At 39.5% G+C, this 72,089-nt stretch overlaps 1 protein-coding gene, 1 long non-coding RNA gene and 1 pseudogene across 3 annotated transcripts; 1 reads left to right on the top strand and 2 right to left on the bottom strand.

The window, feature by feature from the left end:
• Positions 1 to 11,498: 11,498 nt before the first annotated feature.
• Positions 11,499 to 12,193, bottom strand: LOC143679224 (farnesyl pyrophosphate synthase pseudogene; annotated as a pseudogene).
• A 1,430-nt stretch (positions 12,194 to 13,623) lies between these two features.
• On the top strand, positions 13,624 to 28,058 carry LOC143681216 (uncharacterized). The gene is made up of 3 exons (XR_013174473.1): positions 13,624 to 13,808; positions 15,163 to 15,261; positions 25,959 to 28,058. It is a non-coding gene; the product is annotated as an uncharacterized LOC143681216 (long non-coding RNA).
• MRPS31 (mitochondrial ribosomal protein S31) lies at positions 23,126 to 66,343 on the bottom strand. Of its 2 annotated transcripts, XM_077158027.1 has the most exons (7): positions 66,024 to 66,343; positions 52,338 to 52,628; positions 43,871 to 44,029; positions 42,784 to 42,921; positions 40,095 to 40,168; positions 36,794 to 36,937; positions 23,126 to 24,481 (listed from the first exon to the last, which is right to left on the bottom strand). In XM_077158027.1, the coding sequence occupies exons 1-7, from the start codon at positions 66,326 to 66,328 to the stop codon at positions 24,252 to 24,254; spliced, it is 1,341 nt and encodes a 446-aa protein (XP_077014142.1). In that variant the 5' UTR covers positions 66,329 to 66,343; the 3' UTR covers positions 23,126 to 24,251. The 2 variants fall into 2 exon arrangements, with proteins under 2 accessions (XP_077014142.1, XP_077014143.1); XM_077158028.1 differs by lacking the exon at positions 43,871 to 44,029.
• Between the last annotated feature and the right edge of the window lie 5,746 nt (positions 66,344 to 72,089).

Raw genomic sequence — 72,089 nt, 5'->3', positions numbered from 1 at the left:
AATTCCCCCTCTTTTTAACCTTTTATTTTTCACATTCGAGTTCTTTTAAAACGTGTTAAGAGCTTTTCACCATAGGGATTTTCCTCATTTAGGAGATACAAATTGTTTTGCCTTAATTCAACAGGCATTTGCTTGGTTAGGGCAGACTCAATAAGTTTTTGAGTCAAGCCCCGGGCGCGTGGGATGATGCAACGCCCAATTGCTGTGAGTACACTGGCCATGATGATTAAGGAAGTTAACATGCTCAATGCATCCCTTTCCGTTTCCCAAACTATATTTCTAACAATCCTGGGGGCAGGGGCGATTATTAATGCCTGAATTTTTTGTCAACTCTTCAGACAAGGCCATTAAGCCTTGCAAAGCTTTGGTGATAGTTCCATTTTGGGCTATATATTGGGGATGAGTGTACAGCAGGTAAATGTCTCCCTTTTCAGCTCGCATCATATCTAGGGCTATCCTATTTTCCCATGTCATTTGACCAGTAGCATCTGTGCTGTGATGCCCTTAGTCAATGAATCTGTGTTGATTATAATGTATATCAATAATCCCATCCACATTTTAATTAATTGTGGCCCACAAAAATAGGGATGACTCAAATCCCACAGACATTTGAATTTTGGCCTTCAGCTCATCTGGGATTCCCTGCAGCACCCCTATACTGTCTAAACAAATTCAGTCATCAAAAGAGCAATGTGGCTCAGTCAGCTTCTTTTCTTTCTATTCCCCTGGATTTAATCTTCCCCCTTTTTCAAATGCAGCTTGAATGGGATGGCTAATTGAACCAGGGCTCAGATCCCTTTCTGCTTCTTAGGTAATATTTGTCGGAGAGTGCCCTTTCTACAAAAAACACCGAAGACCTGCTCGGCATGGTTAAACTGGAGAAATTGTCAGTACTGTCCTCAGTCACATCTCATGCTTGGGTGCATGAGGCCCCAGTCCCAGGGCCCTGGAGCCTCCCCCATCTGGAGAGACAGGTGGAGTGGTTTCCTGGACTGAGGTGGGGAGCCAGCATGGCCTTGGCTTTTCTGCTCCTGACTGGGGGAAAGAGGACAACACACTACAATTTTCATCAAGGGTAAAATATTCTGAAAAAGGAGTATCATGTATTGGAACTACTTTTCATGTTTCTCCACACCTGTTGGAAAGGGCGTGATAAAAGCAGTGGGTCGGCTTGTTGCGCAAGCACAACAGTTGCTTTTGTTTGGACTGTGGACTGTGCATTTGGCCCATTGTACCCAGGCATTCGTGTCACCATGCTGTGCCTCTATTTCTATGGCTTGTTTTAAATCTTCTGCCTTGACTGTCCTGACAACTTTGGGATCATTGAGAATTGGGGAATCGGCCTCCAGCTGGCTCTCCTTGGGCCCTATTGAAGGGCTGGCTGGAGAGGGCATTGTAGGTGTCAGGGAGAGGACGTGGATCCTGAGCTGTCCCACAGGATCTTTCCTGGTGGTGTCTGCCCCCATCCCAAATATCCTATTAACTACCTTGCTTCATACTTGTCTGCTTTTCTAATGGTTATTATCAACAGGTTATGTTGAAGATCCTTACAAGCTGGTGGGACGTTTCCTTTATAAAAGGGTATTTTATCCTTTAATAATTGCCATCTTGATCCTATATCTGCAGCCCATCCCCAATACTGGATAGCACATCCCACCTCCCACCAAGTGTTGCAAGGGAGGGATCAGTTGTAACCTCCCCCCAACTGTTTCTGGGCAAAGGTATTCATTTTCCCCACTCAATTACCATTGATTTGCTAAGTTTCCACAATTTTTTACTTGACAAGCGTCAAACTGTTCAGTTTGGGACTCTAAACCCTTGGCTACATTCATCACCAATTTGACAGGGATCACTGCATCCCAAATTTGGAACATCATAGCTAGTATAATTATTTTTATTTTCATTTTTAAATTGAGCTTCAAATCCCTTGTCTTTCTTCCTTGGGTAAGACTCTCTGGCCAGGGTCACTATTAATATGCTAGATTAAAATACAGAATCCAAACCTTGAATTCAGGACCCCCAGACCCCCATCGCCCTCCCATTTGTCTGTTTAAAGTAATCTTTAAAGGGCCCAAAGCTGGAGTTATTTCCTAGGAATCAGACTGTGTTGTTGGGTACTTATCATCGGGCTCGAGTACTGGTCCTTTCACTGGAGTTCAGTGAGTTTAGCCTTTTCCTGCTGTTTCAGTTGTCAACAGGACTTGATAAGGACCTCCCCAGGCTGATTGGAGTTTGGACTCTTTCCACGATTTCATGAGGACTCGAATGCCAGGCTGGTGTTGATGGACGGTTAGTTCAAAAGGCTGGGTTTGGGTCAATAATCCAGGGTACCTGAGGGATGAGAGAGTAGAAGACAAAGCCAATATACAGCTCTTAAGGAAATGCTCCTTTGAGTCTAAGGAAGGGGGCTCTCTAGTTTTCCCAGGAAAGGGCAAGCTAAAGAGCCTTTCTTAGGGGGATATCCCTAATTCTTTTCTAGGTGCAGTTCTAATTCTAAGAGCTATGGGTAGAACTTAGTCCAAGGTACCTTGGTTTCTAAGACCAGTTTATGTCTCTTTAAGGTTTGATTCATTCTTTCTACACTTACTGAAGACAGTGGATGCCAGGGTGTGTGGAAATCCCATGCAATACTTAAGTTTCACACACCCTGCAGCGCCTGGGAGGTAAAGTGGCTACCATTGTTGGAATTGATATTTTCTACCAACCCACAATGGGAAACAATTTGTTCAAGGATAATTTTGGAAGTTCCCAATGCTATAGCTGAGGCCAGGGGATATGCCCCCACCCGTCCTGCTAGGTGAGCTACAAGAACCAGAATATGTTTCAGTCGTCCTACTGGAGGCATCTCAGTGTATTCAACTTGAATGCTCTGAAACAGTCTGAGGCCTGGTTTCCTCCCCCCATGCACCTGTTTCCTTAGAACATTTTTAATGACCTTTTAGCAAATTATGCATTGTGCATATATTTGTTTAGCTATGGTGTAAAGGCCCATACATCCAAAATGTTTAAGAGCCAAATCACACATGGCCTGTACTTCCCAGTGACTTCCTTGATGTTAGACTGCTAATATATCCCTTATTATTTGCTTATTCAACATCGGCCTGCCATCTGGGAGAACCCATCTTCCCTATCTGACCTTGCTTCCAATTGTTTTAGCTCCTTTACTTCCTTCCCAGAGACTATGGGGACCTCAAATTCTCTGAAAATGGAGGTTATTAAGACCATTAACCTTGACAGGGGGCCAAGGGAAGCTTCACTAGCCTTTTCATCATCACCTGTTGCCCTTCCCTTCAAGAGTATGGCCTTCCTGGTGTCTGTTTGTATGCACCACTGATATCTCCTTTGGTTGGGGTAGATTAGTTAATACTTGTGTTATTAATTTCCCATGGACCAATTCCTTCCCCTTGCTATTAATTAATTCCAGTTCTTCCCTAATTTTTCCAAAGGTGTGGACCACCCCAAAGGTGTACTTAGAGTCAGTGTAAATTGTACCATCCTTTCTTTCTAATAATTTGAGAGCTTATGCATACAATTCACAAGTTTGAGCTAACCAATCACTGGGCAATTGACTAACTTCTCTTACTTCACAAGTCAGCCCATCCAAAATTGCACAACCATTGTGGCTCTTTCCCTCCAGGACCCTAGAGGGCCCATCTATGAACAATTTTTCCCTTGAATGTGAGGGGACATCCCCTAGGTTGGGTCAAACTTGGATTTGATACTCAATTAAGTCCAAACAGTCATGTTCAAGAGCTTCTGCTTGGTCAGCCCCTTTCCAAAGAAAAGAGGCTGGGTTTAAGCTATCGTCCATCATTAAGACCAAGTTGCCTATTAGGATTGCCTCATACTCCAGGATTTGGCAATCAGTTAGCCATCTCCCAGCCCTTTGGGATAAAATAATCCTAACTTGATGAGGGGTACTGACCACTAATGACCCTCCAAAGGTCAGCTTCCTACTTTCTTCTACTAGGAGAGCAGCTACAACAGCAGCCTGAATGCACCTAGGCCATCCTCTGGAGACAGGTCCAAATTTTTAGAAAGGAAGTCTCTGGATCTCCTTTGGCCTCCCCAGGTTTATTCAACTTGTTAGTACCCCTAATGATATTCCTTTATCCACTGTAATAAATACATGGAAATGCTTCTCGAAGGAGGGGAAGCCAGGACAGGAGCTTGTACCAGTGCCCATTTGAGCCTTTCTAAGGCTCCTACATCCCCCTGCCTTCATTCTAATTTGTCAGGCTCTTCCTCTAGCAGTTTTTGGTATAGCCCTTTAATTTGAGAGGCATAAGAATCTATCCACCACCTACAATACTCCACTAATCCTAAGAACTTCCTTAGTTCCCTCTTTATCTGGGGGAGAGGCAATCCAATTATGACCTGAATTCTTTCTGGATTTATTTTCCTTTTTCCTTCTCCTTCCTTCTCCACAAACTGTAGTCTGATTTTTGATATTCTTAGCCCTTGGTCTCCTAGGAAATTCAACAGGTCCTTTAGCCTGGGCAACTGCCTGTTTTTCTTTACCTGATATTAACAGATCATCTATACACTGTAAAAGGGTAATTTTAGGTGGGATCAAAAAATTTTCCAACCCTCTCTCAAGTTCCTTCACAAAGAGATTGGGGGATTCTGTGAAATTCTGGGGTACGACTGTCTGCCTATATTGCTATCTCCTTCAATGGGTAAAGGGATTTTCCCATTGAAAGGCAAACAAGTCTCCACTCTTTGGATGAAGAGGGCAGACCCAAAAGGCAATCTTCAGCTCTACTACACTGAATAATTTATGATGGTTAGGGATCCTACTAAGGGGAGTATAAGGGCTAGGGACCATGAGGTGTCCAACCTGAACAATTTGGTTGACTGCCCTCAGATCTTGTACCGCTCTCCAACTGCTGTCTGCCTTCTGGATGGATAGAATGAGAAGCCAATCCCCTTTGGAATGTGGTTTTTGGAAGATCAAGCTGCACTGGTGTCTACCAAAAATGTAATTCCTCCTGATATGGGCCACCTTCAGATTCACTAAAGGCTCCCGGTGGGCTCTTGAGACAAGGAGTCTTTGACACACACACCCCCCCCAATCTTCAAAATTCATCACAGGTATCACCTGATCTTTCTTTTTTTTTCTTTTTAACTTTTTTATTGTTTAGTATAACATATATACAAAGCAGAGCAAAAAAAAAAAGACATAGTTTTCAAAGCACTCTTCAACAAGTAGTTACAGGATAGATCTCAGAGTTTGTCATGGGCTACCAAATGATTACCTCAGATTTTTCATTGTAGCTGCTCCAGAATATAGGAGGTTAGAAGGCTTAAATATTTTCTTATCACCACAATTGACTTTCTTTCCTTTCTTTTTTGTGAATAATAAAAATATATACAAAAAAGCAATAAGTTTCAAAGCACAGCACCACAATTAGTTGTAGAGCATATTTCAGAGTTTCACATGGGTTACAATTCCACAGTTTTAGCTTTTTACTTCTAGCTGATCTAAGATACTGGAGACTAAAAGAGATATCAATTTAATGATTCAGAAATCATATTCATTTGTTAAATCCTATCTTCTCTGTATAACTCCATCACCTTTGATCTTTCCATCCCTCTCTTAAGGGGTGTTTGGGCTATGGCCATTCTGATTTTTTCATATTGGAAGGGTCTGTCACTAATATGGGGTAGGGATGTGGAACTATCTGATGTTCTGGAGAGGCTGGGCCCTCTAGGTTTCAGGACTTATCTGGTCCAAGGACCCATCTGGAGGTTGTAGGTTTCTGGAAAGTTACTCTAGTGCATGGAACCCTTGTGGAATGTTACATATTGCCCTAGGTGTTCTTTAGGATTGGCTGCAATGGTCCTGGTTGGGGTTTGGCAGGTTATGATAGGTAACAAGGTCTAACTGAAGCTTGCATAGGAGCAGCCTCCAGAGTAGCCTCTCAACTCTATTTCAACTCTTTCTGCCACTGATACTTTATTAATTACACTTCTTTCCCCCTTTTGGTCAAGATGGAATTGTTGATCTCACAGTGCCAGGGTTGGATTCATCCCTGGGAGTCATCTCCCAAGTCACCAGGGAGATTTTCACCCCTGGATGTCATGTCCCACATAGGAGGGAGGGCAATGATTTCACTTGCAGAGTTGGGCTTAGAGAGAGTGAGGCCACATCTGAGCTTTTTGTTGCTCCAGAACTAACTCTTAGACATGCTTAAAGGTAGGCTAAGCTTCTCTGCTACCTGCATAAGCTTCACAGGAGTAAGCCACAAGATCAAGGGTATGGCCTATTGATTTGGGTGTCTCTAAAGTTTGACACAGTTCCAGGGGATTTCCTGATGGTAAAGTTTAATAGTTCCATCTTTTTTCTCCCATCCCTCAAGGGACTTTGCCAATACTTTTTGATTATCTGATTAATATACTCTAGGATTTATCCAGGCATTACATTAAGCTATACAGGATTAAAGGACCTCTTATTCTGGACTCCCTGTGTTTCAGTTGTTCAAATAGGCTGTACAGATAGATTGAGTTATATTACGCACTAGAGAAAATTTTGGTTCCAGACCAAATAAGCCTTTCTTCTTTTGGTCTCAAAGATTATGTGTGGTTCTAGAATATAGACACTGTCTTCCTTACCCCTATGTTCTGAATTACTTTAGCCCCAACCTGATCAGCTTCATGCTTATTTCTAAGTATTAGGTTATATATATATATCATATATATATATGATAGCCTCTCAAAATCCAGAAATAATAATTACCACTCCAGACTAAATGTGTCTGCTATAAAAACTTACCATCTAGGCACCTGTTTCCTTGTAAGCATTTTCTAAAAGAGACCATACCATTGTTCTTTTGTTTCTGGCTTATTTTATCTCACCAAATGTCCCATACATTCATTCATATCATTGCATGCCTCACGACTTTGTTCCTTTTTGTTACAGCAAAACCTTACACCATCGTTCGCCAATCTACTTCTCCATCAGTGCATCCTTCAGCCACCTGCATTCATCAGGGATCATGTAGAAGGCCTAAAGTCCACAGCCCACCAACACTCTCAATTTTAGATAATTTCATTATTCCCAAGAGAAAGAAAACCAATAAACACACCCTTACCAGATAGGAAATCTAAACCTCCTCTTAACTCTTGTCCCTCCCCTCATTATTTACCTCTCTGCTGTTTTTGTGGTAGTGCTGATGGTTTCCTTTTTTGTTTGTTTGTTTTTTTTGTTTTTTAAATTTTTTTAAAGCATAACAATATACAAACACGAACATTCTTACCATATAATCATTCCATTCTTGATATATAATCAATAACTCACAATATCATTACATAGTTGTATATTCATAACCATGATAATTTCTCATAACATTTGCAACAATTCAGAAAAAGAAATAAGAAGAAAAAAGAAAAAAACTCATACATACCATACCCCTTACTCCTCCCTCTCATTGATTGCTAGTATTTCCATCTACCCAACATATTTAAGCCATTGTTTCCCCTATTTTTTTCTATACCCCTTATCACTCCTTCTCATTGATCACTAGTATTTCAATCTACTAAATTTATTTTAACATTTGTTCCCCCTATTATTTATTTATTTTTAATCCATATGTTTTACTCATCTGTCCATACCATAGATAAAAGGAGCATCAGACACAAGGTTTTCACAATCACACAGTCACATTGCGCAAACTATATCATTATACAATCATCTTCAAGAAACATGGCGACTGGAACACAGCTCTACATTTTCAGGCACTTCCCTCCAGCCTCTCCAATATCCTTAATTAAAAAGGTGACAGCCATATAATTCATAAGAATAATCTCCAGGATAACCTCTTTTTTTTTTAACGTTCATTTTCTAATGTTAATGGCTGTTTTTTTATTTTTTTCTACATGGGCAGGCACCGGGAATCGAACCCAGGTCTTCTGGCATGGCAGGCAAGCATTCTTGCCTGCTGAGCCTCCATGGCCCATCCCTCCAGGATAACCTCTTGACTGTGTTTGGAGTCTCTCAGCCATTGACACTTTATTTTGTCTCATTTCTCTCTTCCCCCTTTTGGTCTAGAAGTTTTTCTCATTTCCTTGATGCTGAGTCCCAGCTCATTCTAGGATTTCTTTCTCACATTGACAGGAAGGTTTACACCCCTGAGAGTCATGTCCCTTGTAGAGAGGGGGAGGGCAGTGAGTTTGCTTGTCTTGTTGGCTGAGAGAGTGAGGCCACATCTGAGCAACAAAGAAGGTTCTCTGGGGATGACTCTTGTAGGCTTAGCCTCGCTGATGGTTTCCTTTTAAACATAGCCCATGGCATGCAATAGCAATTTTCCCCTGTACCTTGGACTTAGACACTCTTTGTACATGAATAATACTTTTGAAGTAGTTCTTACAAGAACTAATTTATATTTCTAGTGTTAATCAGTGGGACATGTAGGTCTATACAACCCCTTTCAATATTGTTCATCTTCAATATGAATGTCTATATCACTTATAGACAGATCCACTAGAAAATCATGTTCACTCCTATCTATTCCATTACATTGGAGTGCAACCTCATTAGCTAACTGTTCACCCATCTCTAGCTTCTATGTATCTCTAAGTCCCATATATTTTGCATTATAAGCCTCTGATTTTACCTTTTCCATGGTCATACAAGTGGAATCATACAGTATCTATCCTTTTGTGTCTGGCTTATTTCACTCAGCATTATGTCCTCAAGGCTCATCCACCTTGTCATGTGCTTCAGGATGTCATTTCATCTTATTGCTGCTTAATATTCCGTCATATGTATATAACACATTTTGTTAATCCACTCATCTGTTGATGGGCATTTGGTTTGTTTCCATCTTTTGGCAATTGTGAATAATGCTGCTATGAACATAGGTGTGCAAAAGTCTGTTTGTGTCATTGCTTTCAGCTTCTCTGGGTATATACCAAGTAATGCTAGGTCATAGGGCAACTCGATATCTATTTTCCCAAGGAATATAGTCTTCCATAGTGGCTGCACCATTATCATTTCCCACCAGCAGTGCATAAGTGTCCCAATTTCTCCACATCCTCTCCAACATTTATAGTTTCCTATAAATATTTCATAGCAGCCTATATTTCATATAAAAATTTCCTATAAATATTTCATATTTCATGCTATGAAATATTTGTTCCCAAAATATATGGGACTTCTTATAGGTGTAAGGTAGTATCTCATTGTAGTCTTGATCTGCATTTCCCTTATAACTAATGAAAATGAACATTTCTTCATCTGCTTTTGAGCCATCTATATTTGCTTTTAAGAAAAATGCCTAGTCATATCTGTAGCCCATTGTATAACTGGGTGGTTTGTTCTCTTGTTGTTGAGTTGTGTGATTTATTTGTGTATACAGGATATCAAGCCTTTGTCCAATATGTGACCTCCAAATAATTTCCAAATATTGCCTCTTCACCTTTTAGACAAAGTCTTTTGAGGTGCAGAAGCGTTTGAATTTGAGGAGTTCCCATTTATCTATTTTTTCCTTTGTTGCTTGTACTTTGGGTGTAAAGTTTAGGAAGCTACCTCCTACTACCAGGTTTTGAAGATGTTTCCCTACATTTTCTTTTAGAAGCTTTATGGTTGGCTGGGAGCTTTTTTATTGTTCCCATGGAGATGTGGCCCACCCAATTGTGGATGGTAACTTTTGATTAGATGGGTTACATGAAGTTGTGACTCCACCCATTCCAGTGAGTCTTGATTAGTTTACTGGAATCCTTTAAAAGAGGAAATACTTTGCAGAGAGCATTCAGAGCCACAAGAACCGCAGAGCCCATGCAGCCTGAGACCTTTGGAGATGAAGCAGGAATGCTTCATGAAAGAAGCCTGGAGAGAAAGCTAGCAGATGTCGCCATGTTTCCCACGTGCCTTTCCACTTGAGAGAGAAATTCTGAATATCATTGGTCTTTCTTGAGTGAAGAAATTCTTCTTGGTGCTTTAATTTGGACATTTTTATAGACTTGCTTTAATTGGGACATACTCATGGCCTTAGGACTATAAACTTGCAATTTAATAAATTCCCCCTTTTTAAAAGCTGTTCCATTTCTGGTATATCGCATCCTGGCAGCTTGCAAACTAGAACATACCCATATAGGGATCTGGTGCCAATTGTAGGCTTATGTCAGAGGCCCTCTCCTTCCCCTGTCTGTGAGACCAGTCTGAGCTGGGTTTGCAGACTTTTGTTTAGTAAGTTTCATTCCTCCCATTTTACACCATTTTGTGTGAAAGTTAAACTTAATTCTATACTTACAGCAAGAGGTGACAGGAGAAAGCAGGGTGGGGTGGCAGGGGTCCGTAGTCACTGGGACTCTTCCTGCATTTACCTTCTTTTTCACTGGAAGCAAGTTACAGTTTGAATGGAAAGTCTGGCTTCTCCAGCTTCAGCCCGTGCCCCCCTCAGTCTTAAATGGAACATGCTTACCTGTACTCAATGGAAGGATCACACACTGCGGGTCCACCAGCATCCTTGCTCACGGGGAAGGCTGCACACGAGCAAATGAGCAGCAAGGTACAGCAGCTGTGCATGCCCCTTGCCCTTCAGACTGTGCTTACAATGCACATATTCAAAGATAAAAGTATTAAGAATTCCAAGATGGTGACAGCAGAGCACTGAGCTAAGCACAGGGCCTTCTGTGCGAGGACTTAATGCCTGCACAGGCTGCACACCTGTGAAGCCGGTCCTCATGACAGGTTTATTTTTCTTACACAAATAAGACATATATATTATAGAAAATGAAGACCTGCAGAGAAGCAAAAACTGAAAATGACAACTACTGCTGTAAAAAAAAATCATGCAATTTAGGATCTCCCAGCTTTATTGAGAGATTCATGAATCGGGCACAGTCCCATTAGGAAAGTAGAGGGTAGGGTGGAAAGGGAGTGCTTATATATTCTTTATATATGAGGAAATGGTCAATCGGCTGAACTTATGCTTCCAATTTAGATGGGGGCAGGTCTTATAAAGTGGTGAACAGATAACACTGGTTGGTGTAGCATACTTGGCCACACAACTGCAACTTTCTTAGAAAGTCCCATCCTTGGTCACTTTTTATCTTCAGAAAAGACCCTGCTATGTTAGCTTGAAGACTGATTTCAATATGTAAAGTATGCAGGAAGTGTTTCTATTAAGGAAAGAGAGTACTTTTCCCCCTAAAGTAAAATAACTGATTGTTGCAGAATGAGAAACACAAACGTGTAGGACAAAATGGATGGATATAGAAAGTTGTAGAAGTCTTGTTGGGAGTGAGTTTTATTGGTTGTGGTTAAGGTTGGCTACAAGGCTAAGATTTTATAATTTTATATGATTTTTAATAGTTATCTTATTAGATGTGTCTTCACGCAAAACAAGAATTTGGGTTTCATGCTGTTAAAATGACAATGTTTTCTGGGATTATTTGTTTGCTCTTAGTGAGAAACTATAAAAGTTTTGTGTTTTTTTTTTTATGGTTAGACTAATTTATTAAGCGCCTCCCTCCCCGCCTTCACAGTCTCTGGGTCACTTTTTTCACTTGTAGATCTTGTGTGCCAGCTCCAAGAAGATGGCTGGGGACAGGGACTCAGAGCGCTACTCAGTGAAACCCAGAAGGCAACTGTGACTGTCTTCCTCATACTTCACGAACACAGTCCGCAGCTCCAGCACCCCGGACAGCACGTTCACCCAGGCCACCTTCCCAGCCACCTTGTGCTCATAATTCTGCAGGAGCGTGCACACCCGTGGCAGACACTGAACCACCATCCAGCTGTCTTGGATGTCAATGTCAACCTTGCCAGACCAAAAAGGTCAAGGTAATCATTTCAAATCTCAAAGAACTCTCCCATTTCCAGAAGGATCTTCTTGACATTGGCATGTTGCTTCTCCCCATCAGTGCCCACCTTATACATGGCAGCAGCTACACGAAGGCAGAAGGAGTAGAAAGTTGACAATGGATCTGCACCTCTGTTCAGTGAATCTGCCAAGACCCATGCTGCCCTGAGGGGCTGTGATGAGGTCCGGAGTCTGCCTGATCTCAGTCTAATAAGAAACCTGCAGGAGCAGCTCAGTCAGGTTCAGACACCAGGGCTGCTCCCAGCAGCAGAGCTTCAGCAGACGGTAGATGCATGCTTCCAGCACCATGGCGTCATTAATGGCATCCATGTGCGTGGCTTCTAATACCAGCAGGGCTGTCCCCGTCAGGTGAGGGATGAATCCATGATGCTGGCTGACACCAGGAAAAACGCCTGGAGCAGTTCCACACACCAGCCCACAGTCAGGGCCCGCAGGAAACCATCAGCATCCTGCTTCTTCGGTTCCTCCTGGAAAGCTGCCAGCACTGTCAAACTCCGATTGTACTTGCCTCCAATGGCATTGTACCCCAGGATCTCCTCGGGCCAGGCAACAGCATCTCCTGTCTCTGGGTGCCCCATCTCATCCTCGGTTAGCACCTCGAAAATCTGGGAGAAGTCCTGGATGAAATTCTGCTTTTCTTGGGCATAAACATCGGATTATTTGTCTCCATTTATTCTGAAGGAGGAGAAAAGTGCTCTGTTCCTGGGTGCTGGTTCTTGCTTGGTGTATAAAAGGTTTTTAACCATTTGAAAAAAAAAAAATGCTATTTTCCCAGTGAGGTTAGTTGTGCAGAAAGGTATTTTTTAAAAATCAGACTTAGAAAAAGAAAAGACAAGACCCTGTCTGCCTGGGGAAGGGGGCTACTCCCAGCAACGCCCAATATGGGTGCCATTTTACTTTTAGTGTCCCCTCCCGGCCCGGCCTCTGCCTGGCCACTTGGGCCTCCTTTGTATTCCCGGAACAAAGCGGCCTGTGCACTCACTCTTCCCGCTGATCCCCGCATCTTGGTCAGCTCTCAGGAGGTGTGATCGGCTAAGGGCTGGTCCCCGAACCCACCTCTGAAGGGAGTAGATTCTCACGACTGGCTCAGAACTTGGGTTGACCAGCCAGTATCCTTGGGCCAAACCCAGCTCACTGCCTGGCTTTAATGGAAAAAGTCCATGAGCAGTCATCCACGACCTGACTTCGGCAGCTTTCCTGCTACAACAACAGGACGGATTAGTTGTGCAGACCCTGCGGCGCACAGAGCCCAAGACGTCCCGTCCAGAGAAGCAGCTTGCTGCCGCTGGTCAGCGCGGCTGGAGCCCGGCCGGGGCCTGGCGGCGGCACCGGCTCAGAGCCTCACGGGCCGGGTGGGGAAGGGGCCGCCCTAGAATCAAACCCACGAGGGCGGGGAGGCCTGCAAAGGCGGGGTCGGCGGCTACGGCGCTCCGACCCCTGCGCGCTGCCCTGGGGCGCTGCGGCGAGCTGCAGCCGGGACCCGCGCGAAGTCCGGCCTCGGCCCCAAGGCGAGCGAGAGGCGGCTGCCCGGCCGCGGGGGCCGCGGGGAGCAGGAGGCCTGGCGCTGCGGGGTGCCGGTGGCGTGCGCACCCCGCCCTGGGCCCGGAAGGCCGGCCCCTGCTGCCCCGGGCAAGGGGGCTGCGACCCAGCCGCACGGCCCGGCGGCGCCTACGGCCCCTCAAGTCCCTCCCTGAACTGATCCTGAGCCGCCCTCCCTGGCCTCCACCGCAGTCCTGGGCCTTTACCCGAGTTTCTGCCCCGCCCCCCAGCCACGCTGTGCTTTTCGGAACAGCGTTCGGCTTTAAGCTCTGAAGACGTGCGACCGCGCCCCTTTCCCACCCAGGGACGCGCTGGGGCCGGGCGTTCCTCCGAGGCCTCGGGAGTGAAGCTGCGTCAGTTCAGGACAGTCTCCAGAGTGGGCGGACTAGAGGACTTCTTCCTGGCTTGTTCTAACGTCTCGTGGTCAGAAAGAGATGCACGGTAACCTCAACCCTAACCCTAACCCTAACCCTGTTCCTTTACCTTGCCCCCACCCGCCTTCCTCTTGCTCGCCACCTGCTGGTTGAAATCGGGAAGTGCAAGCAGGTTGCAACTGTTGGGGGGGGAAGCCCAACGTGAGGGGCCTCAGGGTCGCCACCTGCTGGGAAGATGTTGGTAAGTGCAGGCTGTCCTAACTCCCTATCTGCATGTTATTTTATTTTCCTGTATTTCAATTTTCCCTTTTTGAAATATATTTTTCTATATATTTTTATTCATAGTATAATTATTTTTTCATTCTTTTATGTTTTTTATTTTTATAGAAATGTTATGTTTTTATATTTTTATTGAGTATTTTTTGTTTCTTAATTTGCTATTGACTATTTAAACTTCAAACCCAAACCTGAATTTTGAACCCGGAAACTGAACCCGAGCCCAGGACACTGGGTGGGACTTTGATGGACCTTCTGTTTATTGGCTCTTGACATTCGCCTCCGGCGACAATGGATTCCTTCCCTGAGCCTCCACGGTGTGTTTGTATATGCCTAACAGCTTTTGGGTTCTTGAATTTTTTTTTATGATGTTCCCATAACTGCTGAGAAAATCTTGGGGCCTCCCAGTTGGACTTCAGCAGTTCTCATTGGTACTGCACAAAAGGCAATGTGATATATATGGCCACTGAATTTATAGGCTTGGATTCAGGGACAACAGAGACTTCAGTGATATAAAAACAGACTTTATTAGGAAAGCAATTAAAAGATTATTAAAGGATTGTTGGAAATGAGACATAGTTACATCACCAGATGGGACAGCACCAACACCCAAAGAAGGGTGCTGGGGAGTCTTGGACACAGCATTTTCAGGGTCCGACTGGACAAGTACCAATCATAGCATCTTCCTCTGGATAAGATTCTCTTTCTTTCTGATGAGGCTCTCTTTCTCATGAGATTCTCTTCCTTCTTCTAAGTTTAACTGCTTCTTATATGCCGTTAATATAGTATTTTCACACAATAGTGGCTGGTTTCCAATTAGCTTACGTGACCCGGCCCAGGTGGTCCTCTAGGAAGTGACGAGGAACTGAGAAGAGCTTCCTGGGACCTAGATAACTTTATCAAAGTACGTCTCCTTCTGGGAGGATGGCGGTCCCTCCCAGCTAAGGTGCACGTTTCAATAATTTATTACCAAGGTCACACAGTGGCAACATCAGTGAAACAGAACAGACTCTACAAATTTAGTTTTCCCCTTCAGTCGGTCCTTAGAGCCTGATCCGTTCATGGTGTAGGCCATGATCATTTTGGGGATAAATTTAATAATAAAGGGCAAGGCATTATATACTTTTTCTTTTTTACATGGGCAGGCACGGCACCAGGAATCGAACCTGGGTCTCCGGCACAGCAGGCGGGAACTCTGCTACTGAGCCACTGTGGCCCACCCTGCATTATATACTTCTGAGCAGGTACAGATTTAAAAAAGGAAATCATAATAGATAAAAACAAAGAAATTCAGTATAAAGATGTGTCATTCACATGGTTTGGGCATCATGTAACTGGCACAGCAAGAGTATTTATTAAGAACAGGCTCACCTACAGCAATAGTATATATTAATAAGTTCATCTGATCTGGAGCAAGAAAAGAAATATCACCCAGCCAGTATAACATTCGCATAGTCTGGGGCAAAAAGACAAGATTTCCCAGAACATATGTTAGGAGGCCAAACGAACACATTACCCAAAAACATTACCCAGCCAGTAAAGTATTTCACTTTTACCCTGGCTTGGAGCCGAAACACAAAAAGAAAAAGCAGTGTTCAATTAGTAGTATGAGATTGATAGATGAAGCAGAGTATGCAGAACTCCAGGCTGTGGCTCGCACTTTGTAGAGTTTCCTGTTAAATGTTTGCCAAAGAGTATAATGGGAGGAGAACAAGCAACAGCGTACAATTAAAGATGCTATTATAGCGGCTCAACACCACACGCCAGGTACCAATGAGCGCGGTCCACCACGACTGCAAAGGGTGTTGGGAAAGGGTGGTATGACTTTCACGTCCTCATCTATTTCTTGAAAAGCATTTTTAACAGAATCTTGACTATCAGGGATATATACACAACATTCTACATGTATAACAGCACAAGTGCCTTTTTGAGCAGTTGTTAGATTTCGCCAAGTCCACTTCTGTACAGTGGCTGGTGCTGTTTGCCTCGGGGGCTCCTCAGCGGCACCAGTCGGGGGTCTGGCACAGATCTGGCTGGGAGAGTCGCCATGCCCTCGGGCTAGTGTGACTGTCAGTCATTCCTCCGGCAGTCCAGCTGAAGATGACAAGCACTGTGACATACTTATTTACAAAGAAACAGTTGATGAGTGGGCAATGTTTCTACATTGTCTCTTTTTAACATAGGTTACTAACACAGTATTATTATTTTTCTTTGCTGTTATTTCAACTGCCCCTGGCCTGAATTGACTGTTTCTTTTTTCAGACCTTAGAGCTAGTTTTGATATCATTGGAGCCAAATTCTCTTACATGAGTTATTACATTAGGAGCATGATTTAGCTTTTCTCAGTTTCCTTTTTATAAGGAATAATTATTAACTGCCCTTAAAATGGGAACTGTTGTCATTTTGGATTTGTAAAAGGAATCCATAATATAGTGTGATAATATCTAAGGTTTTACAGGTATTTCCTTGGAGGGCACGTTGGTGTGCACAGGGAACAAGTGCTCCAGAGTAGGTGTGTACACAGGTGCATAGGTATTGACACCCTCGACTACTAGGCAATGGTCCATTAATTTGAAAGCATCTTTTTTACAAATTTCACACTGATTTTTAATCTGATTTAAAACAGAAAAAAGGTAAATCAATCTCTCTGGCTTGTGCGCCTAAATGTCCAGATTGACAATGCACTCGTTGAGTGACAGTGGAGTCTTCTTTGGTAATGATACCCACAGCAATTTTTGCCAAGGCGTCTGCTGTAGCATTATACTCACATTTGGGTGAATTTAGGGTCGAGTGGGCATCTATATGAAAAACAGATACATTAGTACATTGAACAATTTACCATATTTATTTTTTAAATAATATTTTCCCATAATTTCTGTCCAGATATTTCCCAACTATTCTATTTGCAGATAGGCATCCAAGTAGTTAATCCATGACCACTGCCCATAAATAGTAAATAAATGACATTCACTTCCTTTTTCTTATATTAAGGCTTGATGCACTGCTTTTAGTTCTGCCAATTGATTATTACCTTTTTGTCCTGTTATTTCATTTCTGTAATCAGAACTGAGAAGGTCTGGTTAAACAAATTATTATTCTGTTGTTTAATATTATGTAGATCAGTTATTGACAGGAGACTAGAAATGTCTTAATTTCTATAACATTTTCTAAATATTTTTATGCGACCTAAAACATATCAAATGAATTTTATTTTTAGCACTTCATTTTTACAAAGTTAAAGAACATTTTTTTTGCAACTGTTTAGAATAAAATTATATATTTTTAGGGTTTGACTTTGAGAGAGCAAAATGTTGAAAGTTGTCAGGTGTGAAACAACATTTGGTTCCTTACATAACTAAAGCTGAGGGAAAGAAAAACTTAGCCTTTTCAAACAGTGAAATGATTCATTTTTCTTCACAGCCAAAGACATGATAACGTTAACATAAGGTACAAGAAATTATTTTGATAAAACACAGACTCTCTGCTTTTTACACTGATTACTTTAAAAAGACATAACTTTACATTAAAATAGACTAACAGTCCTAGAAAACTTTGTCACTTTAACAGAGAGAAAACTAAATTTCAGTTTTGCATCAGTATATTATTTGATACTAAGGCTTTTAAAAATTTTAGACAGACCCATCAAATTTTTTCCCAACCTTGACCATAATTTCCTTTTCTACAAACCTTCAGCAACTTATTATATTTATTTAGGCTTTGTCTTACATTTTCTTCATTCTGTGAAAATTATTTATTTTATCTTAGGACAAAATTACTCTCTTTTTCCTTTTTAAAAAATACGTCCTTTATATCCTTCATACTTCGGTCATTAAAATGATTTTGGAAACTGTCTTCAAGCAAACATTTCACCACATACAATTACGATCAAAATCAAATTTGTCAGAATAATGTCAAATACTTAAAATGCTTTAGTCAATGCATATTTGAAACTTTAATACATGATTTTTATTAAGAATTAATGGCACATATAGATATTATATTTGTTTTCTAAAAATTATGCTTTTTCAAAGTTTCATGATCACTATATAATTTTTTAAAAGCTTGAATATAAGGCGCCTCATCTCATTTGTGGTTTCTCTTACAAAATGAATCTAATGATAAAATGCTATTGAAGTTTAAAGTTTTATTCTTAGGCTCCTTCTCACTGATGTCCAATTTATACAATGATCAGGCAGCATTATAACAAAAAATAATTTTCCTTTTTTTTGTTGTTTTCTTAGGCTACTTCTCACTGATGTCCAATTTATACAATGGTCAGGCAGCATTATAACAAAAAATAATTTTCCTTTTTTTTTTGTTTTAAGGGGGGGTGGACCCCTCCAAATTTAGACTAATTATTCAAAACATAACTTAGAGGAGACATAGCTGGCACATCCTGAGAGTCTCCCATGGCAAGGCAACACTAACAAAAGTCACGAAGACAAAACATCAAGATAGAAGTTTTTCGAAGTAAACAGATTTTTCAACTTAAAAGTAAAGAAATCTGTGAAGACAAAACATGCAAACAAGGAGTTTCTCAATATTAAATGGTTTCCCCAATTCAAAAATATAAAATACAAAACCAAAGGGGAAAACAAACAAACAAAAAAAACCAAAGGGGAGCCACAAATCTCGAGTCACAGACAGTGGGTCTCAAAGCCCACCAAGTTCATATTAATGAGCCAATTAAATAGTCTCTGCTGTACGAGCAGACTGTCAAAGTGAAAGTAAATACAGCCTGAGTGGACTGACAAAGTGAAAACAAATATAGATCAGAAGAGACAATAGCATACCCTTACCTAGCCCAGGGAAAGTCTGAACTTTAAAATCTGCGTGAAGGTGATTTACTGCAAGTGCACTTTACAGCGAACTGGAGAAATCGTTCCCAAAACCAGTTCAATGTGGGGATGTAACAATGTCAAGTAAATACTGAAAAGGGGTTATCGAATCACAAATTTCCAAATGTCTTATAGCATTAGAAAGTACAAACCAGGGAGATAAAATGTTCAAATCCAAAACAGGATTCGGCATACAAAAAAGACATGAAACCTGAAACTTTAAATCTATCAAGAATGACTCTAACAAAGTATTACAAATATTTAGAAGAGAAATGAGGCATAGTTACATCACCAGATGGGATAGCACCAACGCCCAAAGAGGCACTGGGGAGTCTTGGACACAGCATTTTCAGGGTCCGCCTGGACACGTCCTGAACAAAGCATTGTCCTCTGGATAAGATTCTCTCATTCTTTTTGATGAGGTTCTCTCTCTCCTAAGATTCTCTTCCAAGTTTAACTGCTTGCATGCCATTTATGTGGTGTTTTTACATAATAGTGGCTGAATTCCAATTAGCTTACATGACTGGGGCCAGGTGGTCCTCTGAGAACCGGCTAGAGACCAAGAGGAGTTTTTTGGGACCTTGATAACTTTAGCAAAGAGAGTCTTCTGGGAGGATAGCCAGTCCTCCCAGCTAGAGTGCACATTTCAGTAATTTATTACAAAGGTCACGCAAAGGCAACATTGGTTGAACAGAACCCACTGTGCAAATGCAGTTTCCCTTTCAGTCAGCCAATGTGAAAATTAGGAAGTTCTGTTGTGCATCGCATGTCCTCAGGGCTGCACGGGGCCTGGGACATGTCCCCTGAGGAAACACCGGCATGGCAGCAGTGGCCGTGGACGTGTGACTGAAAATTGCTGGAGGAGTACGTGTTGATGCCCAGGTGAAGCGATTTAAGTCAGAGACGGGATCCCATCTCCACGGCCAATTGGGTCGCTGCATCTGGTGTCACAGGAACAATGTAGCATCTTAGTGTGTTTGAAGGAAATTCCAGCTGTCACCCTATTCTTAACCCTATCCTGTATTCTCTAACTATAAACTTAAACCTGATCTTCTCTCATTCTACCTCTCACCCTGAATCGACAGGCATGCACTGGATTCTGGCCATTTGATCCATGCACTTCATCCTAAAATAGGGCAATCCTGTGTCTGGACATCTATTTAGAGTGTCCTGTTGGATTTGAAGATATACAGCGCATCCTCCAGGCAAGCCCGAGAGCAGGCACATGCCACAGGAAGGCACCTGTGCGGTGGATCACTTTCCCCACCTGGGGCCCAAGGGTGGGTGAGAACGGCTGTGCTGACCCCAGGGCGTCCTCCCAGAGTGTGCTCCCACGGTGTCCTGGCCTGAGGGCTCAGCTGGGCCACACTCCAGCAGCCCAATGGTGCCCAGGACCACCGTGTACCATGGGGACAACCACCCATCAGGGCAAAGATGCCCCAGGGGAGCTCCTGGACAGCATGACCTGGTTCTGGCCCTGGGGCAGGACTTGGAGTCCCTCCCAGAGGTTTAGACAAGCTGGGAGCTAGGGGCTGCCTCGGGGGCCTCCAGGCACAAGGGGTCTGGGCACTAAAGGGCACTGGGGATACTTGGAAAATCCTGAAAAATATACAACAAAGCTACTTGACCTAATAAACAATTTCAGCAAATGGGGAATTCAAGATTAATGTACAAAGATCAGTAATGTTTGTATAAGCAAATAATGAGACAAGGAAAAAATTCCATTCAAACACCTTTCTGGGGCCACCCCGACACTCCTGACCTCCAGACACAGTCTAAGCATCTTGGGGGTGGGACACTGACCACCAGCACCGGATGTGACTGAGGCCCCTCTGGGCCATTCAGGCCACCTGAGTCCAACTTATGGTCTCCCTCACAGTAGCTTTAGCTGTCGCCCTGTCTTCCCTTGAAAAAGAACACTCCACCTCTTCCTCACCCTTGCCCTAACTGCACATGTGGACTCCTGTCCAACATGTGGGAGGGTCAAACCATAGGACATCAGTGCCTGTGGGCCTCCCGTGGGTCTGACTGGCCCTTTAGGTCACTCTACCAGGAAGCCACAAGGTGGCCAGAGCACAGGCCCTGCCCTGGGGCAAACACAGCTGCCCTCGGGCCCCAGCTGGGTTAGTGATCCACAGCTCAGGTGGCACAGGACACAGTGCATGGTATGGGGACGTGGGTTGCAGGGTCATGAGGTGTGGTAGGTGGCACAGGGCACAGTGGGGTGCAGGGTGGAAAGGATGGGTGGGGTATGGGGCAGGCACAGGGAAGGAGGCAGCTGATATCCCAAGCTAGTTGCTGCAGCCAAGCCCACTCACCCCGTTCTCTGCATTCCAATTCCTTAGTTTATTAAGGACCTCCCTATAGAGTGTAGAAGACCCTCTCAGATCACTCGCACCCTTGGTCATTTTTCTTTCACTTCTCTAGTGAGATAGAGGAGGGGTGAACTCAGCCTATTCTACTCCACCATCTTCCCATAAGTCCTCAGAAGGATTTGATTTTGAGTTCCCATTTGTCTATTTTTTCTTTCGTTGCTTGTGCTTTGGGTACAATAACATTTAGGAAGCTGCCTCCATTATTAGGTCTTGAAGATATTTCTCTATATATTCTCCTAGGAGTTTTATGGAATTGGCTCTTATATTTAGGTCTTTGATCCATTTTGAATTAATTTTTGTATACGGTGTAAGGTAAGGGTCCTCTTTCATTCTTTTAGCTGTTGATATCCATTTGTTGAAAAGACTATTCTGTCCCAGTTCAGCAGGTGGGGGATCTCGTTGAAGATCAGTTGACCATAGATTTGGTGGTCTGTCTCTGCATCCTTGATTCAATTCCATTGGTCAGTTGTTCTTTGTGCCTGTACCATGCTGTTTTGACCACTGTGGCTTTATAATAAGCTTTAAAGTCAGAAAATGTTAGTCCTCCCACTTTGCTCTTCTTTTTTTAGGCTATCTTTAGCTAGTCAAGTTCTCTTTCCCTTCCATTTGATCACTAGCTTTTCCAAGTCTTCAAAATAGGTTGCTGGGATCTTGATTGCTATTGCATTGTATCCATAAATCAATGAGTAGAACTGACATGTTAACAGCATTTAGTCTTCCTATCCATGAGCATGGATATGTCTTTCCACCTATTTAGATCTTCTTTGATTTCTTTTAGCAGTGTTCTGCAGTTTTCTATATACAGGTCCTTTATATCCCTGGTCAAGCTTATTCCTAGATACTTCATTGTTTTAGTTGCTATTTTGAATGGAATTTTTTCCGTGTCTCCTCAGACAGGTCATTATTTGCTTATACAAACATTACTGATCTTTGAACATTAATCTTGAATTCCCCATTTGCTGAAATTGTTTATTAGGTCAAGTAGCTTTGTTGTATATTTCTCAGGATTTTCCAAGTATCTGCAAATAATGAACATTTTATTTCTTCCTTTCCTATTTGGATGCCTTTTATTCCTTTCTTCAGCCTGAATGTTCTAGCTAGAATATCTAGTACAATGTTGCCCTCTTCTTTTGAAAGGTAATTTGTATTGTATTCCCCCTCCAATTAGTATGGAATGAGGTAATGAAAAAGAAAGCAAGAAAAGAAAGGGTATACACATAAAAAAGCATTAGCTATGAATCCAGATATATAACTGTAAATACAAGTTACTAACCATATTTAAAATAAAAAATTTTAAGTTCTGTATGTACTTGAAAATATTATATTCTGTTGGAGTTTTTACATATGATCAAGAGATAATCATTGATCTGTAAGTTGATATGCTTTATAAGTAGTAAAAACCTTTTACCATTAACTACCCAAAGATAGCCATGACCCATTTTTTCCCTTTTCACCTTCTAGAAATGATTGCCTATGTTACTTTCTAAACCTTATCTCTCACATTTCTTTTCTTTGCTACTCTCTACCGCATCGAGTTTTTGATCTATCTTCTAGTGTCAAGTCTGCCAATAAATTCCTTCATTTTTATTTTTTTCAAATCCCCTTCTCAAGTTCCCTGCTGTATATTTTAGTCTACTTTGTACATATTTTATATTCCAAATCTGAAAAGCCAAAGGTTTAATGGCTTTATGAACCTGAATCTATTGTCTGTTGTTTATGCTGGTGAACACGCATGATGATTTGTCTCCTGTTGTTTTGTAACCTGAAGCCTGGGTTTTGAAGAAATTATTTTGAATTATTCTTTTAGGATCCTCTCATATGGATTTGTGTCACACTGCCCAGGAACATAATAGAAAATCAAAGTTCTGCCTCTCAAATGAAGACAACTACCAGAAGGGATTAGCAAAAGCTCTTTATTTTTATGAGGTTACATGTCTACAGTGACTTAGTATACTAGTCAGGGTTCTCCAGAGAAACAGAACTGATAGGAGATACCTGTAAGTATGAAATTTATAAAGGTGTCTCATGCAATTGTGGGAATGGAAGAGTCCAAAATGTATAGGGCAAGCTGTGAAACTGGCTGATCCAATGAAGAGTCTTGAACAATTCCACAGGAGAGACTCTCTGGCTGAACATACAGTGAAAAAGTCTCTCTTCTCAGGTGGTGCAGTGGTGGCTCAGTGGCAGAATTCTCACCTGCCATGCTGGAGACCCAGGTTCGATTCCTGGTGCCTGCCCGAGCAAAAAAAAAAAAAAAAAAATCTCTCCTCCCCCGTAAGAGTCTTCAACTGATTGGATTATCTCATTGTGGGCACATGCCCACAGTTGATTGCAGATGTAATCAGCCACATCTGCAGTCAACTGACTTATGATTTAATACAGCAGCCTTCCAGGTTTATACCAGCCATGAAATGTCCTCACAGCAACAGCCAAGCCAGTGCTTGCCTGACCACACAGCTGAGCATCACCATCTGGCCAAGCTGACACCAGAAGCTAACCTTCACACCCAACCTAGGCAAGACTAGTTAATTTAGTGTGAAATAGAAAATGTAAATATATGTATTTTCAGGTAGAAACAGGTATGCACGTATAAATGAATATATTTTTCTATGCCTATAAATCATCTTAAATGTTATAATAAGATAGCACTCTAATATCACTTCATTATCAGGTAATAATTGTACTCCAAAGAAATACGATCAATGAATGAAAAGTTATAAATGCCTTTCCTCCATGCATGAGAATATATTTCAGTTGCCATCATATATTTTTAAAAATTTGAATGATTATACTGTTCAAATTGGATGCAATCATTATTATGAACACAGCAAAAACTCTACTAAAATTATTTTATTTAGCAATAGTACCATATCCAATAGCTTGAAATAAAAATTTATATGGGGTGAGCCATGGTGGCTCAGCAGGCAGAGTTCTCACCCTGCCATGCCAGAGAACTGGCTTCAATTCCTGGTGCCTGCCTGTGCAAAAAAAAAAAAAAAAAAAAAAAAAATTATATGGCCTTCAATTGAACCGTATGTCATTTTCTTTTAGAATGTCCCTCTTTTCATTGAAATAATTTCTAAACCACTCTATGTGCTCCACCTTCTGTTTAACACTCAGGTATGGGTTTTTTGAAAGGCCACACGTCACCAGCTCCATGAAATGGCGAATTGGTCCTTGTTTTGGAAAATCCTCCAGGTATTTATCCAGAAATATGTGTTCGTGAAATTCTGAACCATCATCATCAAAACCTAGGAAATGAGAAAAAATATATTACATTATCATCTTGAATATAAAACTTACATCATAAAATTCAGCATTAATGAGGTAGTACAGTATTATGATTAAAGGTGTGAACCTTAGAGGGAAACCTCAGTTTGCCTCCCAATTTAACAACTATGTGACTTTGGGCAAATAAATGGACTCTGAGAATTAACTTTCTCCAGTATCAAAATAAGGATCAAACGGTACCTTCTTCATGGAGTTTTTCTAAAGACTGAATAGATATAATGCCTATAAATGTTCTTTTACACTGCCTGGTATAGTATTGTTAAAAGTGTAGCTGCAATTATTGCTGATTTTTTTTTTCAAAGCACAGAGTAAGATTATTGAACTAAAGCAGTATACATACAAAGCAGTGCCAAAGGGTATTTCTGTGGAAAAGGGATGGACTCAGGGAAGAAGCTAATATGGCTGTTTGGGACAAAGGGAGGTTGTAGGGGGATGTTAAAGGTGAGGATATGTGAGTCATGAGGGACTCATATGAGCTGTGACGGGGATGTGACTTGTCTGGAGCAGGGTGTCTTTGGGCCATAGACTATTAATCAATAACTCTTACAAAGGGGACATTTGTGTAAGGCTGTGGCTGTTTGGTAAAGTTTAACAGACTTGCTGGAATCAGTTTAACTTTATATTAGTTTTTCTTTCCCATCAAGCTGAAGTCTCTGTCAGCACTGCTAGGGACCTTTGGCATGTCAGTTCACCTCAGTTGCCCTCTGTTCCTTCTTTGTAGTTTCCAAGGTAAAATGGGAGTTCAAGCAGATACAGATGGCTAGTAAACCTATTTGCCATTCCAATTTCACCAACAGATCTGGGACTGATAGTCACTCAAGTTGTTAACTTTACCAAAGGTTTTTATTTCTTCATGTTGCTTTGAACCACTGTCAAGCGTCCTTTCCTTCGTCTGAAGAACACCTATCAGCACTGCCTGGAGGGCAGGTATACTGCAATGAACTCCTTCAGCTTTTGCTTTTGTGTGCCTTAAACTCTCCCTCAATTCTGAAAGAAAATCTCACCAGTTATAAAATCTCTATCTTCTTTAACAGCATGTAAGTTTTTAAACCCACTGTCTTTTTTGCCTTTCTGGTTTCTGATGAGAAATCTGCACTCAATATAATTGAGCTTCCTTGTAAATATCTTATTCCTTTTCTTCAGCAGCTTTCAGAACACTTTCCTTGTCCTTTGGATTCAATAGTTTCATGAATACATGATGGGGTGTACGTTTTTCTTCATGGTGAAACTGTTTTTCTCTGGGTTCTTGGGTGTGCATATTCATGTATTTTGCAAAGTTGGCAAGTTTTCTGTCATTTCTGTGAATATTCTTTCTGCCACTTTCTTCTCCTTTTGCCTCCTTTAAAGCACATATTAGTACACTTTGATGATGTCTCAGCATTTTCTCAGTCTATTTTCAATTTCATGATTCTTTTTATTCCTACTTGTCATGGTCAGGTTCATCTGTCAACTTGGCCAAGTGGTGGTACCTGTTTGTCTGGTTGGGCGAGTGCTGGCCTGTCTGTTGCAATGAGGACGTTTCACAGAATTAAATCATCATCACATCGGCTGCATCCACAGCTGATTCCATTTGTAATCAGCCAAGGGGAGTGTCTTCCGCAATAATGAGTGATGCTCAATCTAATCACTGGAAGCCTTTTAAGGAGGATTCAGAAGAGACAGGCTCTCTTCCTGCTTCGGCTGGTGAGCCTCTCCTGTGCAGTTTGTCCAGGCCCTCCATCGGAACCGCCAGCTTCACAGCTTGCCCTGCGGATTTTGGACTCTGCGTTCCCATGGCTACATGAGTGACTTTTATAAATTTTATATTTGCGAGTGTTTCCTGTTGATTCTGTTTCTCTAGAGAACCCTAATACACTACTCCTCAGCTTGACTCATTTTAATTGCCTTCTCTTCATGTTCACTGATTCTTTTTTATTCCTGCCAGCTCTATCTAATATTGAAACCCTCTTGGGGATTCTAATTTCAGTTACTGTGGTCTTCAACTCTAGTAGTCATGTTTGGTCCCTTTTAAAAATTTCTATTTCTTTATTAAGGTTATTAAATTGTTCACACATTCTTTTCCAAGTATATTTTAGTTATGCTCTGTATTTTCCTTTAAATTCTTGAGCATTTAAAATTTTTTTTTAAGTGTTTGGTATGTCCACATTCTGTTCCTCTTAATTGGCATTTTCTGAAACTTTATCCTTTTCCTTGGGATGAACCATCATTTCCTGTTTTATTTTTAATCTTGTAATCATTTTAACATACTGTATATTCTAGTATTAAAAATGTTACCTCTGGGATTTATTCCCCGAGATTCCTGCTTCTTGATTTTTGTAGCTAGCTGGTGATATGACACACATTTTCTTGAGTGTCAGTCCTTATTCCAGAAAGGTCTGCTCAAGGGAAATGAAAGTACAAGGTCCTCCTTGCCTGGGTTTTGTTGTCCTGGGCTTGTGCTTGCTATTTGCTCTGGAGTTCACCTTGTTTACAGGAGCTTGAATGCTCTTCAAGTATACAGACCTTCCACATCTCCAGGTTAGTTAAAGCAGATAAGCCTATGTTCCACGCTGCTTTCCTCTAGTGTTTCTCTCAAGCTGCTTTCACCTAGGGGGAAAATACGGGGAGGGTACATGCTAGAAAGGAGTTACCCAAGTCAGTCTTTCCCAGCTGAAAAAAGACTCAGTACCCATGAAGAAAGACGTCATTCCTCAGCTCATCCACATCTCACCAAACCAGATGAGTAATAAACCAAAATAGGAAAATCATTTATCAAAAGCAGAAACAATTTTTTCAGGGAGAAAGGATTTCTTGGGTTTTCCTCTAAATACACTGCATTCTTTAACTGCATTGAACTAAAGGACAATTAAAAGGTTACTGATGACATCAGCACTAGTAAACTGAATGGATGAATGTCATAAAAGCCACTCTATGGGAGTGATATCATCCACATGGTGACCTAAGACAGAAACTGGAAACCTCACTCAGAGAGTCAACAAAAATAAGAGGACAATTCTCACTTTTTCAGAATCTGAGGAAGGGACAGACTGGATAAGGATTCCGCCAGAGTTCCAAAGCACTGCCTCCCCTCCCTGCTCCCCGCAGGCTGTCGCCAGCGCACAAAAGCCTGACGAATGCTTTAAAAGACTAGAAGGAAATACATTGAGATGTAAAGAAAGTTTTTATGGTATAGTCAGGTTATAGATTATTGTTTTTTTCCTGAAGTTTCTAAATTTTCTATAATGAGCATGTCTATTCTAAAATATGCATTGGTCTTCTTGAAAGAAATAAAATAGCATACGCTCAGAGAATTTCAAGTACTATATTTCATACAATGTATAAAATATCAATTGTAAGGCTCTCCATTACTCACATTCTATGAAGAAAGGAAAAAAAACACGTACCAATTAAACCATCTAAATGCTTTTTAGTTGATCTTCTGGTTCTCCTTCCCACCTTCCCTACAACTCTAAATACAACTAAACACTCTAGAAATAATTCAACAGAAAATCATAAAGGGACTCTGAAAAGTGGAATGAGAAAGATGGGCTAGTTAGGAAACACACACTTAAAAGAATGATATCACGATGAGTTCCCTAGCTTTAACTTTTATCTACCACAGCAGCAGAACTGGGATCGGGGAGAGGCCTACAAGAAACTGCCAGGTGTAGACCAAAAAAAGAAAGCAAGAGTCTGATTTCTTTGGTCAAGGAACTGGGAAAGGAAAAGAAGAGTCTGATCTCTTTGGCCAAGGAAAGCCCAGCAGGACCTTTGTGGACAGATCCACGCCAGTGCAGTGGAGGCCTGACCTGTCCGTGACTAAGCCCTACCCCACACTGCCTCACCTGCTGATGGCAGGCAATGCCTGAGAAGGCCAACCTACCTCCCCACTCAATCCCTAACAGGGCAGATCCACTCTGCCTGCGTTCAAATCACCACCGTGAGAGGCCAGTCCACCCTAACCCACTGAAAGTCCTGGAACCATCTGCTCACAGTAAAGACCTCTGTGGAGCTCAGGAGGGTCCACCAGAATCTTTGTTAACTCTAAATGTGGCAACTGTCTGCTAAAAGAGAACATTTAAACAGAATCTACAGTTGCCTAACATAACTTTAATAACCACCTTTTATGTCCAAATTATAGTTTGCCAAATAATAGAATGTTAGGCTGTAAAAAGGCAAGTAAATAAAAAAGGTATATAGAGTAGAAAGGAAGAAATAAAACTCTCTCCTAATTTGTAGATCACATGATTTTAAAACGAATCATTAATATAATAAGGGTTATAAGATACAAGATCCAAATGTAAAAATAAATTGCATGTTTATATACTAACAATGAATATGAAGAAGTCAAAATTAAAGCAATACCATTTATAATCACTCCAAAGGAAACAGAGTGCTTAGTGTGATGGTTAGGTCAACTTGGCTAGGGAATGGTGCCCAGTTGTCTGCTCAAGCAAGCATTAGCCTGTAAACTGCTAGGACATTTCATGGACTTAAATCATCAGGAAGTTGATTGTATTTATGGCTGGTTATATCTACAATCAACTAAGGAGCGAGCCTTCAGCAATTATAGTCATTTAATCCAATCAGTTGGAGGCTTTAAGAGAAGTGATGATTTTGGCAGTCAAAAGAGAGAACCTTCATCTCTACTTCAGCTGGCTAGTTTCTCCTGGGGAATTCAGTGCACACATTTATCAGAGTTGCCAGCTTGCAACTCAGAGTTGCCTGCCCTACAGAATTTAGACTTGTGTATCCCCACAGTTGTGTTCAGACACTTTTATAAAATCTCGTAATACTTATGGATATCTCCTATTGGCTCTGTTTCCCTACAGAATCCTAACTAATACAGGAATAAATACATATAGGATTGGAATGTTAAAAATTGGAAAAAGCTTGATTTTTTCTTTTAGTATCCTCAAGAAACTACCATCTCTGGGTGTTTCACACCACGAAGTTAGTTGCCTAAGTTGGCCAAATGGCTTCCTAAGTGACACTTCTGTGTTCACTTCAATAGCATTCAACAGAGGTTTTCAAGGGGCAGAATAACCAGTATTAGCCTGTCTCGGAGAAATAAAACTTTAAAGACCCACCTAGTAAAAGATACCAATTCTCCTCAAAAATTGATCTCTGGGTTTAATGTAATTCCTATCAAAATCCAAGCAAAGTTTTCAGTATACACAGGCAAGGTTATTTTAAAATTTATATGGGAACATACAAGCTGTAGAATAAACAATACTGAAAAAGAATAAAGTGGGAGGAATAACTCTCCCCAATATTAAAGCTGGTACTGGCAAAGGGACACAGATCAATGTAACGGAATAATGAACCCAGGAATTCGTCACAAAATGCCCAATTGATTCTTCACGAAGGTGAATAGATATAAATGAAGGCTATTCATTAGTGGGTCTGTAAGTAATATTACCATATTGAAGGTGAACATGATTGAAACGGGTTGCTGATTAATATTACAAATATAAATAAGTTCTTGCAAGAACTACTTCAAAGGCATGAATCTTGTACAAGCAGTGTGTAATTTCAGGGTATAAGGGGAAAGCTGCTATTGTATGCTATGGGCTATCATCAACAGTATCACAGCAATACCAGGGGTAAATAATGGGGGAGAATAAGAGTTAAGGGGACGTTTGGGTCTTCTGCTTGGTAAGGGTATGTTTAGTGTGTTTATCAGTCATTTTTCTCTTGGGAATAAAGAAAATGTCTAAAATCAAAAGTGCTGATAGATTGTTGCCATTAGACATTATACATGATGCCCAATGGATGGAGGTTGCTGAAGGTACACTGACTGAGAAGTAGAACGGCAAATGATGTTTTATACATATGACTGAATACTGTGTTGCTATAAAAAGGAACAAGGTTGTGAGGTATGCAATGCTGTGAATGAATCTGTGGGATATTTGGTGAGGCAAAATAAGTCAGAAACAAAAGAGCAATGTATAGTCTCATTTAGAAAACACTCGTAAGATAATTGGAGTCTAGATTGTAAGCTCTTAGAGCAGTCATACTTAGTCCAGAGTAGTAAAGGCTATTTCTGCATTTTGAGAGGCTGTGCCATATATGTATAACCTGGTATTTACAGATAAGAATGAAGTTGATCAGGTCAGGATTAAGGTAATTCAGAAAACAGGGGTAAGGAAGACACTGTCTGTCTTCACTTACTCTATGAGACCAAAGGAAGAAAGGTTTATTTTGTCCAGAATTTACATTTTCTGTAGCACCTAATCTAACTCAACCTGTCTGGACAGATCATTTAAATAGCCCAAAAGCATGGGGCCCAGAATAAGAATGATGGCCTTTAATCTGTGTATAGCTTAATATAATGCCCAGAGTATATTAGACAGATAATCAAAATGTATTGGCATAATCCCTTGAAGGATGGGAGAATAAATATGAAACTATTAAACTTTACCACCAGGGAAACCCCTGATTTTATGATAAACCTTAGGGACACCCAAATCAAAAGGCCAAGCTCTTGATCTTGAGGCTTGTTCTTATGAGGCTTATTTATATAGTGGAGAAGCTAAGCCCACCTATAGTTATGCCTAAGAATTTACTCCAAAGGCCCTCATTTGTTTCTCAGATGTGGCCTCTCTAAGCCCAACTCTGCAAGTGAAATCAATGCCCTTCCCCCTACGTGGGACATGACATCCAGGTGAAAGTTTCCTGGGTGGCATGGGATATAACTCCCAGGGATGAGCCTGGCCCTGGCTCTGTGGGATCAACAATGCCATCCTAAACTAAAAGGGGGGAAAGAAGTGTAGCAAATAAGGCATCAGTGGCTGAGAGAGTTCAAGTAGAGTTGGGAAGCTACTCTGGAGGTTACTCTTAAACGCAAGCTTCACTTAGACATTGCTACCTATCACAGTTTGCCAAACCCCAACCAAAACCATTCTTGCCAAACCTGAAGAACACCTAGGGCATTATATAAGATTCTACAAAGGTTCCACGCCTTAGGATTACCTTTCAGAAACCTACAATCTCCAGATGAGTCCCTAGACCTGATAAGTCCTGAAATGCACAGGGGCCAGCCTCTCTAGAACATCAACTAGTTCTATACCCTTATACCATATTATCGATAGCCGTTCCCAACATGAAAAAGTTAGAATGGCCATAGACCAAATACCCCTAAAGAGTGGGAGAAAGATCAAAGGCGATAGTGGGGTTATACAGAGAAGGTAGGTTTTAACAAATGACTATAATTGCTGAATCATTATATTGATATTTCCTTTAGTTTTTCAGTTTCTTGGAGCAGCTAGTAGTAAACCCCTAAAATTGTGGAATTGTAACCCATGTCAAACTCTGAAATCTGTTCTACAATGAACTGCTACTGTGTTCTTTGAAATTTATTGCTTGTTTGTATATGTTATTTTTCACAAAAAAGAAAAAAAATTGATTGTGATGATAAATGCACAGAGTTAAATGCACAGCTATATGATGATACTGTGATCCATTGTATACTTTGGATAATTACATGGTATGTGAATATATAACATATATCAACAAAATTGCATTAAAATTTTTTAAAAAATGCTAAAGGATAAAATGGTTGGAATACTGCCTATATAGTAATAACACTGAATGTTAATGGATTAAACTCCCTAATCAGATTGGCAGAATGGATAACAAAAAATATGATGCATCTATATGCTATTTTATAAGAGACTCATATAGACTCAGATACAAATAGGGTGAAAGTGAAAGACTAGTAAAAGATATTCCACATGAGCAGTGATAAAGAAAATGAGCTGGAATAGCTACACTAATATCAGACACAATAGCCTCTAAATGCAAAAAATGTTATGAGGTTAAAAAGGACATCGTACATTAATAAAAGGGCAATCTACCAAGAAATACAATAAATATAACCATGGTGCTCCAAACTACATGAAGCAAACACCGGCAAAACTGACACAGAAGGTGTCTCTACAACAATAGTTGCAGACTTGAATACACCACTCTTATGAACAAAACATTTAGATAGAAGATTAGTAAAGAAACAGAAACTTGAGTAATATGACAAATGAATTAGACCCAACGGGCATATATAGATCATTGTGTCCTACAACAGCAGGATATACATACTTCTTAAGTGCTCATGGATCATTCTCCCGGGTAAACCACATATTGGGTCACAGATCAGGTTTCAATAAATTTGAAAAGACTGAAATTATACAACCTGATTAAAAAAATGGGTAAAAGACATGAATAGACATTTTTTCCAATGAGGAAATGTGAACAGCTAAAAAGCACAGGAAATGATTCTCATCCTCACTAGGTATTAGGGAAATGGAAATCAAAACTACAATGAGATCTTTTCACACCTATAAGAATGGCCACTATTAAACAAACAGAAAACTACACGTGTTGGAGAGGATGTGAAGAAATAGGAACATCACTCATTATTTGTAGGAATGTAAAACGGTACAGTGTCTGTGGAAGCCTTAGGAAGTTAAATATAAAACTGCCATATTATCTGTCAATCCTGCTATTAGGTATACACCCAGAAGATCCTAAAGCAGCAATGTTAGGAACTGACATTTGCACACTTATGTTCACAGCAGCATTATTCACAAATGCCAGAAGATGGAAGCAACCCAACCGTCCATCAACTGACGAATGGATAAACAAAATGTGGTATATACAGACAACGGATTATTCAGCTGTAAAAAGGAATGAAGTCCTGAGGCATGCAACAACATGGATGAATCTGGAGGACATTACATTGAGGGAAGTAAGTCAGACACAAAAGGAAAGATATAATCTCAATAACATGAACTAAATATAATGAGCAAACTTCATGGTGTTAATATCTAGAATATAGGTTACCAGAAGACAGAATGAAGACAGAGAATGAGGAACTGATGCTCAATCTGGGCAGAAATTTTTTAAAGGTGCTTGTAAATGGTATGTGGAAATGGACAGAAGTGATAGCAGAATATAACTGTATGTGCAAATACAATGTTGAATCATGGGTGTGACAGTGGCTGAAAGGGGACATTTAGGGTTGTGTATGTTTCTGGAAGGAAAGTTAAAGGATGAAACAAGGGACTGCATAACACAGCGAACCCTGTTGTGGATGATGTTGCTAATAGTACAAATACAAGAATGTTTTTTCCATGAATTAGAACAAATATATGTCACAACTAGCTGTTGGTAATAGGATGGTATATAGGAAAAAATGTACCTAATGCAAACTATGGACTATAGTTAATAGTAATATCTTAAAGTTCTTCCATCAGCTGTACAATGGTACCACACCAAAGCTAAGTGTCATTAATAGGGGAGTATAAGGGACATGGGGTTTTCTTTTGGAGCTACGAAAATGTTCTAAAATTGATTGTGTAATGTAAGCACAGTTCTGTGATTATACTGAAACTAAAAGCCACTGATTGTACACTTTCAATGAACTGTATAATATGTGAATGAAACTTTAAAAACAAACTGGAAACCCAGATGTCCTACAATAGGGGAATGATTAAACTGTGGCAACTCATACCATGGAATATAACTCAGCAATAAAAAGAAACAAACTATTGTTGCATGAAACAACCAGAGTAAATCTCCAGAGAATTAATTATGCTGAGTGAAAACGTCAATCCCTAAAGGTTACATACGGTATAATTCCATTTGTGCGCATTCTTGAAATGGACTAGTGGCTACTAGGGCTCAGGAACTGGAGAGGGGAGGAAATGGCTATCAAGAGGCCAACACATGTGGCCCTTGAAATGACGGATCTGTCCCAAGGCCACCTACCCGGCTGTGATATTGTACAAGGCTATACAGAGTGTCACCACTGGGGAGACTGGGTGAAGGGCATAAGAGATTGTGATTATTTCCTACAACTGTATGTGACTCCAAAAAGATCTCAAAATAAAAGGTTAAAAAATGTCTTATCACTTTGAATTACTTAATCCTTTCTGAAAATGACCACGTGAGAGGTCATCACAGAACATCCCCCAACTAACCTGCCAGCAAAACCAAAAAGAAAACCCACAAACTCAGAAACAGTTACAACAGAGTTGTTTTACAAACCACTGTTTTGGGGTGGCTTGTTACACAGCAAAAACTAAATGACACAATTGGTTAAGGCATTTTTAAGACTTCTTCACATTCAGAATCCAATTCTTTCCAATTAGCTTTTCAACTCAGAATTGTCAGTGGCCCAGCTTTTCACACACAATGCCATTAAGAACCCTAGTAATGCAGCATTCTTAAAAGTGCCCCATTATGGCCTTTAGGATTCTTTTCTGAGCCTCTGATGACCATTGTGCAAGTATGAATCCATGAAACCTGAATAATTGTGTGCAACACAGCTACTTAGAGATTTGGAATTCAAACTGTTACATCAAATTTCTACCCATCTGAATCACTGCACTTTAGAAGAAACTAAAAAAAAAAAGAAATGTAAGTATCACAGGAAAATAATCTAATTAACACCCCCAGAGAGATGATATTCACAAAAATCATTAAAAAAAAGAAAAAGAACAACAACAACAAAAGGGTTCAGAAATTAAAGATATGGGAGCAGAAATAAAAACCCAGGAGAAAGTTTGTAAAGTAAGGTTAAGGAATACTCCCAAAATACAGAACAATAAAAAAGACAAAAGACTTTCCACGTTTTGCGGTCATAGGGTTTCTCTCCCGTATGTATTCTGTCATGTCGTCTGAGTGTACAACAATCAATGAAGGCTTTCTCACTTGTGTGACAGTCACAGGGTTTCTCTCCAGTGTGGTTTCTCTCACGTCATCTAAGATTATGACACTGACTAAAGGCTTTTTCACATATAGGATATTTACAGGGTTTCGCATCAGTGTGTTCTCTCATGTCTAAAACAAGAACCAATTGAAGGTTTTCCCACATAGACGACATTCAGGTTATTTCACTCCAGTGTGAGTTCTCATGTTTTCCCAAGGAAGAACAATCATCGAAGGCTTTTCCACATGTACAGTATTTATAGGGTCTCTCTCCAGTGTGTGTCATCTCACACCTCCTAACACCCTGATATTGACGGAAGGCTTTCCCATACTGCTGACACACACCCAGTGTGAGTTCTCATGCTGTGGACAATGTGAATGAATACTGAGTGAAGGCCTTCCCACAATGACGACATTCATAAGGTTTTTCTTGAGTGTGAGTTCTCTCATGTCAACGAAGGGCAACATAAAAGGCATTCAAAGAGCCGGTAACAAAGGCCTTAGCACTTCGATGGCATTTATGTGATTTATTTCTAGCATGAATCTGCTTATGCTGATTAAAAGATGACCGGTCACTGAGGACTCTTCAAATTGATTTGCTTAAATATGGTTTCTCTCTCATAGGATTTAATGCATGTTGAGTCACTGTAGATATGACTGTGGAATCTTCATCCAATCATTACACTGAAAGGAATTCTTCTGAGTGTGAGATATCTGCTCAACTCTGGTTTTGGAGAAATTCCATTTCCTCTTTCCACACTGTCTCTTCTTGTACCAACTGGGAAAACACATCTGATTTCCAGATCAGACACCCCACTGAGACCAGGTGACTGATATTTTTCAGCATCACTTCTTTGAACAGCTTTCTCTGGGATGTGTATAGCAATGCCCACTCTTTCTGGGTGAAGTTTATAGCTACACCTTTGAAGGTCATTAATTCCCATGGTTGCATGGTCAATAGCTCAGTCGACAACTGTCTTCCTTTGGATTTTCACTCACAACCATACAAGCAGTAGGTGAGCAAAGCTTGGTTCAAGAAGGCCATTGATGTTCAGGGTTTTTCTCTCAACTGGAAAGGCACAAGGTGATGTCAGCTAGCTTTCTCTCCAGGTTTCTCCAACAGCTTCCCAGGGACATTTTATTTCTTCATCTCCAATGGTCTCTGGCTGTGTGGACTCTAAAAACTAAGCTTCCATTTCATTCAAGTGCCTGGTCTTCCAGGATCTATGAGAGCTATGCCCACTGTCACTACCTTGTGTCCATCTCAGCCACCGTGAGAGCTCAAAGCTGCTGCTCATTTGCCATCCCAAGCAATCCGGGGGCTAGCCTAAGCTTGGTTCTCAACACTTTTATATCATAAGATTCATGATGCATTTTTTTCTGTATAATTATATTTCTTCATTTTCCTTACCAGACATCTAGAAGTTAATAAAATTCCAACATTCTTTTCTAAAACAGTCAGGTTTCTTTTAGGACACCATATTTACACAACTTTTTGAAATTCATGTAAATATTTAGACTTTAAAACTGAGTAACTATCAGAAGTAACATCAATTAATTTTACAAAGTCTCTTAAGACCTACCTGCCTCATTGTTAATTGGGAACTCCCACAGTTTCCCCTCTTTTGTCCACTGGATCATCTCTTCAAAACCATTCTGAAAGGGCTGTTGATTTACTGTGGCTAACTGCTTCGCAAATTCCACATCCCAAAGTGAAGGTGATGTCGCTATATAATAAAACACTTCAAGTAAATACAAGTCAACATAAATATATTTCTTTCTAAAAATGTGACAATCAAATCTGAATTGATATTATATTTTCAGACCTTGACACTCATAATTAAACAGTATCTCAATAATGAAAGATCACTCACTAAGGAATAAAATCACAACAAGTGACCTATGGAGCATACTGCAACAATAACTGCCAAGTTTTATCACAATGACAGGTAGTCAGTTCCTGAAATCCCACTGCCCCTTCCACTGGAAAGGAAAAGAGAAATTTGTATTTTGTTTAAGGATGTTTTTAAGAACACGGATAATTTTTATATAACATGATTTTCATCTTTAAACTTCAGCCTGCTTACCTTTACCTTTAGAGTCTGTGAAGAACAGTACTAGTGTACCAACTATCATTAAAGACCAAAGAAGTCAACAAAATTACTGAAACAATAATAATGACAATGTTACTAATGGATATTGCATGCCAATCCATCTTATCCTCACATCCCCCTCTATGAGCTTATTACCACCGTGGTATTAAGCTCCCATCCCTCACTTGCCTTTGAAATTTAAGATGTATGGCGAAGAAGCATCTGAGGGAGACATTCAGGTCTTTTGACTGTGGTGAGTTTCATGGGTACACACATTTTCAAAACTCATCAAATTGTATACTTCAAATGTGTGAAGCTTGTTGTACATAAATTATAGTTTAGTAAAGTTATAAAAAAAAAACTAAATGAGTCACATCAATAACTATTTCTTAGCCATTCTTTTTCCCTAAAATTTTACTTTTTTCCCAAACCTTTGTGATCTATTATTTTTTCTGTGTAATAATGCTTTTTAAATAAACTAGGATCATAGTTTGCTGACCTCCCTTTTCACTTGATAATGGCTACCTTCATGCCCCATTACCTAAACGTATTGTAGTCAGTGAATACCTACTGCTGGACATTCTGATCATTTACAGTTTTCTCTATTAAATGCTGTACATCCATATAGTTACACTTCTGTGCATACTGATGATTATTTCTTCAGAATAAATTCTTAGGAATGAAATTTCTGCGCCAAAGTATAGGTCACATGATTTAATCTTTCACCTCTTCACCTACCTTTGCCAAGCCCCTAAAATGTCCCAACCAATAGCTCATTTCTTCTTCTACTTATGTAAACCTTATTTCACCTGCTTTGCTTTCTGTTTCTATGAGCCTTTTATGTGCATGAACATGCCAGACCACACCCTGATTTGTGGATATTAATAATGTTGACCTAGAATATTTGAAACCAAGGGAAGACCACAGCAGTTAGGTTTAATAACCCACATTTACAGAGTCATCACAACAGTAAGATAACAATGTATTCAAACAGTGTGCACTGGCCAACCTATAGCTCCCCAGTAATAGTGGTGGTATACTTGTTAATAGCTGCACTACTTACTGAATACCTACTATCTTCCAAGTACTGCTCCTGAAACACTTTTCTTAGATTAGCTCATTCTAATCCTTGAGATGTTACAGACCCATTGATAGATGGGAAAAGGGAGGCTCAGAGAAGTTAGTGGAGTAGAATCTTATTTAGAATCCAGATCATTCAACCAAATCTCTATCCATTAATTCACGCTTAATTAAGCTCTCAACTCTAGATTACTCCAGGACAACCAGAAGGGACTACCTATATCTTTTGTTATACTAAGGGCTCTGTGGGGAGTGAGATATGGGAATCACGAGGCAGAAGGATACATTCATTTCATCAGTCGATAAATAATTAATGAATGCCAACTATATGTCAGACATTGTTTTAGGTGCTGGGGAAACACCCATGGACAATTACTAGATTTAAGTTTCCAGTGTTCTATCCTTGTATTTAACTGGGAACAAAAGACCTTCTTTAGACTCATACATGTAGAGCTTGTTAAACAGTATCTCCATTAGAGTAAATTATTGTATAAATTTGAACATTTTCATTATTAGTATATAACCATCTCATAGTCTTTTATAAAATATATACAATTTCAGTGTTTCCTTGCCAGCTAACTTCTCTTTTAGGAATAAAATTTCAGATTAAAGAAAGTAAGCTGGCAGCTTCAAGAATCCAAGTACCTCCCGGCTGTTCATCAGGCTGACAACAGCAGCTGCTCTGACAACTAGTTCCCTTTTGGATGCAAGCTTAACAGACACCACTTCAACAGAGGAAAAAGGTAGTCCATTCTCCCTGATTGAGTTTTATGTTTTCTTTCATTGTACCAAACAGAATGCACTTGTTACAATAAAAAAGTGGGGTTATTTTCTCAGCTTCACCTTCAGTTCAAATGAACAAATATCTATTGAAGGAACTCCTTTTCTCAATGGATATATATCTTAAGGCTCAATTTGATGAAAAAACAGGCTTAAGACTGAAGATTATGAATTCTTACTATGTGTAAATCACTTGGCTAAGTACTATAAGGTATACAAACATGAATGAGCCTAACCCCTAATATCAAGGAGTTTATAAAATAGTGGAAAAATCAGATATTTATATGTGTAACTGATAAAAACATTAAATGAGCAACTTGAGGCTGACCTAAGAATCTACCAAGGTCCAAAAAAGCTAATTTACAACCTTTAGGAACAGAAGTCACTTGTAAGCTGCAGACTATTTATATTGAGAGTTTATTTATCAGTAAACCAAATTTAATGTCAAATAAGAAGCGTTCCTATTTCTCTTCCAATTAGCCTTAAAACTACAAATTTGAAAGATTTGACTTCCTACCCAAACACACCACTCTTAAGTATATTCCCAGAATGCTTTTCTTGCCATCTCCTGAACAACTACTACATTACTTTGAGCGAGTTATTTCTATAAATGTTATCTTCTCTTACTGATAGGGAGCTGCCTATTGGCAGGAATCGCAACTTACTTATTTTTGTATAAGGGTGCAGGGGGGGCAGTTGAACATGGTGATGTTCTAACCCCAAATCTGTAACTATCTATGGCTCTGGCTTCATGTGGCTAGTAGTACATAACTTTCACTGTCTCACAGGATGCAGTATTTGTAGGGGAAACCTGACGAAGACTAGAGAGAGTCACTAAAACACTCAACTGTCATGCCATCAAAACATAATGACGTCTTTAAAAGATGGAATGTTTCTCCGCCAGAAAAATATTACTCTTTTCTTAACAAACCTGTTTCAGGCGCCTCTTCAGCAACTGCCTTAATATCAAAAATATCAAGTCTCTTCCCCTTAAATATAGTTTTCCTAAAGGTAAAAAAGAAAAAAACAAATATTTTAATGAATATTTTTATATACTATCAACTAAAAACTGATGAGGAAAACATTTTACATGAAATATTCAGTGAAGAAATTAAAAATAACTCCACTGAATCACAGCAAATATTATAACTAATTTGCCACGTCTTTAAGACTGACAACTATAAATAGGAAATATGCAGTTGAATGTTTGCTTCATAATACAACAAACCAGTTAAAGTAATTTAATTTCTTCAATATCTAATTGAAAAGATTAGCTTAATTTGCCACAATTTTTATTTGCTCCATTTCAAATTAAGGTTTCATAGAACATAATGTTGTGGAAAGCCATTAAAATATTATAAATTAGACGTTATCAAAGCCAACATTTGTCTTAGTTTCAGTGCAGAAAACACTACAATATTTAATTACAAATTATAAGATTGCACATGTAAATCAAAACATTCTAATTTATAAACCAATCATTCTGCAATTAAAAAACAATTATTACTTTTATTAAAATTTTTTTAAAATTAACTATTGAAATTAATGTCAGAGTTCATAGGTAGTTTTACCTTGTTTATTAAATCAACTACTTAATGCATCAGTCCATACTCATATGATTAAATTTACTGGCAGATTAAAAATCAGTTTATAAACTGGATGGTTAGTTTAAAAAACAATTCTGAATTATTTTCTGGACCAAATTACTTTTTCTACTACATGAAATTAAATGAAGATATGTAAATACCATATTAAAATTAGATTAAATGACCTCAAACCATATAAACTTTCCTCTTATAGGACTTCATGTCTTTGTAAAGAAAGGTATTTATGCTCCAGGACTAATTGACCATCCTACATTCTTCTCCCTACTCAGCAGTCCCCCAACTGAGGGTCAGATCCGCAGGATGATGGATTAAAGTACCTCAATGTCAAGAGGAAATGACTCACAGGATTAGCTGCGCTGTAGAATACGGGATTGTACTGAAGAGGAAAGGAAGGTAACTAACATTTTCTGAGCACCTGCTACCTATTAGGGAGTTCACATGTTTATGTTCTACTACTTAAGAAAATCACTTAAGGTTTCGCTATCAGTATTTTACAGATGGGCAAAGAGAGACTGGCAGAGGCTGTGAACCAGCCAGTGGCAGTGCCTGGGCTGAGCCAGGCCAGTGACTCCCAAGGCAGCGGTCCATCTCTCACATCCTCAGTCTCAATGGAAGGAATCAGTTCAGGATGTATTTCTGGCTACAGATCCTGTGTTGGGCTGTTTCAGCCAACCACCCTGTATATAATTCCTGCCCAAGACTGAGCAGGGGTGAATAACTTGATATTTCAACATCACTTAGGCAGCTTTTTAACACAGTCATTGTATTCATGAAACCCCTTTCCTATGATTTTTAGTTTATCACTTGCTGCTTTCTTATGTTTAAAAGCAGCTAATATCATTAAAAACCAAACTACCATTCTGATGTAGTGTGTGGGCACATTTCAAAAAAAACTGACTCAGTTGAATATTTTTGAAGAATAGTATACAGAATTCCAACCATAAATTCTGCGTTATTCAATAATCTGTCTTAATAATAATCACTTTAAATTAGTAATGTTCCAAAATCATCTTAACCTCATGAACTTCCTATCTTAACTGTTGACCATCTTTTCCAGTCTTCCTGTAAGAATCAGTAATTTAACACCAGAAGGGGCAGAATTAAGTTCCTGGGGTTAAACTTAAATTCAAGGTAATATACAAAGCATTGAAAATACTGCAATTGTAAGTTCTAAATATGATCATGGAGATGAATACACAACTATGTGATGATACTGTGAGCCACTGATTGTACACTATATATGGACTGTGTGTGTGAAGATTTGTCAATAAAAACACTGGAAAAAAAAAAAAAGAAAGAAAGATAGAAAAGAAAATACTGCAATTGTGAGCATATCCTGCTATTATAAAAATGTTAGTCCTCACCAGACCATATCAAATAAATGGTTTCCCCTTCCAAATGATCACTTCCTGGGCTTAAAGGAGAGAGTGAACAAAAACTTTACTTAAATACAGAACAACTTCCTGTTATTCAAATAACTATGTACACATAGCTTATTATCTATAGGAACAATAAATTACCAAATTCAAATTCCACAAATAATCTACCACTTTAAGATATTATATATTTTTATCCCTCCCTTTTTTCATGTTATTTATTTCTTCAAGGTATGAAGAAAGATGACCATATATAGAAATAGAATGAGAATATGAATATATATTGCTAGGCACTTATATTCAGAATGAAAAATAATGCCTCACGTACAAAACATTCATTGGTCAAAATTCAGTCATCTCAGCTTATTCTAAATCAGGAAACCCTTATTCAATGTGATTGGATGTGAAGCAGAGCCCACTTAGATTTATGAAATAGAAAAATGAAGAACTGCTAAACTCTGAACATTTTCCCTCCTTAGGAAATGATATATGTAGAGTAAAAAACAAATAACAAAAGCATCCATCCTGCTCAGATACTTATCAGCAATAAATATTGTCAAGCAATAAAGCAAATCTACAGTTAATGTAAAAACAAACCAAGCAAACAAAATCAAAACAGATTGCAGAGCCTGAGTACCTTTTTCTAAAATCAGCGGTCCTTTTGACAACAAAATTTTCTGGTCCTTCATCAAATTGAATATGATGCTCTGGTCTTGTACTAAGTCTAGCTGTAGTCGATCTGGCAACTTTCATATCTGATATTATGTTACTGAAACTGAAATAATTAAAAGGTCAAGTGTATTACAAATTTCAGTCATAGAATGGTAATAAACTTTCTTAAACAGGCAATTCATATCATTTAAATCTTATTTCACTTTTATTCACTAATACAGCATAAAAAAGTTAGGTTAAAAGTCAAAATGAAAAACATAAACTGTTAAGATTTATGTTCACTTCTTGTTTTTAAAGATGTTCTTCTGAAGTCTCTATTTAAAACATAAATTAAAAGTGTTACTTATGAAAAATCATCAAACATCCAGAGGGTGAAAGAGAAGTACACCCAATACCTGTACCCCATCACCTAGATTCAGTGCTGTTCAAGTTCAGTCATATTTAGTTGTGGCCCTTTATCTGTTCAAATGCGATAAAATGGGTCATTTGACTGACCATCCAGATATCTGGATTTTTCTCTTAATTTCTTTAGATAAATATGGGTACATCTTAACTGAAACTACTGATTGAGATTACTCACTAAAGCCAAGTAGCATCACGACTTACTACGTTTCAGTAGTGAGCAGTATAATGTGGTATAAAGGACTGAGATGAAGAGGCTGAGTGGAAAGATATTGACTCACAGAGAAGAACAAAGAGAAAAGAGAAAGTGACAGGCCCGAATACAATAAATTATTTAACCGAAAAAATTTGATCTTCAGAGAAATCATCTTACGCTGTTATTTAGTTAGATATATTAACATTAATGAATTTATCTCTTTTTTTCAGAGACAAGAAACTATATAACTTCCTATAAGAAAAGTTTAGCCACCACTTTTAAAAACTACAATCTTAAGAGTTTTTTAAATAAAAAATAAAATTGCTAAAATGCCATTTCTAAGAGGCATTTTATATACAAATGTATGAATTAAATGTGTATTGCTCACCAACCACACGAAAATGGTCTATTCTGAAACCTAAGCTTCACTGGGAGAACTACTTAATCGACTAACCTAACTTTCTGTCTTTCTCCATCTTTCTGTGCCCTCGATTCTTCCTCGTGCTGCCGTAGCTGCCTGAGCAGCTCTGACTTGGTTGTCTGCTTGTCAAAAGGGAGAGACTCTGCAACAGCAGATGCAGCTGCCACTAGCTCAGGATTCAGAGACTCATTTCTGAAAAGAAAATGAAAAACAAGTAAGAAAGGAAGAAGGAGCATCACTTATCACTCCATTAGTTTAGGGAGAAGTAAAATGATTTTAGGGAGCACAATTTTTGTTGTTCACAGAAGCATCACTTCAATCAATTTTTGACAAAAGCAAAAATTCTCAAATATTAGGTATTAATTTTACATCAACTTTGAAATGGTAAAGGTTAAAGTTAATGGGTACTTGCTGAAGCACAATACTAACTCAAAACAGCAGGCTTTAGCTTCAAAAATTCTCAATTCATGAAATATTTAATGAGATCCCTTTTTATTTGAAAGACAATATATATTACAAGCAAATATAAAAATGGCCAACACCTGTTCACAGCAGCCTTATTCTAAGAGTCAAAAGCTGGAAACAATACAGATGTCTGAGAAGATGGTAAACAAATTATGACGTAGTCGTATAAGGGGATACTACTTCCATCACGCCAACGACTTGAAAGAATCTTAGAAATTAGACTGAAAGAAGCTGCACACCAAAAAGCATGTACAGAATGTATTTATCTCATGTTCTGGAACTGGCAAAATGAATCAGTCATTTAAAAAATGGCAACTGTGGTTGATTCTGGACAGAGGCTACTTGACTAATAGATGAAAGTGGGAGTGCTTTCATGTTTGTGAATGTGGGGATCATATGGTTAGGGTTTAAGAGCTAAGATCTGTACATTTCAATGATGTATATTTCATCCATAGCGAAAAATAACCTAAACCACCATCATAAAGTGGGAGATGAGGAGTGGGTGGAGGGACCAATGATATAAGAAGGGCAAAATGCTGATAACCGTTGAGGCTCAGTGCCTCAACAGGTACGATATTCACTGCACTATTTTGTTTATGTTTTAAATTTGCCATAATAAAAAGCTAAAAAATGGCTACTCCTAAGTAAAGTAGGCTAACAGAAAAATATGCCAGACATAAAAAGAAAATTATTATTCAGATTTCTTAATTCATTGAGATTGGCTATTTCAATGAGTTGGGAACCAAACTAAAGTTTTACTACATCTGGCTTTCTATGATCTGTTATTTAATATGCAAATTAAAGTTTCAAAATTCCTGAAGTTGCTGGATAAAGATTTTAAGTACTTTAAGACATGGGAGATTTAAAATCGGATAGGAATAGAAGAAAAGCAGGAGAATAAAATGGGGAAATATAAGAATTAGTTTAATTAGTGCTACTTGCAAAACTGTTACCTGTGGCTAAGGCTTAACCTTATCCTCAGATCACTGTATTTCTTTCATAAACCAGTTGCAAACTTTTTTTTTAACTATTAAGATATGTATTTAATCAGGGTACGTAAAGAACATGGGTGAGTATTCATTCTCTAGAATCAGCCATTTTATATCAATGATTTCCTTTATAGTCATAGTCTCTGACTTCATCGCTTGAAACGTATAATTAATAAAAATAGTGGGAAAGCCATTGGCCAGTCAGTGAAATAAGATAGTTTTAACATTTAGGGATTTTTCTACATTGTGTATATGTTTCTGTACTTAATTACTTACTTACTCACTTAATTTAATTTATTTGGTGCACAGTCTGGGAATCGAACCTGGGTCTCCTACATGGAAGGCGAGCATTCTACCACTGTCTACATAGGTTTTAATAAGGGATGAAAGTTTGCTAAATTATCCTTTAAAAATTTATTCTACCCTATATTCACAGACTATAAGCATACTTTGCTTTACTGCACTTCACCAATACTGTGATTTTCACAAATTTAAAGTTTGTGGCAACACTGTGTCATGTTGAGCAAGTCTATTTGCAGTTTTTCCAACAGCACATGCTTGCTTCATGTCTCTACGTCACATTTTGGTAATTCTCGTAATATTTCAAACTTTTTCATTATTATTATATCTGTTACTGTGATCTGCAATTTATGATCTTTGAAGTTACCATTATAATTGTATAATTGTTTCAGGCTACCCCAAATCATGCACATGTAAGACAGAAGTCCTAACTGAAACATGCTGTGTATGTTCTGACCAGCAATTCCCCCTTCTCTCTCCCTCTCTCTAGGCTTCCCTATTTCCTGAAACAGAACAATATTGAAAATGTCTCTAAGAGTTCAAGTGAAAGGAAGAGTCACGTCTCTCACTTTAAATCAAAAGCTAGACCTGTTGTACAAAATAGTCAGCCAAATTGTAAAAGCAAAGGAAAAGTTCTTAAGGGAAATTAAAAGTGCTACTCCACTGAACACATGAATGATAAGTAAAACAGCCTTATTATGGATATGGAGAAAGCTTTAGTGGTCTGAATAGAAAATCAAACAAGCCACAACATTCCCTTAAGCCAAAGCGTAATCCAGAGCAAGACCCTCTTTAATCGTAGGAAGGCTGAGAGAGGTGAGGAAGCTGCAGAAGAAAAGTTTGAAAATAGAAGTTGGAGTTCATGAGGCTTAAGGAAAGAAGTCTTCTCCATAACATAAAATGTAAGATGAAGCAGTAAGTGCTATTATAGAAGCTGCAGCAAGCTGTGAAGAAGATCTAGCTAAAATAACTGATGAAGATGGCTACACTAAACAACAGATTTTCAGTGTAGATGAAACAGCCTCATATGCAAAGAAGATGCTATTTAGGACTTTCATAGCTAGAGGAGAAGCGAATACCTGGCTTCAAAGTTTCACAGCACGGGGTGACTCTTCTGCTAGGGGCTAATGCAGCTGGTGACTTTAAGTTGAAGCCAATGCTCATTTACCATTCCAAAAATCCTAGGGACCTTAAGAATTATGCTATATGATCCTGAAACCCTGTTGCGCAGTATATACCTGGAGAAACTGAGTGTGGGAACATGAATGGACATTTGCACAACTACTGTCTCTGGTGGCAGTGTTCTTGACTGACAATATAAAAATTCGTGAACTAAAGTTCGGGATATCAAAACTAAAGTATGTGACATCAGATTGGGGCATACTGTAGAGTCCCAGATTGTAAGCTCTTACAGCAGTCACATATATTCAGGAGGTGTAACTGTTAATTCTAAATTCTCAGATACTGAGCTGTTTGTATATAACAAGGTTGTTCCCAGAAACTTCGGGTATTTATGTGACACCTGAGACTCAGAATTAGAGCTATGAAGTTATGAAAGTCAGCAGTACCCATACAGGAACTGTTTAAAAAGTTGAAAAAGTAACCAGACATCAAGTAGAAATATGAATGAAGCTGATCTGGACAGGACTAAGGTATATCAGAAGACTGAGTAAAGTATGATATCATCCACATTTTAAAACTTCAACTTCTGCTTGAGACTAAAGGGAGAGATGTTTATTTGGCACAAAATTTATATTTTGGGTAGTGCATTTCCTAATTTAACTTGTATGGTCAGTTTAATTGGACACCATAAGACATGGACTCTTGAATAGGGCATGAGATTATGTTGGTCTGTCTAGGTTATGTGATGCCCCAATAAATCTCAGAGTGATCTGGACAGTGAATAAAGAAGTATTTGCAACATCCCCTTGCTATATCCCACCAAGAGGAGGCATTTATTTCCCCTCCCCCTTGAAACTGGGGGAACTTTTGTGAGTACCTCAGCAAACAGAGCAAGGTAGAAGCAATGCTACATGACCTGTAAAGTTAGGTCTGATAACATGACTCAGAGTTTGCATGGATCACTCTTACGACACGTGTCCATGAAATCAACTGCCATGCTGTGAAGCCCAGGCCACATGGAGAGGCCATGCGTAGGTGTTCTGGCCAAGAGCCCAAACCGAAGTCTCAGCCAACAGTCTGTATCAACCCCTGGAAATGTAAGTCAGCTTTCAGATGATCCTGCACTCACTCAGGCTGAGTGGGGCAGGTGATAAGCCAGCCCCACAGCATCGGGCCCCAAGAACAGATAAATTCTGTCATTGTTTTAAGCCACTGAACTTGGGTTGGTTTGTTACACAACACATAACTGAAACAGATTTTGGTAGCTGGACTTGGAGTGCTGCTATGACAAAAAAACTAAACATGTGGGAAAGGCTTTGGGATTAGGCAGCGAGTGAAAGTTGAAAAGATGTTGAGTCAAGTGTTAATGAAAGCTTAAAGGGCTCAAAGAGTCTGATGGCCCTAGAAAAAGCTGTCCAATAAGGGCTTTAAGGAAAGTAAATGTTACTGAGAACAGAGGAATGGGATCTTTTGTTTAACAACACTGTTGCTTGTGGTAATGTGGAAAGTAGGAAATATACTCAATGAATTGGATGATCTAGCTAAGGAGATTTCCAGATAGTGTTGAATCCTCCTTGGTTGTCTGTGGAAAATGTGAAAGGGGAGAAATAGGCCAAGAAATAATTCTTCCATTTAATAAAGTAGTCAGGACTTGCTGGGATCAAAAATAAACTGTTTCCTTATTCTCAGCTCTTTCACAGATGATGCTAAAACTCAAAATGGCTGCTGGACAGAGATCAAATCCAGGGTTCTACCAGGAAGACATGATTCTAAAAGACCATGTTGTTAAGATATTTGTTAAGATCTTACAAAGACTTAAAACGGTGCCTCATAGAGCCTTTCAAATACACATCAGGATTCTAAAAATACTCTCACAGGGAGCCCAATGTAGAGAAGGGCTCATCCAAAGACCGTGGTTCCCAGTGTCCAAAGAAATGCCAGCGCACTACATTGAATATGAGGGCTTTCCAGGGAACAACCAGGTGGGTTCGCAAGGCAGTTCACAGTTTTAACATTACATTGCTACATCTAATCATAGATAATTATCTGATAATTATATCATCTTGTAATGATAATTATCTCCTTGAAGGTGGGATTTCAGTATCAACCTTTGGACAAATGAGTGAGCACACCTTCCAGCGCCAACACTTCCAAGTCTGCCAAAGGGGGTCCCAGATGTCAGAGAGCAGAGACTAGCCTTCCCTCCTGTGCTCTGTCCAAACTGCTAACCATGGAGTCCATGAGCAGAATAAATGGTTGTTTTATATCACTAAATTTTGAAGTAATTTGTTATGTAGCCATGGTAACTATATCAATAAGGATTCCATATTGTGATGGGCAGGTTCATGTGTCAACTTGGCCAGGTGACAGTTCCCAGTTGTCTACTCTGGCAGGCGCTGGCCTATCTGTTGCTATGAAGACATCTCATGGACTTAAATCACGAGCATGTTGGTTGCAGCCATGGCTGACTGCATGTGCAGTTGGCTAGGGGGAATGACTTATGCAATGAGTTATACTTCATCCATCACCTGAAGACTTTTAAGGAAAATTCCAAAGATAGACTCTCTCTTCCCCTTTTCAGCCAGCCTTTCCTGAGAAGTTCACTGAGGATCTTCACTGGAGGTGCCAGCTCACAGCCTGCCCTACAGATTTTGGGTTCTTATGTTCCCAAGGTTGTGTGAGACACTTTTATTAATCTCATATTTACAGATATTTTCTGTTGTTTCTGTTTCTCTAGAGAACCTTGATTAATTCCCATATATAAGTACAAATAAAATAAAAGCAGGCATAGAGCAAGGATAACAGTAAATAATACATTTGTAGGTGTGTGCATGTGCACTGTATGGTGGGGGTCACAATTCATTCTTTTTCCATGTGACTATCCTGTTATTGTAGCACTATTTGTTCAATTCTGGGGTGGGGGAAGTGCATGGGCCAGGAATTGAACCCGGGTCTCCCATATGGCAGGCAATAATTCTACCACTGAAGTATCCCCTTGCACCCTCCTTAAATGATACATTTTTTTAAGAATTCAAAACAAACATACCCAATCTTTTATGCAGGGTCCACTAACAGGAGTTTTATGACACATCTTTATAAACACTAAACTCATCATGCATTTTCTAATATCTCCAATTTTGATTTCTTTAAACTGGAAAGTGGAGCAAGAACTTAAAAATGCTTACAAAGCAATCTGGTTGAGAGTTCTCCCAGATTTTTATGTTTGTCACATTCATATACAGTTAGGAAGCAGCTTTTAAGAATTACTATTTTAAAATCAGTATGATTATAAATCATTACATTGTATTTTTTAGTCTCTAGTATTTTAGAATAGCTGGAAGTAAAAAACCTAAAATTGTGGAATTGTAACCCATACCAAACTCTGAAATCTGTTCTACAACTAATTGTTGCACTGTGCTTGAAATTTGTTGCTTTTTTGTAATATATTATGTTTCACACAAAAAAATATCAACTGTGATGATAAATGTACAGCTATATGATGATACTGTGAACTGATTGTACATTTTGGATGATTACATGGTATGTAAATATATAATACATATCAATACAAATAAATTTTTAAAATTACTTTTTTAAAATTTAAAAATGTACTGAATCTCTCTAAAGTATTCAAATTGTTTTAACTATCTATATAATAATTAAGCTGTATAACTTTAATAAAATGCACACTGGATCATAAAAAGGTCTGCATGCAAAACAAACACAGAAACACCTCTCTCAACTAACTCAACTGCCAAAGTATATGAGAGTGCCACAAAGCTGCCTGCTTAGCAACCAGTAGACTAGCAGTGAACTGCCAGTAGACGGATGGGATTATTTATGCTGGCAAATTGGTTAGCTAGAGGTAGTGGATTAAAGAGCTTGTGGATATTGGGACATACGGATGTATCATGCTGCAAAAAATATTTACCAGCATAGAAAAAGGGTCCCAATAAATCGCTACATGCAAAATTCAGGTTATAAAATAGATGATCTCAATTTTGTAAATTTCTACGAATAACCATAAGCATAGAAAAATTAGAACATTAAAATGTAAATAGAAATTATTTCAGAAAGATAGGGTTATAAGTGATTCTTTTATCTAAATAAAAATGTTTTCCTACAGAACAAGAATTACCTTTTTAATTATATATATTTGTTTATAAATATTTATGTATAATTTTTTAATTTGTTTGTTTTTGTTTCTAAAAGGAGAAGGAAGTCCATATTATGGACACTTGCTACTACTTCAATTAACCTACTTTCTACTTCCCAATTATATTTTCTAGAGGTTTTTTTTTTGGAGTGCATGGTCTGGGAATCGAACCTGGGTCTCCCACATGAAAGGTGGGCATTCTAACCACTAAACTACCCGTGCACCCTCTAGAGGTTCTTTTAACACAATGCAATAGGTCTACAGAATTACTTTTTAATACTAGTTTTACGGTCAAGAAGTTCTAGAAAACTGTTAAGTCATTCTGGAAGACACTGATTTAAGAGATCTGTTTGTTCTGCTAATGGAAGTCAGCAATGAGTACTCTAAAACCACCTGATTACTTGAAGTGATGATGTTATTACTTTATCAGTAAAACATAATGCTGACACTTAAACTATTACATAATGTTAAGATAACATTCATATACTCAAAATCACTGAAATAAAATACTCTATTAACAAGCACAAAGTAGTTACAATACTCTGAGGAGCCCATATTAAGAAGCTGAGAGAACTGATAATTACTGGTCAAAGGAAGCAATCATCAGACTTGTATTTAATGTGTTTGTACTGTGTCCTAGAAAGAATTTGTAAAATAGAAGATTTCAACTTAGACTGTTCTAAAGCTACCTGCAAATCAGGTTGCAAAGGCATTTGTTAGTTGACAGCTTAAAGTGGCAATTAAACAGCAGTTAATAACTGATGAATATGTAAGAGGATGTAAGAATTCTCAATTGGATCACTACTCTTTTTTTCTCTAGACTTTATACAGATACCCCTTGTTCTAGTTTGCTAGCTGCCAGAGTGCAATACGCCGGAAACAGAATGGCTTTTAACAAAGGGAATTTAATAAGTTGCTCATTTACAGTTCCAAGGCCAAGAAAATGTCCCAGTTAAAACACGTCTATAGAAATGTCCAATCAAAGGCATCCAGGGAAAGATACCTTGGCTCAAGAAGGCCAATGACACCCAACGTTTCTCTCTCAGCTGGAAGGGCACATGGTGAACATGGCGGCGTCTGCTGGCTTTCATGTGGCCCTACAAAAAAGGGACTTTCTCCAATGTTTCCTCTTTTAAAGGATTTCAGTAAGCAACTCCACCTTCAGTGGGTGGAGACACACCTCCATGGAAACAATCAAAATGCTCCCACCCAGCAATACAGAATGAGGATTAAAGGGCATGGCTTTTCTGGGGTCCACCACAGAATCAGACCAGCACACCCCATATTTAGATATAGAACAATAACAGCATTCTTCAAATATTAAGTTTCTGTGAATAAAAGCTGGTATCTTTTCTTCACTGATTATCTCCCCATCTAATCTAATTTTAAAAAATCCTAAAAGAGAAAACTTGTTGGAGTTTCAGAAGTTAGTTTCAAATAAGAACATTCAAATTTCAATTTAACTTACCTCTTCTGTGCAGTTTCTTCTGTAGCTTTTTGAGGCCTACCAATTCTAACCTGCAAACTTTCAAGTGGTCTTCTGTTGGGTGGCTTGGTTGTTTGTACATTTAATTTGCTTAATTCAATTTTCATGCCCTTAATCATATTCAACAAGTCTGTTTTCATATTCTCTTTTACATTGTCTTGGTGCTTTGAAGTTCCCTTGGAAATCCCATTAGTTGGAACTGACTGCTGCTCTTCTTTCCTACTGCAGATCACACTGGTAGTGCCAAAATATCTTTGGATATTATTTTTTTTCCTACAAAAAAATATTAAAATAAATGAAAAAATACAATGCAAAATAATGCAACAACTTAAAATCTGCTTCTATGTGTTTTTAAATGTTTTACTTCAAGCCCTTTCCGTTTGCTTTTTATTAACAACCATAACACCAACAATTTACTATTTACTGAGTACATACCTTGCGCCTAGCCTTGTGAAACATTTTATATACATTGTCTCATACCCACATCAACTCCAGCAGGTAGTGTTATCTCCGCTTTGCCTCGAAACTAGAAATCAGAGAAGTAACTCGTCCAAGGTCACTTAGCTCAGAGCACATTCAGACTCAAGATATGCCTGTGTGCTCCACCTGGTGACAGGAGAGCTGAGGTAGCTTTTGTTCCCAAGTTTGTTGCCTTCCTCCATTTAAAACTCAGGATTCTGTACAAACAACAGTTTCTATGTATTCTATGACAGTAAAAAGGTTGGGAAACACTGACATGGCTAATAAATGTCAATCTATTGTTCTCCAACTACAATTTAATTGCTTCTCAAGTCTTGTTATCTCTTTATCTGTCATAATTAAACAATAAAATAAATAGGTTTCTAGCAATATAAAAAGGTTATTTTCTATTAAAACAATAATTCATGGATGTAATTCTAATCTGATCAACTTTCTCATTGAGCCAAAACATGTCATTTAACCAATTACCTTTGTAAGCTAACCTAAAACAGAACAGGAAAAGAGAAGGTTGAGAGGTTATGGCTGTTATTCTGTCCTCTAAATTAGACATATTTATGAAAAAGAACAATGCAAATGAGATGTCTACTTCAAAAGAATTCCTAATGCTAAGTAACTGAAACAGTAAACATCTTCAACTATGGTATAGGAAGTATACATATCTGGGCAGTTTAGCTACACAGGAAAGCCTGATCACCACCACCCCCACCCCCACCCCCCACTGTCCTGGGATTTAAGAGGCAATATAAAGTGAAAGTTAAGGGGCAATGACTATGTTATTTTCCGCGGGTGGGGTGGCTTGAATACATTTTGTATTTTGTTTTGTGAAGATAAGAGACATCTTTTGATTTTTGATATTGAAGACCCAAATATGGAATGTTAAAAACTAATGAATGCATAGGCAGGGCAAGGTGGCAGCTTGGTGAGTTGTGGAATTTAGTTCATCCTCCAGAGTAGCCAGGAGCGGTACAGAAAAACTGCTGGGAGAATACCAGCAACCGGATACACAGCATACGCCAGTATGGACCTGATGGAACACCTGAAACCCCACATAGAACTGTCAAGTCTCCTAAGCCATGGAGACTGGTGTCCCCACTGAAGGCTGGCTTCCCGAGGGGAAAGAAAATAGACTTTACTAGCAGCAAGGGGTTAACTCAACAAAGCTCCAGTTGCAGAATTAAGTAACAAATTCTGACTACTGAAAACAGGGCACCAACACAGATAAACCTGGAATAAACAATAAAGGCACAAAAAGTTGCTGCCCCAGCAGAGAGGGGGCAGGGCTGACAGGGGAAAACAAAAAACAACCAGAGGCTTTTTGAGTCAGTATACATATATACTGGAAAAGGGCTGGACCTCAAGAAAAGGGGCCACATAGAGCCCGCAGATACACAGAGCCATGAACCAACTTAAGCTCTTGACTGACAAACCCCAGGAGCAGGGATCCAGCTCTGAAAGGCTTTTTTTTCCCTCTCTCTTTTCCTGGTCCTTAACAATTCATTAGATAGAACTGGAAGTCCTCTCAGGCTCCAACACTGCCCCAGGCAAGGGCTGAATTAAGCTTCTCTGAGGGTCAAAGTAACTAGTCAGGTGAAAGAAATTAATTCCCTAAAGGGTGTATCTTCCCCAAGAGAAAGGTAGGGTGCCCAGCTCAAGTGGAATCCCTCCTTCAAGGAACTCAGGGAAACTGAAGCAATTAAAGGGATCATAGTACCTTATCTCTGGCTCAACCACAATTCCTACTCCCCCATAAGGACAGACTTCTAAAATTAAAGGCACCACATCACTTTATGCTGGTGGAAAGTCACTGGCAGATTAATGACACATGCTGGGGAAGACAGGAAAAGTAGAGTCTAGAGGGTTCATAGAAAACTTGATGGGTCTCACCCTCTTGGGAAAACTGAGGCTGGGCTACCATTTCCTTCTGAGACCTGGGCTGTCTGGTCCGGGATGATCTGACTGGGGTCTATAATATCTACAGAACAAAACAAAACAAAACAAAAAAGGCTCCATTTAGGCAGCACAAGAAACAGAAAAACAAGAACTGAAAAATCCTGATCAGTTATACAGAACCCATCCTAGAGATCTAGAGTAAGCTGAACTGAACGTAAAGAACAGATAGAGAACAAAGCCAACCAGCAAGAAAGTCCTAAGTAGGAGGGTGAAAACAACCTCCAAAATAAGCTAATTAATTAAATCAAATGCCTAGACACCAGCAAAAAATAAGTCAAACCAATAAAATAAAAAATACGGCCCAGAGCGGGCCACCGTGGCTCAGCAGGCAGAGTTCTCATCTGCCATGCCAGAGACCCAGGCTCGATTCCTGGTGCCTGCCCATGCAAAAATATATGGCCCAGTAAAAGGAACAAACCAACACTTCAAATGAGATACAGGAGTGAAAACAACTAATTCAGGATGCTCAAACAGAAATGGAAAATCGCATCAAAGATCAAATCAATGAGTTGAGGGAGGGTATAAAGAAGACATTAGCTAAATGAAAAGTAGAATGAAAGGTGCAATAGAAGTAATGGAAAAAAAAAAAACCAATGGAAACCTACAACTAATAGATTTGAAGAGGAAGAAGAAAGGATTAGTGAACTAGAGCACCGGACATCTGAAATCTGACACACAAAAGAATATATAGGGAAAAGAATGGAAAAATATGAGCAGGGTCTTGGAATTGAATGACAATATGAAGTGCACAAATACACGTGTTGTGGCTGTCCCAGAAAGAGAAGAGAAGGGAAAAAGGAGGAGAAAGACTAATGGAGGAAATAATCACTGACAATTTTCCATCTCTCGCTAAAGACATAAAATTACAAACCTGAGAAGTGCAGCATGCCCCAAACAGAATATATCCAAATAGGAATGCTCCAAGACACAATCAGTTTGGCAAATGTCAAAGACAGAGAATTTTGAAAGCAGCATGAGAAAAGCAATCCATCACACACAAGGGAAGCCCAATAAAACTGTGTGTAGATTTTGCAGCAGAAACCATAGAAACAAGCAGGCAGCGGTATGTTATTTTTAAGATTCTAAGGGGAAAAAAATGGTGAACCAAAAATTTTATATCCAGCAAAATTGTCCTTCAAAAATGAGGGGGAGGGTGGGCCATGGTGGTTCAGCAGGTAGAATTCTCGCCTGCCATACCGGAGACCTGGGTTTGATTCCCAGTGCCTGCCCACGCAAAAAAAAAAGAGGGGGAGATTAAAATATTTTCAGATGATCACTGAGAGAATCTGTGACTAAGAGACCAACTCTACAAGAAATACTAAAGGGAGCACTACAAGCAGATAGGAAAAGGCAGGAGAGAGTAATCTGGAGAAGAGTGTAGAAATGATGACTATTGGTAAAGGTAAAAAGAGAAAACAAATTAAATATGACATATGAAATCCAAAAGATAAATGGTAGAAGAAGGTAATACAGTAATAACATTAAATATTAATGTATTAAATTCCCCAATCAAAAGACATAGAAGGCAGAATGCATTAAAAAACAGGACCCATCTTTATGCTGTTTACAGGAGACTCATTTTACACCTAAGGATAAAAATAGGCTAAAAGTCAAAAGCTGGGAAATGATATTTCATTCAAACAACAATCAGAAAAGAGCAGGAGTAGCTATACTAATATAAAAAAAATGACACTTGAAATGTAAAACAACTAAAAGAGATAAAGAAGGACACTATATATTAATAAAAGGAACAATTCAACAAGACATAACAATCATAAATATTTATGCACTGAGCCAGAGTGCTCCAATATACACAAGGCAAACACTGACAACACTGAAGGGAGAAACAAAAAGCTCTACCATAATAGCTGGAGACTTCAATTTCCTGCTGTCATCAATGGATAGAACATCTAGACAGAGTATCAATGAAGAAACAGAAAATTTGAATAATACGATAAATGAACTAGACTTAATAGACATTTACATAACATTATACCCCACAACAGCAGAACACACATTTTTCTCAAGTGCTCGTGGATCATTCTCAAGGATAGACCATATGCTGGGTCGCAAAGCAAGTCTAATAAATTTAAAAAGATTGAAATAATAAAAAAACTCTTTCTCAGATCATAATGCAATGAAATTGGATATCAATAACAGGAAGAGGGCCAGAAAATTCACAAATATAGGGAGGCTAAACAACACACACTTTAAAGTATATATATATACTTTTTACTGACAAATCTAATGTACAAACACTCCATACATGATTTACAATCACAATATCACATAGTTGTGCATTGATCACCATGGTCTTTTTTTAGAACACCTGCATCACTCCAGAAAAAGAGATAAAAAGAAAAAACTCATACATATCATACCTCTTACCCCTCCCTCTCTTTGATCACTAGTATGTCCATCTATCCAATTTATTAAACCTTTAAACAACACACTCTTAACTAGTGCATCAAGGAAGAAATCACAAGGGAAACCAGTAAATATCTCAAGGTAGATGAAAACGAAAACACAATGTATCAAAACTTATGGGATGCAGCAAAGGCAGTACTAGGAGGGAAATTTATTGCCTTAAATCCTGGATTAAAAAAAGGAGAAAGTTAAAAAATCAAGGAATTAATTGTTCACTAAGAAAAACAAAAGAAAGCACAGCAAACTAATCCCAAAGCAAACAAAAGGAAAGAAATAGCAAAGATAGAGCAGAAATAAATGAAATTGAGAACATGAAAACAATTGAGAAAATCAACAAAACCAGAAGTCGGTTCTTTGAGAAAATTAATAAAATCAATGGACCCTCAACTAGGTTGACAAAAAAAAAAAAAAAAGAGGACGCAAACAAATAAAACGGACAATTTCCTAGAAAGGTATGAACAACTAACATTGACTTCAGAAGAAACAAACGATCTCAAAGAAACAATCACAAGTAAAAAGACTGAATCAGTCACCAATAAGCTCCCAAAAAAGAGAAGTCCAAGACCAGATGGCTTCACATATGAATTCTACCAACCATTCAAAAAAGATTTAGTACCAATCCTGCTCAAACTTTTCAAAAAAAATTGAAGAAGAGGGAAAGCTATCTAATTCATTCTATGAAGCTAACATCACCCTAATACCAAAACCAGACAAAGATACCACAAGAAAGGAAAATTACAGACCAATCTCTCTAATGAATGCAGATGCAAAAATCCTCAACAAAATACTTGCAAATTGAACCCAGTAGCACTTTAAAAGAATTATACACCATAATCAAGTGGGATTTATACCAGGTATACAAGGATGGTTCAACATAAGAAAATCAAATGTAACACATCATAACAAATCAAAGCAAAGAAACCACACGATCATCTCAAATGATGCAGAAAAGGCATTCGTCAAAATTCAACATTCTTTCTTGATGAAAATACTTCAAAGGATAGGAATAGAAGGGAACTTTCTAAACATGATTAAGGGAATATATGAAAAACACACAGCTAACTTAATTCTCAATGGGGAAAACTGGAAACTTTCCCACTAAGATCAGAAAGAAGACAAGGATGCCCACTGTCACCACTGTTACTCAACATTGTGCTGAAGTTCTAGTCAGAGCAATTAGACAAGAAAAAGAAATACAAGGCACCCAAATTGGAAAGGAAGAAGTAAAACTCTCACTATTTGCAGCTGACATGTTACTGTATGTCAAAAATCCTGAAAAATCTACAGCAAAGCTACTAGAGCTAATACACGAGTACAGCAAAGTGGCAGGGCACAAGATCAACACCCAAAAATCAGTTGTGTTTCTATATAAGCAATCTGAGGATGAAATCAAGAAAAAAAATTCCATTTACAACTGCAACCAAAAGAATAAAATATTTAGGAGTAAATTTAACTAAGATACAAAGGACCTATACACAGAAAACTACTAAAAGAAATCACATAACAACTAAATAAATAGAAAGGTATACTGTGCTCATGGACTAGAAGACTAAAAATAGTTAAGATGTCAATTCTACTCAAATTAATATATGGATTCAATGCAATACCAATTAAAATCCCAACAACTTACTTTGCAGAAAAAGAAAACCAATAACCAAATTTATTTAGAAAGGAAGGGGGTGCCCCAAATAGCTGAAAATATCTTGAGAAAGAAAAATGAAGTGGGAGGTCTCACACTACCCAACTTTAAAGCATATCATAATGCTGCAGTGGTCAAAATAGCATAGTAATGGCATAAAGACGGCTATACTGTCCAATGGAATCGAACAGAGCATTTGGAAATAGACCCTCTCATCTGTGGAAAACTGATCTTTGATAAGGCAGTCAAAGGTGTCCCAATCCACCTGGGACAGAGCAGCCTATTCAATAAATGCTGCTTGGAAAACTGGATATCCATATGCCAAAGAATGTAAGAGGATCCATTTCTCACACCCTATACAAAAATTAACTCAAAACGGATCATAGACCTAACATTTGATCTAAGACCATAACACTCTTAATAGAAAATGTAGGGAAATATCTTATAAAATTTGTAATAGGAGGCGGTTTCTGGATCTTAAACCCAAAGCACGAGAACTGAAAAAAGAAATGGATAAATGGGAATGCCTCAAAATTAAATCCTTTTGTGCATCAGAGAACTTTGTCAAGAGAGGAAAAAGGCAGTCCACACAATGGGAGACAATATTTGGAAACCATGTATCAGATAAGCGTTTAGCATCCACAACAATGCCATCCTGGCAAAAAGGGGGAAAAGAAGTACAACAAATAAGATATCAGCCGCTGAGAGAGTTTAAATAGAGTCAAGAGGATACAATGGAGGTTACTCTTATCCATGCTTTGGTTACACATTACTACCTATCATAACTTGCCAAACCACAACCAAAACCAGTCCTGCCAATCCCAAGGAATACCTCAGGCATTATATAAGGTGCTACAAAGGTTCCACACACTAGGGTAACTTTCCAAAACCTACAACCTTCAAATGGGTCCCTGATCCAGTTAAGTCCTGAAATACAGAGGGGCTAGTTAGAATATCAACTAGTTCAATCTCCCTATCTCATAGTATCAACAGCCTTTTCCAACATGAAAAAGTTAGAGTGGACATAGCCCAGATATCCCTAAAGAGTACGAGAAAGATCAGAGATGATGATCTTTAGGAGTTACACAGAGAAGGTTGAGTTTAACAAATGAGTATGAGTACTGAATCATTATACTGATATTCCTTTTAGTCTCCAGTACTTTAAAGCAGCTAGAAATACAAACCTAAAATTGTGGAATTGTAGCCCACACCAAACTCTGAAATCTGTTCTACAACTAATTGTTGCAATATACTTTGAAATTTATTGCCTTTGTGCATATATGTTATTTAAAGAGCAGGAGGAGTATAACAGAGAGGATAGGATTTAACAAATGAGTATGATTGTTGAATCATTATATTGATACTTCTGTTGGTCTCCAATGTCCTGGAGCTGGTAGAAGAAAAAATAAAAAATCGTGGAACTGTAACCCAAATCAAACTTTAAACTCTGTTCTATAACTACTTTTTAAAATACAGTTGGAAATTTATTTTTTGTATGTATATTTCACAATAAAAAAAAGTTTAATATCCACAATATATAAGGAGATTCTTCAACAACAAAAAGACAAATGACCCAAGTAAAAAATGGGCAAAAGACATGAACAGACACTTCTCAGAAGAGGAAATACAAGTGGCTAAAAGGAACATGAAGAGATGTTCAACTTCACTGGCTATTAGGGAAACCACAATGAGATATCATCTGATACCTACCATGATCAAAATACAGAAAACAACAAGTGCTGAAGAGGATGTGCAGAAACAGGCACACTTATCTAATGTTGGTGGGAATGTAAAATGGTACAACTGCTCTGGAAGGCAATATGGCAGTTCCTCAGGAAGCTAAGCATAGAATTGTCACATGATCCAGCAATCCCATTACTAGGTATATACTCTGAGGAGCCGAGGGCAAGGATACAAATGCACAATTACATACCAATGTTTATAGCAGCATTATTTATGACTTCCAAGAGATGGAAACAGCCCAAATGTCCATCAACAGATGAAGTGGCTAAACATGCTGTGGTATATACATACAATGGAATATTACACAGCTGTAAGACAGAATAAAGTTATGAAGCATGTAACAACATGGATGGACCGTGAGGACATTATGCTGAGTGAGATTAGCCAGAAACAAAGGGACAAAAACTATACGGTCCCATTACTATGAGCTAACATTAACAAGCAAACTTTGAGAACTGAAGTTAAGAACACAAGTTATCAGGAGACAGAAATTCGGTAGAGATTGGGCAATTGCTGCTGACGGAATATAGATTGTGCAACAGAACTGCTTGTAAAAATTCAGAAAAGGCCAGTACAATACTATCTGACAGTAACACAATAATTTAAGTATACTGAGTGAAGCTGAATGTGAGTATGATTGCGGGAGTGTGGTTGGGGGCACATATGAAACTATAAAGAAAGATAGAGGATAAAGATAGAGACAGTATAATTTACAAATGCCTAGAGTGGACAATGCTGCTGATTAAATGCACAAATAAAAAAAAGTTTTTGCAAGAGGGAGAACAAATCAATGTCAACATTGCAGGGTGCTGAAAACAGATGGTATGGGGGGGGAAGTACAATCAATGAAGCTAGGGTCTATAGTCAACAATAACATCGTAATATGCTTGCACTGAATGTAACAACACATTATGCCAAAACTAAATGTCAACAGGTGGGGAACAAGGAGGAGGAGTATGGATTCTCTGTGGGAGATACTGAGCTGTTTGTTTATAATTGGGTCATTCCCAGAAACTTCAGGTATGTAACATCTGAGACTCAGAGTTAGAGCTCTGAAGCTATGAAAGTCAGCCATACTCCATAATCTGTTTAAAAAACTGAAAAAGTGCTCAGACTTTGAATACATATATGAATGAAGCTGATATGGATAGGACTAAGGAAAATCAGAATACTGAGTAAAGGATGTTATGGTCCATATTTTAAAGCTTCAACTTATGTGTGAGACCAAAGAGAGAAAAATGTATTTGGTGCGAAATTTTTACTTTGGATAATGCATTTCCTAATTTAATTTGTATGGTCAGTTTAGTCGAACATCAGGGTACGAGATCTTGCTGGTTTGCCCAGGTTAATGTGATGCCCCAATATATCTCAGAGTATTTGCAATGTCCCCTTGGAGGACTGAGGAGAAAGAAGGAAATATTCAACTTCCCTCCATTTGGAGAATTTCTTACATTCTCACAAGCAAAGGGGACAACCAAATCAATAGGCCAAGCTCTTCATCTTGGGGTTCATCCCTATGAAACTTATTCTTGCAAAGGAGAGGCTAAGGGTACTTAAAGCTAAGCCTAAGAGTCACCTTCAGAGGACCTTTTGTTGCTCAGATGTTATAAGGAAAAGATACATTTATAGAGCCTGTTCTGTTCAACTGATGTTGCCATTATGTGACTTCGTAAGAAACAGCTGAAATGCGCACTTTGGCTGGGAGGACTGGTGATGCTCCCAGAAGGAGGTGTACCTTGATAAAAATATCTAGGTCCCAGGAAGCGCCTCGCGTTCCCTAGCCAGTTCCCAGAGGACCAAACTGGGCCCGGTCACGTAAACTAATTAGAATTTGGCCACTATTGTTGAAGATGTGATAAAAACCGCATGCAAGCAGCTAAAGCGTGGAGAGAATCTTAAGAGGGAGAAGAAGAGAGAGGAAATATTATGAGAAACTTATGAGAAAGAAGACGGGGAGAAGAGAATCTTAGGAGAAAGAGAGCATCTCATCAGAATCTTACCTGGGAAAAGAATGCTCTGCTATGGACTTTTACTAAGGAGACTCGGAATGCTGTTTGCAAGACTTCCCAGCACTTCTCTTCATATGTTGGTGCTATCTTATCTGGTGATATAACTATGCCTTATTTTTGAAAGCTCTTTAAATTACTTTCTTAATAAAATCTGTTTTTTTATATCACTGAAGTCTGTGTCGTCCACAAATCCGAACCTATAAATTAAGTGGCCATAAATATCACGTTGCCTTCATGCGACAGATGTGGCTTCTTTCTCTAAGCCAACTGAGAAGGTGAACTCACTGCCCTCCCTGCTATGTGGGACATAACTCCCAGGGGTGTAAATCTCCCTAACAATGTGGGACAGAAATCCCAGGATGAGTCGGGACCTAGAATCAAGGGATTGAGAAAGCCTTCTTGACCAAAAGGGAGAAGAGAGAAATGAGACAAAATAAAGTTTCAGTGGCTGAGATTTCAAACAGAGTTGAGAGGTTATCTGGGAGGTTATTCTTATGCATTATATAGATACCATTTTTTTAGTTTATGGTGTATTGGAGTGGCTGGAGGAAGTACCTGAAATTCTTGAGCTGTGATCCAGCAGTCTTGATTCTTAAAGACAACTGCATACTGATAAACTTTTAAATGTGACTGTGTAATTGTGAAAACCTTGTGTCTGATGCTCCTTATCTAGGGTATGGACAGATGAGTAAAAAAAAAATGTGGATAAGGAACAAATAAATAATGGGGGGGGACAACGGGTAAAATAAATTGGGTAGATAGAAATATTAGTGGTCAATGAGAGGGAGGGGAGAAGGGTATGGGATATATGAGGTTTTTTTCTTTTTATTTATTTTTTCTGGAGTGATGCAAATGTTCTAAAAATGACCATGATGGTGAATACACCACTATGTGATGATACTCTGAGCCATTGATTGTATATAATGTATGGAATGCATGTGTGTGAAGATTTACCAATAAAAATATATTAAAAAAAAAAAGCTAATGATTGCATTAGTTTCGCTAGGAAGGTATAATTTGTAAAGTGATTCATTCAACACAATGGTATCTACTCTGTCCCGGACATTAAACTAAGCACAGGAGATACATTAGTAAATACAAATTTCACGGTCCCTTCCTTTATGGAGCTGACAAAGCTAGAGTACTGCTTCCCAAACTTCAATGTGCATGGTAATTACAGGAAGACTTGGAAAAACACAGATTCTTCTCCTCCAACAAGTTCTGATTCAATAGCTTTGGGGTGAGACTCAAGAATCTGCATTTCAGCGAGGTCCCAGGAGATGGTCACATGGCCCATCAGAGGACCACATCTGAGTAACTGTTACAGATCCTATTTGACCCTTATGATCTTATAGAACAAGTTTATTATTTCCATTTCATAGAAGAAGACTCTGCTCTCATAGAGGTTAAATCAGTGGCTCTCAACCTTTTGAGGTTGTAAGAATCACCTGGTGACCTAGCCCCTTAAAAAAGAAACACAGTAATTTCCAAACATGGTGAAACAAACTATTTGATCTATGAATTAGTGAGGCTACCACATCAGGGACTTAAAAACTGGAATGAAAAACTAACTGCATAACTTCTATCCTCATACTCAATAAACTGAATACTCATTATAATATCATTCAATATATGGTGCAATTCAATCTAGGAAAATGCTATTATCTTACATCTAAAAGTTAAATTAATACTAAAGGTATTATAATTGAAAGGTGTCAATCAGGAGACAGGATCTCCCATATAACCCTTACTCAGGATTTCCTTCCAAAACTGCTACAATTCCAAAGAAAATAATTTATATTTATAGTTAAATCATAGATAGGAGGTAACCTCAGCACTGAAAAAATAAGATAACGTCATATGTGTAGCCTCCCACCTGAGTTTCAGTCTCATCAACACTCAATGCAACACATCCAAAAGTACATTCAAGAGCTCCCCTCTCAGACTGACTTTATATTTTTCACCTCCCTGTATTGCTTGGGCCTTTTAGCATGAACATGCATTCCAAAAACCATGATATATTTTAAGATCTCCCTCAAATCTGTTCCTTTTACTTTTCTGTTTCCATTAATGGTGCTCTGACCCTCCAAGACACCAGGTGGAATCTCTACTCTCTCTGACCACCCTATAATTAAGCCATCAAACGTCACATCTCTCAGTTCTACCTGAGCAATTTTTCTCCTCCATCCAACTGATTCTTCCATTCCCACTGTTACCAACCTGCCTCAGGAATGTACTTAGCCAAACATGGCGTATGTGCAGCAGAACTAAGTTTTCATATCATGAGAATTATGAGACTAAGTACCCAAACCAAGCATGCAACAACTTCTTTTTCCCACCAGGCAACACCAACCGGTGCTCCCCCTTGAGGTTTCATCAGACTTCTCTTCCAGAAAGGATTCCCTGAACCTCTCCTATAATGGTTAGGTGCCCTATTTGCTCCCACAGCAATTACTTGTTGAATGAATGACGAACACTGCGCTTACCTACCCTATGTCAGCATTTACTCCACTGGGCTTGTACTGCCTTCTTGGAGGAATATTAGCCCTATTACGGAGTGTCTTACTCCGAGTTTAACACCAGTACTGGCACACTATAAGCAGTCTCAATAAAGAAAAAAACGAAAGAGACAAGAATGAGACCATCAAAGTAGCCTTGGGAGGCAAAAACCAAACGCAACAACTTCGTTTCTGGGGCCTGGATGAACTGAGAACAGACAAGGTGAGGAAAGGCAGGAGGGGAAAGGCACGGCGTGCCACTGAAAGAACTGCGGAGGAGGCACGTAGCCATGTTTGCCACGCACTCGATAACCTGTGTAAAAGGAAGTAAAATAAAGTTACCATGGCCAAGAGATTTAAGATGAAGTCGGAAGGTCATTCTGGAGGTTACACTCAGATGCAAATCTCCGCCAAATGTCGCAAACGGCCAAAGCATGCAGATCCCCAAGCCAACAGCGTTCCTCAAAACACAAAGGACATTCCGACACCAGAAAGAAACCACCAGACAAAGAACTCAGCAAACCTGAAGGCCATGTGGAATGTCCGGAATACCCACCAATCACAAGCAATTTACTTAATCTTCTCTTTCTTTAAACATCCTTGCCTGGAAGGGCCAAGACGGGACATCATCTGGGTTGCTACATCAATATTTGTTCCCCAAGTTGCAACTTTAGGACCTCAAATAAATGCCTTTGGGCCTTGCAGCTCAGTCTGTTGATCTCAGTCTGTTGATCTCAGTCAACACCTTGGCCCAGTCACTTTACCTTCCTCAGATTTCTCCTTCCTCAGATTGAAAGCAATGACCTGTATATCCCGCAGACTAAAACGCAGGCCCCAAGACGCCTGAGAACAGGGCTGAATGGGTGCGAGGGCCCTCGGTGCGGCCCGGCGACCTGCAGGGTCAAAAGCTTCCAGCGCATACCTTGCCATTTCCTGAGGAGCGGCGAGTAGCAGGATCCCTGCCGCGGAAGCCTCGGGGCTCCCATGAGACAAAACGCGCTGCGGACGCGGAGGAAGAAGTCGGAACACCGAGACTCGAGGAAGCATGGGGGAAAATGCCTCTAGCCGGGGAACAGCGCGTCCGTCGGCCAAACGCGCCCCCCCACGCTTCCGCCGCACCCCCGGGGCAGCTCGCGGTCCTCCGCGCTCCGGCCGACAACAGGAGCCGGAACCTGTGTTCCGGCCTGGACGCTCGGGCCCGGAGCGTTTTCCCCAGCCGGCGACCATGCGCGGTCGGCGGCGGCCGGCGGAGGGGAAGCAGAGAGCGCGGGTCACAGAGGGACGGTGGGTCGACAGAGGGACGGTGGGTCGACAGAGTACCGTGGGGAGGCCATTAGGATCCGGAGGCCCGAGAAGCCACATCTGGGGTCAAGGGGACAAGGCGACGTGCGTCTCGCTTTGGGGCGAGGATCCACAGAGTAAATGTTCTCAAAATGAGCGGCGGCCACCGAAGACGCTTAAAAAGTTACCACGTGGCATGTTGCGGGATAAATGATAGGTGAGGAACGGCGCCTGGAGGGGGGCTCGGCTACGAGGCCCTCGCGCCACCTCATGGCGGCCTTGTAGATGGTCCCCGAGGCGACCGGAATCCCGCGTGGGGGGCGCCTCAGGGCCGGGGTCCCGCGTGGGCGGCGCCTCAGGGCCGGGGTCCCGCGTGGGGGGGGGCCCTCAGGGCCGGGGTCCCGCGTAGGGGGGCGCCTCAGGGCCGGGGTCCCGCGTGGGCGGCGCCTCAGGGCCGCGGTCCCGCTTGGGGGCCGCCTCAGGGCCGGGGTCCCGCGTGGGGGGGGCGCCTCAGGGCCGGGGTCCCGCGTGGGGGGGGCGCCTCAGGGCCGGGGTCCCGCGTGGGGGGGCCCCTCAGGGCCGGGGTCCCGCGTGGGGGGGCCCCTCAGGGCCGGGGTCCCGCGTGGGGGGGCCCCTCAGGGCCGGGGTCCCGCGTGGGGGGGGGCGCCTCAGGGCCGGGGTCCCGCGTGGGGGGGGCGCCTCAGGGCCGGGGTCCCGCGTGGGCGGCGCCTCAGGACCGGGGTCCCGCGTGGGGGCGCGCCTCAGGGCCGGGGGTCCCGCGTGGGGGGGGCGCCTCAGGGCCGGGGTCCCAGCGCTTGCCGTGTGGCGCCGTCTGGGACCCCGTCGAGGCCGGGGAGAGGTGGACCTGTGGTTCCCGGCAGGAGAGGCCGGTGACTGGTCAGGGGGGTGAGGCGGGGTGAGCTCGGCTCCAGCCTCCAGAGTGGCCGCGGGGGACCCCGTGCCGGGCACCCTTGCCGTGGTCGCCGCGCGTCCCTGAGTGGTGGCCGGAGGCGCCTCCCCGGACCCGGGGCGCCGACAGCTCGGCCCCTCCTGCGGCAGGTCGGGTGGTCAGTGGTCTGGCGCACCCTCAGCCGCGCGCCCAGCCAGGACGGCCGCGGTGGGCATCAGTTCCTCCGAATCCTGAGGCTGCGGGGCCCAGGCAGGCACGGCAGACCCGCCCCGGGCTCCGGGTCGCGCCGCGGTTGCGAACAGCCGGGATGTTTCCGAGGCCCCTCTCGGGTTGGGCCGGGGCGCGCGCGGTTGCGTCCCGTTGGGGGACCGGAGGACGTCGCCGCGCGGATGACCCCCGCAGCCTTCTAGGATTCGCTCCGCTGGCCTGCGCGCATCCAGTGACGGGAGGAGCCCCAGGAAGCGCTCTCAGGCCCCGGCGGAGCACGCCCGCCCGAGGCCTGGATGGCAGGGGCCGCCGAGGGTGGGGGGCTTCTCGCTGGTGTTGGTGGGCGGGGTAGCAGTGAGAGAGGGAGTGGCAGAGAGCCTGGTCCGCAGCGGGGGTCCGGGGTACGGTGGGCTGAACAGACTTTCTAATTGGAGAATTTGGTTTGCAGAAAAATCATAATTAAATACAGAGCTGCGCTCCCATATACCACTCGATTATTAACACCTTGCATTAGTGCGGGACATCTGTTAAAATTCATAAAAGACATTTTTGTAATTGTACTGTTATAGTCCTTTGTTTACAATAGATTCATTGTGTTGTATGGAACTATACATTTTTAAATTATCACTTTATTGACCTATATACAATCTAAAATTTCCCCTTTTAGCCACATCCTAGAAATAAGCTTAGTGAAGGAAATGAAAGCTTTGTGCACTGAAAAGAACAAAATATCGCTGAAAGAAATTTTATAAAGAAGGAACTGAAACCTCTAATACTACATTGCACAATAGAGCGTAATCTTGGCATGGGGGTTCAGAAAATGCATTTTGCTGTATTGTCCAGGTCATATCCTCTAAAGAGTAAAATTCAGGTATGGTCACATTGGAAATAAAAATTGAAACCCTAATAATGACACAAATACACACATACACATAAGTGCACACACATGGATACCACTGATAATATGTGTAATAGATACGAGACTGAAAATAAATGGAAACATTAACGAATGGTAAGATGAACAGACAAATTATGGTATATTCTTAAAATGGAAGCATATACAGCAAAGAAAATGAGCAAACTATGTCACAAATTAGCAATACAGATTACTTGCTGATGTATAATTTGAAATAAGAAAGGCAAGCAAGCATACAACAAATATGATTTTATATATCTAAAGTTCCAAAACAGGCAAAACTTATCTAGGCTGAAAGAAGTCATCCATACATGACTTGTGTAGGCATAGGTACACTAACACAATCAACCATTCTCTTTTTTTTTTGTTGTACCAAAAATTTCAACATAAAGCCCTGATTTATCAAAGTTTCTAGCTACTCTTACCTTCATTTTCATCTAGTTCAATGCAAAGGCATTAAAAACCCACCTCCATCTTTAATTACACAATTCCAACATGCACTCTTTTATATTATTGTGGTTTATTGAATATATGTATATCATACTAGAATAAAACTTTTAATTTTTCTCTACCATCAGTGTTTAATGGGATTTACTGATGAATATTCCACTTTCTTCTTTCTGCATCCCTTGGTGTGTATCTAGTATTATTTAATTTTGGCTGAAAAGCACCTTGTATGGGTTGGAAACGTTGGGTACCCCAGAAAGGCCATGTTCTTTAATACTGATTTAATATTGTAGAGTGGGATCTTTTTCTATTAAATTGTTTCCATGGATCTGTTACCCACCCAGTTGTGGGTGGGAACTTTTGATTAGGTGGTTACCATAGAGATGTGTCTTTACCCATTCAAGGTGTGTCACTTACTAGAGTCCTTAAAGAGGAAACAATTTTGGAAAAAGCTTCAGAGCTGACAGTGACAGAAGTGTTTGGAGATGCAGAAAGAAAATGCCCCTGTGGTAGCTGTTTGAAACTAGAAGCAAGGAGAGAAATTAGCAGGCATAGCCATGTAACTTCCCAGCTGACCAAGAAACCCTGAACACCATTGGCCCTTTTTTGAGTCAAGGTGTCTTTTGCTGGATACCTTAGTTTGGACATGTTTATGATCTTTGAACTGTAAATTTATAACTTAATAAATTCCCTGTATAAAAGCCAACCCATTTCTGCTGTATTTCGTTTCTGTCAGCATTAAGAAACTAAAACAACCCTATGATAGTATGGGAATATACATATTTATATGTGTTATGAAATATATTCTGCCTTCATTCATGAGTGATATTTTGGCTATATTGTGACCTGTGTGTTGACTACCAATCTCTGAATATCTAATGATTACATCCAACCTATTACTAAAAATAAATAATTGAAATAAAAGTTAATCCTTTGATATTTGTTAGATTTCACATTTTTAATAATCACTAAATTTATGGTAAATTTACTCTACATTGAACTCCTTCCATACATCTTCAAAGAATATATAAATTAATTATTGCAAAATATCTGTGATATGTGTGAAGAGTTATACAGGAAATTCCGTTCACTTAGAAATAAAAATAGGATTTGAGAAAAAAGGAATAGTCTTTTTTTCTGAAAAATATGGTATATTATATAGAAATACAAAATTATAATACCAAATAATTATAAAATTACAATAATAAAATTGTTTTTATAGGTAAACTTCATTGATATGGCTAAATTGCATTCAAAATAAATTTCAGTCTTAAGCAACAGTATACTTAGACATTTAAAACTGTAAATTTCTAAAAGGACAGTAAGAAATTAAAAGGAATTCTGTTTCACTGATTCACCAAAAATGGAACAGTATAAAAAACTCCAAAAATTCAAATAAATATGATAGCAGACATTGATGGGAGAATTGAGAGACAATAAGGTATCAGATATACAAAAACCAAATAACAAATTGAAGAAAGAAGTGATGCCTTATCAGTAAATGAATTAACTTAATTGAAAAGGCGTTATACTCATGTGTAAATGATAAAATGCAGAGATTGACAGGATGAATTTTAAAACACGACACATATATATGGTGTTTATAAGAGACTCACCCTAAATTCAAAGTCACAAATAGGTTGAATGTGAAAGCATGGGAAAGATATACCAAGAAATCATTACCAAAAGAGAGCTTGTACAGCAACTATTTTTCAGGTAAAATGGTCTTTAAGTCAAAAACTGTTATGAGAGGCAAAGAAGGTCACTATATATGGTTAAATAAGTCAATCATCAAGATGACATAGTAACTATAAATCTACATGCATCAAATGGCAGAGCCCCAATATCTATAAGCAAATATAATGGATTTAAAGGGAGAATAGTTCTATATCAATAGTAGGAGACTTCAGAAACATTTTCTATAGTGGATTGAAGATCTATACAGAAGATCACTAAGGAAACTACAAGAATTGAACCATTCTATAAACCAACTACCTAAGAGACATATGTAGAAAAATTCACCCAACTGCAAGAAAATGCACATTCTCCTCTGCTGCACATGGATCATTCTGCAAGATAAACCATATTTTAAGACACAAACAAGTTTCAGTATGTGTTAAGTTCTTATGTCTTCTTCAATCACAATACATTGAAGTTAGAAATCAATAACAGAAGAAGAAAGGGAAGATTTACAAATGTGTAGAAATCAACACAACAAAATTTTAACGAAATAATAGGTCAAAGAAGGAATCAGAGTGGAAAGTTAGAAATAGTTTGAGGTGAATGAAAATGAAAACACAACAAAAGAAAACCTGTGTGATGCTCAAAGGCAGCGATAAGAGAAATTAATAATAGTAAATGTTTACATTATTGAAAAGAAAATCAGGGACATAACTTCATAACTGGAAGAACAAGAAAAGTAAGAGGAAACAAAAAATGCTCAGAAGGAAGGAAATAACTATTAAATCAGAGATAAATGGAATAGAGTTAAAAAAAAAAACCAATAGAAACAAGTAAACAAAAATCCAGTACTTTCAAAAGATTAACAAAAATCTCTTTGGCTAGACTGCCAAAGATAAAAAGAGGGTATGTAGATAACTAAAAACATTAATGAGGGGAGACCACTTCTACAAACCCAACAGAAATAGAAAAGCTTTTAAGAGGATTTGGACAAATTCCTAGAAACACACAACTACCTAGATTGATCCAAGAATAGAAGATCTCAGCAGTACAATCACTGTAGAAATTGAATCAGTAATCAAAAACTTCCCAACAAAGAAAATCACAGGAACAGATGAGTTCACTGGTGAATTTTATGAAATATTCAAATAAGAGTTAACACCAATCTTCCTCCGACTCTGCCAAAAAACTGAAAAGGATGAAATACTCCCTAATGCAATCCATTCCCTAAACCAACATCACCTTCATACCAAAACCAGATAAAGATATTACAAAAAAAGAAAATTATAGAAAAATAAACCTTTTGAATATAGATGCAAAATTCCTCAAGAAAATACTAGCAAATTATATTCAACAGCCCAAAATGAAATGTAGAACATGATCAAGTGGGACTTATCACTTGGTTTATGATTCAACAGAATAAAATCAATTAATGCAATACACCAACATAATAGAATGAAAGAAAAAAATACAATTATCTCAATTTATACAGAAAAGGCATTTGGCAAAAATCCATCACTCCTTGATACAATCACTCAGGAAACTAG

Source organism: Tamandua tetradactyla, chromosome 4 (genome assembly GCF_023851605.1).
Source record: "Tamandua tetradactyla isolate mTamTet1 chromosome 4, mTamTet1.pri, whole genome shotgun sequence".
In the NCBI taxonomy this organism is placed as follows: Eukaryota; Metazoa; Chordata; class Mammalia; order Pilosa; family Myrmecophagidae; genus Tamandua; species Tamandua tetradactyla.
Note: the sequence above shows the minus strand (reverse complement) of the source record. Positions and strands in the feature narration are given on the sequence as shown.

Bases quoted from the DNA above. Each gene is read 5' to 3' on its own strand.
- MRPS31 (XM_077158027.1), bottom strand. From the start codon at position 66,328: ATGGTCGCCGGCTGGGGAAAACGCTCCGGGCCCGAGCGTCCAGGCCGG. The intron at 42,922-43,870 runs GTTAGTCGATTA...TAATTATTTCAG, and splicing joins GGAGAAAGACAGAAAGTTAG to TTTCAGTAACATAATATCAG. The intron at 40,169-42,783 runs GTACTCAGGCTC...TTTTACCTTTAG, and splicing joins ACCGCTGATTTTAGAAAAAG to GAAAACTATATTTAAGGGGA.